The sequence below is a fragment of the Filicampus tigris genome, chromosome 7, assembly GCF_054856515.1.
Source record: "Filicampus tigris isolate MCC_2025a chromosome 7, RoL_Ftig_1.0, whole genome shotgun sequence".
Classification (NCBI taxonomy): domain Eukaryota; kingdom Metazoa; phylum Chordata; class Actinopteri; order Syngnathiformes; family Syngnathidae; genus Filicampus; species Filicampus tigris.
The window spans coordinates 26,217,847-26,289,935 of NC_141223.1; the positions used below are offsets into that span (position 1 = coordinate 26,217,847).

The 72,089-nt window shown below is 43.0% G+C and overlaps 1 protein-coding gene, 1 long non-coding RNA gene and 1 pseudogene across 2 annotated transcripts in view; all 3 read right to left on the bottom strand.

Annotated features, from left to right (window-relative positions):
• LOC147145387 (uncharacterized) overlaps positions 1–6,568 on the bottom strand; it is a 9,062-nt gene extending 2,494 nt beyond the window's left edge. The window contains exons 1-2 of the long non-coding RNA XR_015087556.1: positions 6,534–6,568; positions 2,957–3,097 (exon numbers count right to left, since the gene is read on the bottom strand). This is a non-coding gene — a long non-coding RNA (uncharacterized LOC147145387). The remainder of the gene's footprint in view (positions 1–2,956; positions 3,098–6,533) is intronic.
• Positions 6,569–28,974: 22,406 nt separating this feature from the next.
• Positions 28,975–31,758, bottom strand: LOC147145388 (uncharacterized). The gene has a single exon (XM_086036151.1). The coding sequence runs from the start codon at positions 31,230–31,232 to the stop codon at positions 30,468–30,470; it is 765 nt and encodes a 254-aa protein (XP_085892277.1). The 5' UTR covers positions 31,233–31,758; the 3' UTR covers positions 28,975–30,467.
• Positions 31,759–33,086: 1,328 nt separating this feature from the next.
• Positions 33,087–33,943, bottom strand: LOC147145389 (uncharacterized; annotated as a pseudogene).
• Between the last annotated feature and the right edge of the window lie 38,146 nt (positions 33,944–72,089).

The window sequence follows — 72,089 nt, forward strand, 5'->3', positions numbered from 1 at the left end:
ATCAGGATATCAGATGGCTTCAAATATAGCAGAACTCAGTGCAAAGTCATTCCTTGAAATACCTACGTTTTTTGAGTAAGAAATCATATGTTTCATATGAGGTTTCATATGGGGTGACATATCGTCGCTGTCCAAAAAAAAAAAAAAAAGACTGTCCATTTTTTCTTATTTTTACGTGAATGTGGTTTCAGCATTCACGTGAAAATTAGAAAAAAATCCAAAATTCATACGTCATGCTCACACCACCGTGGCACCGTGCACCTGTCCCTTATTTAGGAGTGAGAAAGTTGGCAATCCTAGCTAAACTGCAGATGAAAATGGACTTGTTTCTACATGGACGCCAGCGAAAGACTATTTAAAGGTGTGAATACTATTAACACTTGAATACTTGACTGAAGTACAATGCCCTGTGTCAAGAATTGTTCAACAAATGTTTTATTTTCAATAAAGTTCTAAAAAAAGAAGAAAACTGACTAACTATTATCTGTATTGTTTCGGTTTCCATATATCTGCTCATTGGGCAACACTACTTAAATAACATTCGCCAACTCTCTGTTGGTGGCAGTTCTACAGTAAAATTACTGTTCATAGGGCTCAAATGACCAGATTACACTGGTCTGCATCAAAAAATAAACAAGGATGACAAATATTTTCTAGATCAGTTTTTCGCACTGAAGACAGCAGGTACCATTCATTTTGCCCGATATGTTGCAGTTTTTCTGTTACATACTATGCAGAGATGGGAAATCCAGTTCCAGAAAATAAAAACCCTGCCACAGTTTGCCTTTAGCCACAGGTGCTTCTACTCAACCTTAACTGCTGGTTGAGACAGTATACACGTCTCATATCTATGTGTGATGTATGTATGTGGGAGAAGCACATGCGCCTTGTGACACCCCGCTGCATTCGAGAACAAAACACAGAAGCGTTTGTGTGTGTATGGAAATATTTAGCCGGCTATCGAGCATTAATCCATCCGTCCATTCTCTTCTGCTTATCCGAGGTCAGGTCGCAGGGGCAGCATCTTAAAGATTAAGTGTGATGTAATTTCAGAAATGCCAAATTATGTCATGTCATGTCATCTTCCAAACCGCTTATCCTATACAGGGTCGCGGGGAGTTGCTGGAGCCTATCCCAGCCGTCAACGGGCGAAGGCAGACTACACCCCGAACTGGTCGCCAGCCAGTCGCAGGGCACACACAGACACCGTCACTGAGCGGGAATCGATCCCACGCTGCCCGCACACAACTCGGGCACTACACTATCAGCGGACAAATGCCAAATTAAATCTTTTTATGTCACAAGTAATTAAACCAAAAAAATTCTGGCAAGTTATAAAATCTTCTTCAGGTAATGTGATGACCACTGATTTACCAAATTTATTAATCACTCAGTCTGTTATACTGTCTGACAAGACAGCTATATTAAACTGTTCTAATGATCATTTTATTTCTGATGGGTCATTGTTTGAGTCGTTAAATCCTGAAGTGAAAAATGCTGAATTGACTAGTGTTAACCCAACTTTGACACAGATGACTGGGAGTAGACCAATCACTAGTCCATTTGAGTTTGAGCCTGTATCTGTCTCTGAGGTTAATAATGTACTGAAGAGGCTGGACACAAATAAAGCGGCAGGGCCTGATAAAATTGAACCATTTTTCTTAAAGTTAGCTGCCGATTTTATTGCTGAGCCTCTCTCACATGTTTATAATCTGAGTCTCAGTAGCAACAAAATCCCTAAAATCTGGAAGTCATCATTTGTTCTCCCCATGTTGAAAGGGGGTGAACCCACACATCTCAATAACTACAGACCAATCTCTAAATTGTGTATTTTAGCAAAAGTGTTTGAAAGGATTGTTAGTGATCAACTAAAGGATTTTTTTAGAATCAAATCTTATCTCCATTCCAGTCTAGTTTTAGGAAAACAGCACAGCACTGTGACAGCTGCACTCAAGGTTTTAAATGAATTAATCGAAGCACTGGACAGTAAAAAATACTGTGTTGCTCTTTTTATTGATTTGTCCAAAGCATTTGACACAGTTGACCATAATCAACTGGTACAAGCCCTACACGAGATCGGCCTTTCTAAGCATGTAGCTGCCTGGTTTCCCAACTACCTTACCAACAGAACACAATGTGTTCATGTGTCCGGAGCTGCCTCCTCTTTTCTGGACATTGCCAAAGGGGTGCCTCAAGGCTCAGTGTTAGGACCCATTTTATTTTCAATTTACATAAATAATCTGTGTAACAATCTGTCAAATGCAATGTATCACTTTTATGCAGATGACACCATAATTTATTGCTGTTCAGCCTCACTTACTCAGGCTTTCGGGTTTTTACAAGTTGCTTTTAATGTTATTCAGTTTATCTTACACAGTCTTAAACTGGTTTTAAACACAGATAAAACCAAGCTTTGTGGTTTTCTCTTGTGCAAGAGCGTGACCACAAAACATGCCAAACATTGTAACGTCAAATGGAAAACCTACAGAGATGGTTTTAAATTACAAGTAGTTGGGTTTTGTTCTTGATCGGGACCTTTCATTTAAAACCCATATAAATAATTTGGTCTCAAAACTCAGGGTGTAGCTTGGGTTCTACTTCAGAAACAAATCCTGCTTCTCCATCAGGGTCCGAAAGAACCTCATGTCAGCAACCTTTTTGCCCATAATTGATAATGGTGACGTGCTATATTCCAGTCAATGACATTTTATTTATATAGCACTTTTCATACATAAAAATGCAACTCAAAGTGCTTTAAAACATTCAAAGCAAAACATAGATAATTAGAAAAAAAAAAAAAAAAAATCTGTTCATGCCCTTCCTCCCAACAAACCCAAGACAGATATCCATTAGTACATCAGCAATCATTCACACACACCCACACAAAGTGCACAACCTGATAAAATGTGTTAAAAAGACATGAGAAAGACAGAGAAACCATATGAGGAAAGAGTACCCAAGGGGAGCTCTCCGCGCCGAGGGGAATGACAGCCCACGGCCACAGGGGCGCCACCACCATAGAGGCCCGGATTAGACAGGCGGACCCCACACAAAGTGTAGAGGCCGCCGGCCACCCAGACCCAAGGGAGCAACAAAACTAAAAGACAGAACAGTAGTATAGTCTAAGAACTAGAATCAGTAAGATAAGAGAGAAAAAAAAAACCAAATTATCTTCAATCAAAAGAAAAGATAAATTATTTAAAAGTTGTTGAAAGCCAAACTAAAAAGGTGTGTCTTGAGCTTCCTCTTAAAAATATCAACAGTCTCTGCAGACCTGATGTCCTCTGGCAGGCTATTCCAAAGGTGAGGACCAAAACGGTTGAATGCAGCCTCCCCATGCATTTTGGTCCTCACCCTTGGAATAAATAAAAGGCCGGCGCCAGAGGACCTCAGGATCCGCGAGGGTTGGTATGATAAAAGCAAATCAGATAAATAAGATGGCCCAAGACCATTAACACATTTATAAACTAATAAAAGTATCTTAAAATCGATCCTGAAACACACAGGGAGCCAATGCAGCAATTTCAAAACTGGCGTAATGTGCTCCCGCCCTCTGGTTCTCGTCAGCACCCGAGCGGCTGAATTCTGCAGTAGTTGCAGTGGTGAAATGCTCTTTTTCGGGAGGCCAGAGAGCAGGGCATTACAGTAATCTAAACGACAGGAAGTAAAAGCATGCATCAGCACTTCCGTGTTAGCCTGAGAGAGAAACGGGCGGACTCTGGCGATATTCTTAAGGTGATAAAAACCAATCTTGGTTACATTTTTAATATGAGGAATAAAACTGAGCTCAGAGTCAAAAATGACGCCAAGGTTCTTCACACAATGTGAGGGATTAAAAATGTGTAGTTTTGGTAAAAGCTTCTCTCTCTGACCTTCGGGACCGATAACTAAAACCTCAGTTTTGTCCTGATTGAGCTGTAGGAAATTATCTGCCATCCATGACTTGATATCTAAAATGCAATTTAAAAGGGTATCAATGGGTCCTGTGTCATCAGGAGACACGGCAATATACAGCTAAGTGTCATCAGCATAGCTGTGAAAGCTGATGCCGTGTCCCCTGATGACATCCCCAAGGGGAAGCATATAAAGATTAAAAAGTAGGGGGCCTAAAATCGAACCTTGAGGAACCCCACATTTAATTTCATGGGTTTTGGAGGAACAAGTATCCATACTTACAAAGAAATATCGGTCTGTGAGATAGGAATAAAACCAGTCAAAAACAGTACCAGAGATGCCCACTAGATTTTTAAGTCTATTTAATAAAATTTGGTGATCTACTGTATCAAAAGCAGCGCTTAGATCCAGTAGCACCAAGACTGTGAGTTTTCTCACGTCTGCAGTGCACCTAATATCATTTAAAATCCTTAAAAGAGCAGTCTCCGTACTGTGGTTCATCCTAAAACCAGATTGATATTTCTCCAAAATATTATTTGTATTTAAAAAATGATTCAACTGGATGAAAACCAGTTTTTCTAAAATCTTACTTAAAAACGGTAAGTTGGATACGGGTCTGTAATTATTAAAAACGCTCGGGTCAGAACTGCTCTTCTTCAGAAGGGGCTTCACCACCGCCGTTTTAAAGGCAGCGGGGAAGACGCCTGTCTGAAGAGAGCAATTGACTATATTTAAAATTTGTTCCTCAAAAAGTGCATCATCCAAACTTCTCCAGTCGTTCGACTCTGTCTTTCGTTCAGCGCTTAGATTTGTCACTGGTTGTAGTCGTCTCACCCACCATTGTGAATTGTATCTGAAATCAGACTTGCCTTCCTTGAGTGCACGCAGATATGCACATTGGTTAACGCTAATTTATAAGGCTCTCTTGGGCTCGCTCCCTTCTTATCTGTGCAGTGTTCTACATAAGACAAATAGCGGCTATGCCTTGCGTTCCTGCACTACTCTTGTTTTATCTGTTCCTCGTGTAAGGACAAAATTTGGAAAGAGAGCGTTCAGCTTTGCTGCCCCTTCAGCTTGGAATGCCCTACAGCAGGGGTGTCAAAGTCAAATGGACAGAGGGCCAAATAAAAAAAATTGCGACAAGCTGAGGGCTGGACTGATAGAATGTTCATTGAAATTTTTTTAAAATGTCTGGATTGGATCGGGTCCTTCGCGCCTGCTGATGATGTCACGCTTTATAGATCTGTAATATATTTCTTTGCGTCTATGTTTGTCACCCCCCTGGCTGTTGTGTTTTTATCTTCAGAGTTATTAAATAAAAAATAAAATAAAGTACATTAATGCTACTTTTGAAACGCAGCTCGTACTTCACTTCCGCTTGCGTTTCTCCTGCCAAACTGGAAACTATTTTCTGGTTGACTTGGGCTGCAAGATTGTATGAACTGTACATAATGTGAAGTAAAACGGAGAGGATCATATGATTGGTATGATGTCTTCAGCTGACCCTATTTTAGAGTGTGAATGTGGGTGACCCTGTCAGAAAACACAGGCCCGTATTCCACTTGACACTTGATCTATTTATTGTGGTCTGCAACAACACAGACAAAGAATAACCTAGCAACATCATCCAATGCATATCCATTTGTTAACAATATGCCTAAACATTACAATTCACTGTATTAAGAAATTAATCAGCCAAACAATACATACAATACACATTCGCACGTTTCATCACTAGAATAGTTAGCATATGAGCCAAAATAACTAACTAGTGTTCATCAACGTGACATCGCTCACGAGAACATATCTAGGCTTGTAGAAAAGGTTCAGCCTTCTCTTTAATTTCGTTGCCGTCAGTTCACGTTCACGCGATCACGTGTTTTGTATCTCGCGTTGTTCCATAGTTTTTCCTGCTTCCGGGCTTGAGTCAGGTGCAGCCTTCCAGTGAAACTCGATATTAGCCTAGTCTGATGATTCCTTGTTGTTTCTTATTTCATTGATGCACCTTTAAGCCTTGAGTTAATGACAAAAACGTAAGTCTATCTTCATTTACTCGTATATTTCTGTTAATGCCTGCTCGTGTGCCAGTTAGCCACATTACTCGCCTAGCATTGGGCCCCGCCGTTCGCGGCCATTAGTATGGGACCATAAGGACATGGTTTGCGCCTTACTGTATGTTGCAGTGTATTTCAATGTTGTGGCGACCGTAATTCATTACTGTGTTGACGTGGAGGTGGAATTTTGTATTGAATGTGTCGGCTTTCACATCGTCACTAATTGTAGGTACGTCACTAAATGTAGTTATTTTGTGTGGCCCCTAGATGGTGCCATTACACTGTCAGTTATAAGTGATTGTTTAAGTTATTTTCATTTCATGCATATATTTGGAACGCCAGCATTTGGACAGTCTATCTGATTGATATATTATGAACATTATTTGTAATATTGAATGTTGGCGCTAATTCCTATTTTCCCTTATTTTGCAGACTCAATCTACCCACACTCAATCTGTCAACAATCTATCAACAATCTATCCATCTATCAATCAACAATTCAATCATTCTTAATTTATATTATTTTGTGCATCAATGTATGTTCGCTTACAAGACATCAGTCCAGTAAAGGATACTAAATCGCACCTTGGAGTCCTGTCTCTTCCAGCCTGTGCTCTGACCGGCACACCATCTTGTTTACAGTTAGTCTCTTAAACGAACTAGCCTTTCGCCTCCCCAACGAGGCTATTATGTCCAGCAGTTACCTGACATGAACTTAAATTATTAAACTCACCTTTTAACATTTACACACAACAAACGTGGTGAAGCACGGGCAATCTGCAACTACTGAGTTTGCTGGCACGAACAAACTGCGAGCTGTGTCGAAGGAGGAAAGAGGAAAAAAAAAAGTCACACACACACTTAGCGCTCGAGGAGCGTTCAATGCCTGCTCACAGTGTGGGACATCTCACTACTACGTCGAAACTCAATGAATTTATCAAATGCCATTAATTACTAATAATAAAACAACGTGAGATTTCTAACATGAAGTATTTCTAATAAAGTGTGTTTTACTCCAAATAACTTTTAACCACAATTCGATTGTGAAAGCCACGAAAAGTGACGTGGAGTCTTCAGTCAGCATGTAGAACAGCCATGGGGTGGCAAATATTGATTCCAAAGAGTGAAAATAGTGTAACGAATTGGGTTATCTGTGTTGTGGTCAAAATTGTGTCTTGCCAAGTTGTTTTGTTTCCGAGGTTAATGAATGCATCGTGCGGCTCGCTGGATGGGAGGGCATGCGAGCGAGAGTAGCGGAGGACGAACAGAAGAGCCGTTGCTCTTTTTGACTGAACGGTTGTCGAACTGTATTGGCGTTGGCTGCGGCCCTTATTAGCCGGTTGGACTAATAAAACCATGCTAATTAAACTACGTCTGACGGTGTTTTCTTTGAAGTCACTACAATATATTTTAAAACGTGACGTCTTCGGCTGGACCCAATCAGATCTGCTACACACACCGGCTTGCTGCGAGCCAGATCTGATAATAAAGCAATATCATCCCAGGGACCGTAGAAAACCTTCTCGCGGGCCGGATGTGGTCCGCGGGCCTTGACTTTGACATATGTCCCCTACAGACTGAACTTAAACTCACTGAACTGATCCCACTTGAAGCATTTCGTTCAATCCTGAGGGCCAAACAACGGGAGACCATTGAAAAGTGCTTGCGTTTTCAATCTTAACTTGTGTCAGTTTGTACGTTGTTATTGTAAAATACCTTTGCACCTTAAAATTGTATGTGTTATGTGTCTCTTGTAAATGTTGTATGACATGTGCTGCTGAACTCTTGGCCAGGTCACCCTTGTGAAAGAGATCTTGATCTCAATGGGTTTTTATCTGGTTAAATAAAGGTCAAAAAAAACTCATACTAAGAATAAAGCATGAAAAAATAGTTTCTATTTCGTTGACAAAGTAATCTTTTTCCCGAAGTGAGATCCTGGTAAGCGGCAAATCCGGATGTCTGATGTCATTTCAAGAACAACAATGGCTCACCCTGGAAAGTGTAGAAAGCCAGACAGAAATCAACTCAGAAAGCAATATTTTAAACTTATCTGAGGACATCCAGGTGTTTGAAGAGTTGGAGGAAGATGAGGTTGTTGGCATAATGTACCGGTATGTTGGACCTTACATGCACGAACCAGATGCTCAGGATGGCAAAAATGTTGTGCCTGAACAACCGGATATGGAATGGAGAAGAAAGCCATCGAGATTGGAATAATGGTAAATTATATAGGCTGTGGTTATTAGCCTAGCGCAGGGGATGGGCAATTCCGGTCCTCGAGGGCCAGTATTCTGCATGTTTTCTATGTCACCCTGCTGCAACACACCTGATTCAATGATCAGGATCGTTATCCTGCTTCTGCAGAACTTGCTGATTGTATGATCATTTGGATTAGGTGTGTTGCAGCAGGGAGAGATGGAAAACGGCAGGACACTGGCCCTTGAGGACTGGGATTGCCCACCCCTGGCCCTAGCGTTATTGTTTTTAATTCGATGCTGTGCTGTAAAGTACACCTGATATTACCTACTTGGTCCATTTATTCTGATAGCACTGAGAGCGCATGTCACAGTGGGTTGGTGTCCTACACTGTCAATTAGGCTTTATTTCTTGTCATATTTTGATAGTACTAGTAGGCATAAATATGGTATATTTAATTAATCATAAAATGCAAGTGAATTTACAATAAGATTGACTTGTGATATGTCACATCTCTCGCAGGGAAGGAGCCCGAGCTGGTGTGTGAGGCTGAGAAGTTCAGACTAAACATAGTCGGGCTCACTGCCACACACAGCTTGGGCTGTGGTACCAGTCCTCTTGAGAGGGGTTGAGTACTCTTCCACTCAGGATTTTCCTCAGGAGAGAAGCGCCGAGCAGGTGTGGGCATACTTATTGCCCCCTGGTGCCTGTACATTGGGGTTTACTCCGGTGGACGAGAAGGTAGCCTCCGTCCACCGTAGGTTAGTGGGATGGATCCTGACTGTTGTTTTTGCCAATGCACCAAACAGCAGTGCAGGGTACCCACCCTTTTTGGAGTCCTTGGAGGGTGTGCTGGAGAGAGCTCCCCCTGGGGACCCTTTCCTTCTGATGGGGGAATTCAATGCTCATGTCGGAAATGACAATGAGATCTGGAAGGGCGTGATTGGGAGGAACAACCCCCCACGCCTGATCTGAACCCAAGTGGTGTTCTGTTACCGGACTTCTGTGCTCGCCACGGATTGTCCATAACGAACATCATGTTCAAACAAAAGGGTGTCCATATGTGCACTTGGTACCAGGACACCCTAGGCCGCAGTTCGATGATCGACGTTGTAGTAATATCATCCAATTTGAGCCGCATGTTTTGGACACTCGGGTGAAGAGAGAGGCGGAGCTGTCAACTGATCACCACCTGGTGGTGTGGTGGCTCCGATGGTGGGGGAAGATGCCGGTCCGACCTGGCACAACCAAACGTAGTGTGAGGGTTTGCTGGGAACGCCTGGAAGAAGGAGTTTCATCTCCCACCTCCGGCAGAACTTTGCCCAGTCCCGGAGGAGGCAGGGGACATTGAGTCAGAGTGGACCATGTTTCGTGCTTCTATTGTTGAGTCAGCCGATCAAAGCTGTGGCTGCAAGGTGGTCGGTGCCTGTCGTGGCAGCAATCCCCGAACAAAGGGATGCTGTCCTGCTGAAGAAGGAGTCCTATCAGGCCTTTTTGGCCTGCGGGGGGAGGCAGTTGACAGATACCGGCTGGCCAAGCGGAATGCAGCTTCAACGGTTGCTGGGGCAAAAACTCGGGCGTGGGAGAAGTTTGGTGAGGCCATGGAAAATGACTTCCGGACGGCTTCGAGGACATCCTGGTCCACCATCAGGCGTCTCAGGAGAGGAAAGCAGTGCACCATTAACAATGGGTATAGTGGAGATGGGGTGCTGCTGACCTCGACTCGGTACGTCGTGGGTCGGTGGGGAGAATACTTCAAACACCTTCTCAATTCCATCGACACACCTTTCACTAAGAAAGCAGAGCCTGGAGAGTCCAAGGTGGGCTCTCCTATCTCTGGGGTTGAAGTAACTGTGGTAGATAAAAAGCTCCTCTGTGGATGAGATCTGCCCAGAGTTTCTAAAGGCTCTGGATGTAGTGGGGCTGCCATTGTTGACACGCCTCTACAATATTGGACATCGGGGACAGTGCCCCTGGATTGACAGACGGGGGTGGTGGTGGTCCCCCTTTTTAAGAAAGGGGACCGGAGGGTGTGTTCCAATTACAGAGGAATGACATTTCTCAGCCTCCCTGGTAAGATCTTTTCAGGGGTGCTGGAGAGGAGGGTCTGTCGGGAGGTCGAATCTTGGATTCAGGAGGAGCAATGTGGTTTTCGTTCCGGCCGTGGAACAGTGGACCAGCTCTACATCCTCAGCAGTGTCCTCGAGGGTGCATGGGAGTTCGTCCAACTAGCCTACATGTGTTTTGTGGACTTGAAGAAGGTGTTTGACCGTGTCCCTCTGGGAGTTCTGTGGCGGGTGCTTCAGGAGTACGGGGTTTTCGTATTCGGTATTCGGTCCCTGTACGACCAATGTCAGAGTTTGGTCCGCATTGCTGGCAGTAAGTAGGATTTATTTCTGGTGAGGGTTGGACTCCACCAAGGCTGCTCTTTGTCACCAATTCTGTTCATAATTTTTATGGACAGAATTTCTAGGCGCAGCCGAGGTGTTGAGGGGGTCCAGTTTGGTGGTCTCAGTATTGCATCTCTGTTTTTGATGATGTGGCGCTGTTGGCTTCTTCAAGCCGCGACCTCCAACTCTCACTGGAGCGGTTCGCAGCCGAGTGTGAAACAATTGGGATGAAAATCAGCAACTCCAAATCTGAGACCATGGTACTCAGTCGGAAAAGGGTGGAGTGCCCAAAATTCTGCCCCAAGTGGAGGAGTTCAAGTATCTTGGGGTCTTGTTCGCGAGTGAGAGTAGGATGGAACGGGAGATCAACAAGTGGATCGGTGCAGCATCTGCTGTGATGCGGACTCTGTATCGGTCTGGTAAATCGAGAGCTTCAGCTTTCGGCACAGCTCTCGATTTACCGGTCGATCTACGTTTCTGCCCTCACCCATGGTCATGAGCTTGGGTCATGACCGAAAGAACAAGATCTCGGATACAAGTGGCCGAAATGGGTGTCCGGGCTCTCCCTTAGAGTGAGAAGTTCGACCATCCGGGAGGGACTCAGAGTCGAGCCGCTGCTCCTCCACGTTGAGAGGAGCCAGATGAGGTGGCTTGGGCATCTGATTAGGATGCCTCCTGGATGCCTCCCTGGTGAGGTGTTCTGGGCATGTCCCACCGGCAGGAGGCCCCGAGGACGACCCAGGACACCATGGAGAGACTATGTCTCCCGGCTTGCCTAGGAACGCCTTGGGATCCCTCCAGAAGAGCTTGAAGACGTGGCTGGGGAGAGCGAAGTCTGAACTTCCCTGCTGAAGCTGCTGCCTCCGCGACCTGACTCCGATAAGCGGCAGATGGATGGATGTGATTGGCAGTTTTCCAAGAGGACGTGGCATGTTCATCATCAACAGTCATCTATTTTCAAACAAACAGAAATTCTAAGGCTAGGTTCACACCGCAGCCAAATGCGACCCAGATCTGATTTTTTTGTCCATAGCCGACCAGCATCAGATTTTTTTTTTTATGACAGTGTCAGAGTCACACCAAATGAGACATTAATGAACAACGCACACAATGAGGAGAAAAGACACTCAACACAATAATTATGTCATTTTACTCGCGAGGAGAGCACAGGGGACTGTACAATTACAATTCCTCACCACGCTCTGATCCGCCCCTCCGCCTCCTCTATTTTTATTTTCTCAGGGTGGTCCCTAATTGTATACATAGAAATTGCTACTCTTAAGAGTGGGGGGAACATGCAGCATCGCGTTCGAAGACAGTGTGTGTGTGTGGGTGTGTGGGGGTGTGTGCGTGTGTGTGGGGGGTGGGGGTGGGGTGGGGGGTAACTTCATTGTTATGGTTATATTCTGTCCCAAGGACTCAGCGTCTTACCGCAGGATGCTCTTCAATAAGAGCATCATTCCTATTTTGCAGCTGTGTCCTTCTCACCTTCCACTTTCTTAACAAACAACTTTGACTAACATGATTAAAACAAGTTTATAATGCTGAATTAAAACCTTACAAAACTTATAAGAGTAAATATGGGATAACTTATGTATAATTATTCTAACAGACTCAATTCAGATTTTTTCAAATCCGACCTGGGTCGCTTTCATATGTGGTCCTAAATCAGAATAGCAATGTGACCGCGGTCTGAACGGCCAGGTCGCATATATCCAACATTGACGTAATCTGGAGCCCAAAATCCCCTCCACGCGGGTGAAGGGAAAGTGCTGGCAGCAGGGGGATCAATCTGCAAAATTGTTTTGAGTAACAGTATTGATTTTATATTTTACTTTAATTCAATCCCACTTGAAATATGAAGCATAAAGTGGACATTTATGGTGATAGTAGTAATTCAGCCACAGTTCAGATTGATTAATTTTTTACGCACGGTTATGACGTGACGTCATCGTTAGTGATGTCGCCATGAAATGAGGTAGAAAAGCCTCGCCTCTTGATTTCCCCCAAATATTGTATTGATTTCTACCTCCTACCTAATCGCTTTACTGTAGAAATGCCCCGACACGCTGGACCACGTTTATTTCCGTAAACAATTAAGTCATGAGTGACGTCGTTGCTTCTTCTGCGCATGGTGGTCACTTTGGCGACGCATGTCTTCATACAGCAGACAAGACAGAGCTCACATTTATAATGTGATATGGACGCTTACACAAAAAAATCTGATTCTTTCAATAAATTTGATTTGAGCATTAAGACCTGCGGTGTCAACCTAGCCTAAGATGCCACACGTTCAAAATTTGTTATCACATCTACCTTTTTGCAAACCCTTTATCATAACCAAAACAGTTGAGAAAACAGAGATCTTTGAAGTGCAGGTAACAAGGAACACTCGTCGACACCGGCATGAATTTCATTTGCATTGCTAGACAAAACTGGACCATTTACGTGTCCTATTCTTAGCTTTCGTCCTGAATGTGAACACTGGTCTTCATTAAATGACATCTCTCGCCGAAGATTACCGGAGATTGCTGAATAGGTATTTTTAAATCATTTAATTCGATCAAAATACTGTACAGGGTGTTCCAAAGGTCTTGGGCACATTTGAAGTCCCCATATCTCCTTAACTATGAATGGTAGTAAGATAAACGCTGTGCCATTTTAAAGCTAATTACATTAAGTTTTTTGTAAGGCTATTGATTTTTTAAATTTCTTTTCAGACCCATTAATGGCGTTCACTCAACCAGAAAAGGCGTTTTGTGTGCTTGAATTTTCAAAAACTGAATCATGGACTGTTGTTCAACATGCATTTCGCAGAAAATTCAGAAAAGAGCCACCAGAGAGGAAGTCCAGAGTGAGATGGCATGGTAAATTCAGAACGGATGGGTGCTTATGCCCTGGAGCCTCAGGGTTAGACAGTTTCTGAACACAACACTGCCAGACAGATGGATTGGACGGTCTGGGCAGAATGATCACGATCTCATGTCCTGGCCACCCAGATCTCCAGTTCTCACACCATGGATTTCTTTTTGTGGGGATTTGTGAAAGGATTGGTCTATGTGCCCCCTATTCCGAGAGACGTGGATGAGCTGAAGGCACGAATAACAGAAGCTGTTGCAACCATTGACAATGCAATGCTGGGACGCGTTTGGCAAGAATTTGACTATCGGCTTGATGTGTGTCGTGTGACCAATGGTGCTCACATTGAACATCTTTGAACATTCCATGTAAAAATTGAGATTACAAGCTTTCTGAATTTACCAGATGCGTTTTTATGTCCAAATCCACTATTTATCAAATTAAACACTCTGGCTGAGTTTAAATTAGCACAAATAATGCACAAAGTAAGCAATAACCTGTTCTGCTACAATACTCAGAAGCTGTTAAAAATTAGAGAAAGTTGCTATGATTAAGGGGCACAAGTATCTACAAAAAATCCAAAACAAGAACAAACATTCAGCAAACATGTGTTTCTCTAAGAGGTGTAACTGTGGAATAATTCCGAAACTGACCTGTGTTACGGCCCATGAATCGTGGGTGTTAAATTGTTAGCGTGCGGGTGCTCTCACCTGCTCTTCCTTGATTACTGGCCTTCGTCCCCAATTCAGCCAGCCAATCAGAGCAGGGGAGAGTGACCAATTTAGTTATTTGCTTCAGGTGTGCCACCAGCTAAGCAATTAGTTAAGTAGGTCTCAGTTGCTGGTAGACCGGGGGCTGGCTGCGGGTGATGTAGTCAGACTGGCTGTATCTTGTGTGTGTTAGCTAGTCCACATTTCTGTGTTGGTACCGCTGTCTTTAGTTTAGTGCACCTTAGTGTGGGGTTGTGTGACCCGTTTGTGTTTCAATGGCCAGGCTTTTTGTTAGGGCAGTTTTTCATTTACCCCTTCCAACTCTCACACCTGGACCCCTCCTCAAGATAGCAAGGAGGAGGGGTCCAGGTGAGAGAGTTGGAAGGGGTAAATGAAAAACTGGTCGTAACAACCCTGAAAATGTGTGAATCACTTGCTTTATTCAAAAACAGGTTCACACATAAAGTAGAAAAAGACTATATAAATCAGCTAAAAGTCCGTTTATTGCCCAAATGCCATCATTTTTGGAATGTGTTAAACTGAGTGTAATGTAATGAAATATTATTTATGAGTGAAACCTGTGGGACAGTAGTAGGACCCAGTGTCCACCCCAGGAAGCAGACAGAAGGCAGCCTACCCTTATTAAATCCCGTGAGATTTCTCAAACTCACGTTTGTTCTCGCCATCTGTGCAGCCAGTTGAGATCAGAGGAGGTCAGAATGTTCCAATTAAGCCAAGTGTACCATACCCCAAGACCAGGGTTAAAGGTCAGGATGCAAACCTTTCTGTAGCCCTCTAGAACCCCCTGTACAATGCATAACTGTCATTAAAATATGATTAGGTCATTGGTAGACAGCTTTTTAATCACTCAATACAAATTCAGAATGTGTCGTCTGCCGTTTGAATCTCGCGCCCCCTCATCTGCGGCTTTTTCCGGAGATGTGACACAGTAGCCGGAGGATTCACTGACTACTAATTATAAACGGTCTAATAACGCCCCCTTCTGTCAGCTCGTGTGTTTCAAAATCCTCTCATCCAAACATCGCGCGCCATTGAATGTGCTGTGTTTGTAGCGCATGGAAATTGTACAGTCTATGGCAGGGGTCTTCAATCCTGTTCCTCGAGGGTCGGTGTCCTGCCTGTTTTCCATCTTTCCCTGCTGCAACACGCCTGATTCAAATGGTCAGACAATCAGCAAGGTCTGCAGAAACTGGATAACGATCCTAATAATTTGAATTAGGTGTGTGTTGCAGCAGGGAGAAATGGAAAACAGGCATAATGCCGGCCTTTGAAGAACAGGATTGAAGACCCCTGGTCTATGGTGTAGCGAGCGGTTTAGCTATATCTACGTCACTTCCGGTGGCTAGAGCCACCATTCCTCGAGCTTACATGAGGCTCGGAAACACTCGGAATGAGTAAGTAAAACCTATTTTCGAATCGATCTGTGGTTGACAACTTGCAGGAAGTGACTTGTTTGTATTATAAAACCTATTACCAATGAGAATATGAATTTTAACAGACTCTGAAAAATGTTTGCACCCTGACCTTTAAAGGGACACTTGGATGAGCTTAACATTGGCACTTATATAATAGGTTTGCATGTAATAATTACATCAGTACTAAAATGCCCCCCCCCCAAAAAAAAGACTCTGTAGTGATTTAAAGGCTTTTTTGTGATTAGATTTACGACAAATTGGCGCGCCCCCTTTTGGAGCTCGGTTTTTTTCCCGTTCTCAGCGGTCTACGTCACAGGAGGGAGGCAAGCGTGGTATTATTGCTCGCTTTGTCAGTTCTGTTGTCTAAAACGGCGACCGATCGCCACCAAAATGCACATTACTCCTCTTGCCCACTTCAACCTGTATAAAGTATAAATATATTGTAAAGTATAAAAGTGTTCTGCACAATAGTTTGGATTTATTGACATAAAACGTGATCTCATCATGATCACCTCCACAAAATCAAAAATACCATGGTGATCGCTTCTCCACTTCTCCAAGAGCATGAATGCGCACACGAACCCAGACTGGTTTTATTTTGGACATTTAGCTACGCTAAGCTCATTTCAACTCTCAGGAGGCAGACGGCGACTGGCAGCGGGCAAGCAATCAGGCAAGCATGGATCGTTATCCCCCCTTCCCTCCCCGGCTAACAGTAGGATAACGGCACGGCTAATAGCAACAACTACCTTCAGGCTATGTATTGATAGCTTCAGCTATCTATGTAGCTCTGCTCACTTCCACATTTCCTCATTCTCATATAAATCAGCCAGGGAGAGGTTAACCCTTTTGATATGTTAAAGTGGTCATTAGTAGGGAAGTCCACATAAATGTTGGTGCCAATTGATCACCATTTTTGAACGTTATAAGCAATGAAGGTAAGATAAGATAAGAATGCCTTTATTGATCCCACAGTGGGGAAATTTTCATTGTTACAGCAGCAAAGATAAAGGTCACACAGGGACGGCGGCATAATGTAGCCATTAATGTATAACATTGACGGCAAACATTCGGGATCAAACCTATGTAGATATAAGCAGTAACATGTGTATATACACATGTATATACACACCAACATACATAAAAAGTATGAGGAACACTCATTTTGGCCTGTACATAGTACAGAGGAAAAGTACTCTAAGTAAGTGACAGTGCTGCAGTGCTGTAGTGAAATGTAAGGAACAGCATTGGATAAAAATAAAATTAGACTAACAGTAGTGGGGAATGTTGAGTATTGCACGGTATTACAGTAGTGGGGAATATTGGGTATTGCACGATATGAGCTCAGGTGCAGGACTGCACAATTGCACTAATGTCCGCCAGTTTGTAGAGACTACACAATGTTCTTGTTAAAGAGTCTGACAGCAGCAGGCAAGAAGGAACGGCGGAATCTCTCCTTTGCACAGCGAGGGTGTAACAGTCTGTCACTGAAGGTGCTGTGGAGTGCTGTTAGGGTGCCCTGGAGGGGGTGATCCGGGTTGCCCAGCATTGATGACAGCTTGGCCAACATCCTCCTGTCCCCCACCGAGTCCACAGAGTCCAGGGAGCAGCCCTCCTGACCAGTTTGTCCAGCCGCTTCTTGTCCCGGGCCGAGACGCCGCCTGCCCAGGTGACCACTCCCTGGAAGATGAACGATGCAACCACCGAGTCATAAACGTTCCTGAGGAGTGTCCCCTGAACCCCAAAAGACCTCAGTCTCCTGAGTAGGAAGAGTCTGCTCTGACTCTTCCTATAGAGGTCGTCTGTGTTGTCGCACCAGTCCAGTTTATTGTTCAGATGAACACCCAGGTACTTGTAAGTTGAGACTCTCTCAACATCTGTTCCCCGGATATTCACTGGTGCAGGTGAAGAGTGCTGGCGCCTACCGAAATCCACCACCATTTCTTTGGATTTCCCCGCATTGATCAGGAGGCGGTTCTGCTGGCACCAGTCCACAAAACCCTGAGTAAGTTCACTGTACTCCCGATCATCTCCGCCTTTGATGAGGCCGACAATCGTCGAGTCGTCAGACAACTTCTGCAGGTGACAGGTAGGGGTGTTGTAGTTGAAGTCCGAGGTGTAGAGGGTGAACAGGAAGGGAGCCAAGACAGTTCCCTGCTGGGCCCCCGTGCTGCAGAGGAGCACGTCAGACACACAGTCCTGTGTCCTCACATACTGTGGCCGGTTTGTGAGGTAGTCCTGGGTCCATGTGGTGAGGTGGTGGGCCACCCCCGCCCGCTCCAGCTTGTCTCCCAGTAGGGTGGGCTGGATGGTGTTGAAAGCACTGGAGAAATCAAAGAGCATGATCCTCACAGTGCTCCCCGCCTTCTCCAGGTGGGAGAGTGAAGTGTGGAGGAGGTAGATGATGGCATCATCCACACTGATGCCAGGTTTATATGCGAACTGGAGTGGGTCCGTTGAGGAGCTCACCAGGGGGCAAGGTGGACAAGGACTAGTCTCTCCAGGGTCTTCATCAGGTGAGACGTCAGCGCCACTGGTCTGAAGCTGTTGAGCTCCTTTGGGTGGGGGGTCTTTGGCACCGGGACCAGACAGGATGTTTTCCATAGCTGGGGGACCCTGCCCAGCTTCAGGCTCAGGTTGAACATGTGCTGGACAATTCCACACAGCTGGTCTGCGCAGGATTTGAGGAGCTGGGGGCTGATGCCATCTGGACCCGCTGCCTTCCTCGCCTTCATCTTCTTCAGCTGGTTCCTCACCTGAGATGTTGTGAAGGCCAAGGCTGGGCAGGAGCGAGTGGTGGCTATCTGGTGTAACTGGGAGCTAGAGACTGTGGAGAGAAGGGGGGAGGGGGTGACACGCCCAGCAGGAGGAGTAGGTGGAGGCTGCAGCAGGAGAGACTGAGTGGAGGCAGGCATCTGATGGAACCTATTGAAAAAGAGATTCAGCTCATTTGCCCACTGCAGGTCCCCCCCAGTCTGGGTCTTGGGTTGTCCGTGGCCTGAGATGGTCTTCAGGCCCCTCCAGACTCCCCTGGCGTTATTCTGCAGCAGCTGCTCCTCCATCCTCTTCCTGTAGGACCTTTTCCCCTCTCTGATCCTCCTCCTCAGCTGGCGCTGCACAGTCTTCCGCTCCTCTATGTTGCCTGACGCAAAAGCCCTCCTCTTCTCCTTCAGGAGAGCTTTTATGTCTGGTGTGATCCAGGGTTTGTTGTTGGAGAAACACCTTACTTTCCTGGTGGGTATGGTGTTCTCCATGCAGAAATTTATATAGTCTGTAACAGTGTCCGTTAGACTACTAATGTCTTCCCCGTGAGCATCGCTGAATACTTCCCACACAGTTGTGCTGAAGCAGCTCTTTAAGGCCTCCTCGGCCTCTCCAGACCATCTCTGAACCGTGCGGGTCACAGCTGGCTGCCTGCGGACCAGAGGTTTGTACACAGACTGGAGAGCCACCAGGTTGTGATCAGCTTTGCCCAGCGGGGGGAGGGGCAGTGATGTGTATGCCTCCTTGGTGTTGGCATAGAAAAGGTCCAGTGTTTTATTGTCTCTGGTGTGGCAGGTGACATATTTCCAATGGACAGTTTGTAATTGGTCCCACCAGTGACTCCGACCGAACAAGGATAGAACGGTCGGCGGTGCGGCCATTTTCCTCATTAAATAGAGGCGTCATTCATGGAGTCACTTATTTCCTAATTTCTCCCAAATTTATTGATAAAATGACAACTCTTTTCATTTTCTCATAAAAAAAAATATAATGAACGAATGAGTAGTTTATTTTCGCTTGTATACATAATACAGAAAAGAAAATACACAAATCATTTCAAACATCAATTGACAACCGAAAAAAGGAATAGGCTGAAGCACCAGGCGTCGTATTTGTAGTTAATAATTGCATCTATATTTGTTTTATATACATTTCCCCAAATTTGGCAACACAAGAGAAGAGTACAATACACGAAGAGCTTTCTTTTTTAACAAATCTTTTACTTTGTAGAGAACAGCCACTGATTTAGCCAATTTACGTTTGGTATGTTCTATTTTTGGCTTCCAAGAGTTTATGATCAATAATCTCTCCCAAACACTTTATTTCAGTGACTCTCTCAATTTCAATACCGTTAAAATTTAGTTTTATGCCATAGTTAAGGTGCCTACCACCAAACACCATACATTTTGTTTTAGTTTCATTTATTGATAACTTTATTACAATCAAACCATTTAAAATGAACTTGTTAGTGAAAACATGGCCAACCACCCAACCATCCTGCACCAGCAGAGAACCCTTTGAACGGGTTGACTATTGAGGCTGTATTGGTGCGACACACCACTATACAGCCACTGCTTTTCCTCCGACTAATTCTGTGAACCTAAGCATACTTGGACTCCCCTTGTAACTGTGCCTTAGTTCACGTACAACTGAAAGTATCTTTTAACCAGTGTGATTAATCTCTTAAGGTTGTCGTGCGTTTGTTATGCAATAAATTTAGAGTGACATGTTTGCAGTGTATTCCTTTATTTATTAGATGTGCAAAGTGTGGTTTATTGGCGCTGTGTGCCCATATGCTGTATTTGGTACTATTATTCTTAGTGGTTTCGTGTCCTACTGCATAGTTCTCCACATCCATTCAGTCTTTTTTCTAACAACATTAACTGTGTAAAATAAATGTCTATTTTACACTAGCCTCTGTTGTCTTACTCTTTTATTGCGAACCTGAAGTGGGGATAAGTTTAAGGGACATCCAGTTTTGGGGTTCCCCCAATTATATTTTAACAGCTTTTTATGAATATACCAAACCATTCAGGTTTCATGAGTATGAGAGTATAATGATACACAAATGTGCCAGAGTGTGTGCTTAAGTACTGCATATAAGTGGGCATATGCACGTGAAAGTGTAAGTGCATGTAGTAGGTTCATATATTGACTTTTCCCCTTTTCTTGTTGAGACATACTAAATGAATGACCAATTACTATATTACTTTGAAACAAGTCAAACATAAAGAACAAGAGGTTAGGACTAGATAAGTTATTATTTCCTCCTACTCCCTTTCGAACTTGTAAACATGCTTAATGATGAACAGTTATGTCTTTTAATCTTTACTTCATATTTCATTGTTTTCTGTTATTTGTTTATATGTTCAATAAACAAGCAAATGTGAAGCACTTTGTGAGCCTTCTCTGTGAGAAGTGCTATATAATAAATTTTACTTACTTACTTGTGAACAAGACCCCAAGATACTTGACCTACTCCACTTGTGGCAGGATTCTCATCCCCAACCTGGAGAACGCACTCCACCCTTTTCCGACTGAGGACTATGGTCTCAGATTTGGAGGTGCTGATTTTCATCCCACTTCACACTCAGCTGCAAATTGTTCCAGTGAAAGGTGACATTATCTACAAAAAGCAGAGATGCAGTATGGAGACCACCAAACCGGATGCCCTTACCACCTCGGCACCGAGATATTCTGTCCACAAAAGTTATGAACAGAGTCGGTGACAAAGGGCAGCCTTGTTGGAGTCCAACCTTAACTGGAAACCAATCCGACTTACAGCTGGCGTTGCAGACCACATTCTGACACCGGTCGTCCAGGCATTCAACTGCCCATCATACTCACGGATCACCCTCCACATCATCACCCAGCATACGCGGTCAAGTGCCTTCTCCCAGCTCACAAAGCACATGTAGACCAGTTGAGCAAACTTCAATGCACGCTCGAGTACCCTGCTGAGAGTGTGGAGCTGGTCTGCTTTTCTGGTCAAGTGTGTGAGTGTCCAAAACACGTAGCCGCAAATCCGATGACACAACCACAAGTTGATCATCAAACTGCGACCTAGGGTATCCTGGTCCCAAGTGCACATATGAGCACCACATGGTGCTTGTTATGGACAATCCGTGGCGAGCACAGAAGTCCATTAACAAAACGCCACTCAGGTTCTGATCAAGGGGGCAGTTTCTCCCAGTCATGCCCCTCCAGGAAAAATGCTTGGAGTGTTTTTTTTAATCGAGGCACGCAAAGTCCCAGTACGCACTAATAAGTCCTGGTACGCTTCAAGCTAAAATTGAGAAGTGCTCTGTACTAGTGCAGTTAAACCACTGTATATGACAAAATATATGACAACAACAACGATCTGGTGTATCACACAATAGCTACTGGTCGATGCAAGGGAAGACCCAGTGTCACGACGTGATGTCACATCCGTGCCTATCATGGCGCCTTGCATTCAAAGTAACCAGGGGGATTGATTTGGTAAATACCAGCTAGACACAAAGATGGGAACATCAGACATTTATCTAACTTTACAACATTCCTTCGTTTCACCATGAACCTTGAAATGGGCCGTTGGAGGTACCCTTTGAGTGAGTCTGTCCACATCAGTGTCTTTCACCTGGGGAGATGAGTCGCTGGTGTTCCTATAAAATGCATTGGCAAAGAATTTTGGAATGAGAGACTATTTTTTTCTTCAGTTCCTCTGATCGTACCACATATTTGAATTAGCTGCCTCTCAATAGTAATACACAATAATATGGTTTGGCACATAAACAAAGCTATGCGGCTGAGCAAGCCCCTGGCTGATGGAGTGTGTTGGCCATCAGAATCCATATCATCACAGCTACAATGCATCATCTCTACAAAAACAGAAATAGTGTCATCAGTATTAAGGGAAGGGGCATGTCCATGCTGATTGCTGATTTCTTGTGTGAGCAAGCGAGAGTAAGAAAGCAATCAGGGTGTGGATGATGATTGTCTGTGTTTACTGAAGTGTATATCTGTGTGAATGTGTGTGTTCATTCATCCTGAATAGTCTCATAATAGCTGGGTGGTGTGGTGTTCAAAATGCACTCCACCAGCTGGGTTGAAAGGGTTCACTGGTAGCATTTCACCTTCAGGCTGCTGCAGCAATCAGGCAGCCAGTGCGTATTACGGGCCTTGATTGAGGTTAAGGTATATCATAATTGTGAATACATAAATAAACCGGTTTGTTTATGCCAACCAATTGTAATTTTAATTAAAACACAGGTTCAAAATCAGGTTCTGTTACGATAAAACTATTAGTGATGGGAAGCTCTGCTCTTTTTAGAGAACTGACTCTTTTAACATGGCTTACCAAAAAGAGCGTGTCATTTTGTCTCCTCAACGGCTCTTCAGATTTTTTGTTGCATAAATTATTACAAAAAATTATGTACAAACCCCAATTCCAATGAAGGTGGGACATCGTGTAAAATATAAATAAAATACAATGATTTACCAATGTTTTTCAACCTATATACAATTGAATACACTACAAAGACCTGTTACTACTGCTGAACAGTATTGTGTATTTGAAAATCTTCTCTCATTTTGGATTTGATATCTGCAACACGTTCCAAAAAGCTGGGACTGGCGCAACAAACGATCAGGAAGGTTCAGTAATTATTAAAAAACACCTGTTTGAAACACGTGAACAGGGTAATTGGAAATGGGTGAGTGTAATGATTGGTTATAAAAGGGGCATCCCTGAAAGGCTCAGTTGTGACAAGCATGGGGCCAGGTTCACCACTCTGTGAACGTCTGTACAGGCAAATGGTCAAAAAGATTAAGAACAACCTTTCTCAACAATTGAAAGGAATTTATGGTTTTCATCATGTACAGTCCATATCAAAATATTAACTCATTCAGTACCAGACCTTTTCAGACCCTCTGTGAAATCACATATAAATATGTAATTGGGCTAGAATGAGTTAAGAGAATATGGAGAAATATCTGCATGTAATCAGTAAGGCCAAAAACTAACATTAAATGCCCATAGCTTTCGATTCCCCAGGCGGCACTGCATTAGAAATTGGCATCATTGTATAAAGGATATTGCCACTTGCGCTCTGGTACACTTCAGAAAAACATTTTCAGTTAACACATTTAGTCACTAAGTTGACCAATGCAATTTATAACTCTACCATGCAAAGCTAAAGCCAAACAGTATATCAACAGCACCCAGAAACGTTGCCAGCTTCTCTGGGCCCGAGCTCATCTGAGATGGACTGACACGAAGTGTGCTGTGGTCTGACCAGTCCACATTTCAAATGTTTTTGGAAATCATAGATGTCGTGTCCATAGGCGGCACGGTGGTCGACTGGTTAGCACGTCCGCCTCACAGTTCAGAGGTCGTGGGTTCGATCCCGGCTCCGGCCTCCCTGTGTGGAGTTTGCATGTTCTCCCCGTGCCTGCGTGGGTTTCCTCCGGGTACTCCGGTTTCCTCCCACATTCCAAAAACATGCATGGTAAGTTGATTGGACTGTCTAAATTGCCCCTAGGTGTGATTGTGAGTGTGGATATTTGTCTCTGTGTGCCCTGCGATTGGCTGGCAACCAATTCAGGGTGTCCCCCGCCCACTGCCCAAAGACAGCTGGGATAGGCTCCAGCACGCCGGCGACCCTTGTGAGGATAAGCGGTATGGATAATGAATGAATGAAAGATGTTGTGTCCTCCGGGCCAAAGAGGAAATGGATCATCCAGATTGTTCCCAGCGCACAGTTCAAAAGCCAGCATCTGAGATGGAATGGGAGCTTGTGCCCATGACAAAGGTAACTTGAACATCTTTAATACAATAAATACAACTTTATTTATATAGTAAATTTCATAACAGTTGCAGTGGTAAAGCACTTTATATATACAGTAACATAAAATAACAATAATACAACAACAAAGACAGTGAAAACACTAGAACAGTGACAGTCCCATGTTGGGTCGAAAGCCAAACAGTACAAATGTGTCTTCAAATGAGTTTTTAAAAAATCGACAGAGATGGATCTTGCCCAGTATTTAATGGAAGGTCATTCTAGAGCACATATGTCAAAGTCAAGGCCCGCGAGCCACATCCGGCCCGCGAGAAGGTTTTCTACGGCCCCTGGGATGATATTGCTTTATTATTAGATCCGGCCCGCAGCAAGCCGGTGTGGGTAGCAGATGTGATCGGGTCCTTCGCGCCTGCCGATGACATCACGCTTTAAAATATATTGTAGCGTCTCCCAAGAACACAGACGTAGTTTAATTATCACATTTTTATTAGTCCAACCGGCTACTGTGGGCCGCAGCCAACGGCAATACAGTACCACAACCGTTCAGTTAAAAAAGGGAAGCAGCTCTCCTGTTCGTCCTCCGCTACTCTCGCTCATATGCCCTCCCATCCAGCCGCACGATGCATTCATTAACCTCGGAAACAAAACTTCGACACAAATTCGACCACAACACAGATAACCCAATTCGTTCCACTATTTCTGTAATATATTTATTTGCATTTATTTTGCCACCACTAAAAACTTCACTTTTCGTGGCTTTCAGAATCGGATTGTGGTGAAAAGTTATTTGGAAAAAAACACACTTTATTAAGAAATACTTCATGTTAGAAATATCACGTTGTTTTATTATTAGTAATTGTTGGCATTTGATAAATTCATTGAGTTCCAATTTAGTGCTGAGATGTCCCACGCTGTGAGCAGGCATTGAACACTCCTCGAGCGCTAAGTGTTGATAGTGAGAGACTTGGTTTCTTTTCTTTTTCCTTCTTTGACACATAGCTAGTAATTTGTTCGTGCCAGCAAACTCAGTAGTTGCAGATTTCCCGTGTTTCACAACGTTTGTTGTGTGTAAATGTTAAAAGATGAGTTTAATAATTTAGGTTCGTGTCAGGTAACTGCTCTACATAATAGCCTAGACATGTTCTCGTGAGTGATGTCACGTTGATGAACACAAGTTAGTTATTTCGGCTAGTATGCTTACTATTCTAGTGATGAAACGTGTGAATGTGTTGTATTGTATGTATTGTTTGGTTGTTAAATATCTTAATACAGTGAATTGTAATGTTTAGGCATATTGTTAACGAATGGATTTGCATTGGATGATGTTTCTAGGTTATTCTGTCTGTCTGTCTTTGTTGTCGCAGACCACAATAAATAGACGTGTCAAGTGGAATCTGGGCCTGTGTTTTCTGACAGGAGCACCTACATTCATACCATGCCATTCTAAAATAGTCAGATGGAGACATCATACCAATCATATGATCCTCTCCGTTTTACTTCCCATTATGTACAGTTCATACACTCTTGCAGCCCGAGTCAACCAGAAAATTGTTTCCAGTTTGGCAGGAGAAACGCAAACCAAAGTGATGTACGTGCTGCCTCGCAAAAGTGGCAGTAATGTACTTTATTTTATTTTTTATTTAGTAACTACGAAGATAAAAACACAACAGCCAGGGAGGTGACAAAAATAGAGGCAAAGAAATATTACAGATGAATATTACAGAAATATAAAGCTTGACATCATCAGCAGGCGCGAAGGACCCAATGCAATCTTGACATTTTAGAAAATTTCATTGAACATTCTATCTGTCCGGCCCTCGGCTTGTCGCAAAATTTGTTATTCAGCCCTCTGTCCATTTGACTTTGACACCCCTGTTCTAGAGGGAAGGACCGGCAACAAAAAAGTCTTGATCCGCTCAGAGGCTCCATTTAATACAAGCAATATGTGCTGTCATCCAAGCAACATATTTTTCAAGGACATGCTTATTTCATTCTTAGTAAAAGTGTGTGAGTACTACACTTGCTTGCCAGCAGTGCAGACCCGTTAGGTGGTGCATTATGAAGCGCAAAATATGACAACGGAGACTCTGGACTGTTGAGTAACTGAAGTTGCACATCAAGCAAAAACAGAATTCCACTTACAAAGCTTCAACCATAAGTGTCCTCAATTCACAAATGCTTATTGAGTGTTGTTAAAAGGAAACATGATTTAACACAGTGGTAAACATGCACCTGTCCCTGCTTTTTTGGAACTTGCAGGCATCAAATTCAAAATGAGCGAATATTAGTAAAAACAAAAGCCACAAACACACAATAGGGTTTATCAGTTTTAATATTAAATAGCTTGTATTTGTAGTATATTCATTTGAATACAGTAGGTTGAAAATGATTTGCAAATCACCATTTTCTGTTTTTATTTGTTTTACACAATGTCCCTAAATAATTGGAATTGGATTTTGTAAAAGGATGTGTACAAATGTTTAAAGAAAAAAAAAAACCCAAAGAGTGCTGTTTTTGTCTTTGTTTTGTCTTTTGTCTCTTATAAAAGTAGACCTTTATTTATTCACTCAGTCCTAAAAAATATGCATACCTGTCAAATTGTACGCTTTCAGCCTAATTTGTACAGGTGGAAACACTTTTTCAAACGCATACATCGCGAATCATTACGGCTAATGTCAATTTCATCAGTGTTATCCGTTCCTGTTTTTGTCGCCTAACCGTAGTCGGAAGACGCAGGGGAGAGCTTTCTCCAAGTGCTTTGTTACAGCTGTAGCTGTTGTGAAATACACTAAATAAATTGTATTGTATTGTATTGTTTTGTATTATTATTATTATTGTTGTTGTTATCCATCCATCCATTATCTGTACCGCTTCTCCTCACAAGGGTCGCGGGGCGTGCTGGAGCCTATCCCAGCTGTCTTTGGGCAGTAGGCGGGGGACACCCTGAACTGGTTGCCAGCCAATCGCAGGGCACACAGAGACAAACAATCGCACTCACAATCAAACCTAGGGGCAATTTAGAGTATCCAATCAACTTACCATGCATGTTTTTGGAATGTGGGAGGAAACCGGAGTGCCCGGAGAAAACCCACGCAGGCACGGGGAGAACATGCAAACTCCACACAGGGAGGCCGGAGCCGGGATCGAACCCACGACCTCTGAACTGTGAGGCGGACGTGCTAACCAGTCGACCACCGTGCCGCCTGTTGTTGTTATTATTATCAATAATAATAATAATATGAAAACTACTGCAGTTGCTATTACATTACTATCTATTTTTATAGACTATTATGCAAATACTCGCCTACTACTACTATTAGTACAACAGTAACAGCATAAAATCAAAGGATATAAATTGAGAGGCTAAGTGACAGGCTTACTGTAACCAATATATTGGCTACATTTTGCAATCACAACCTGGTTATTTTACTATTCATTTTCATCAGGAATGGCGCTACATCAGGGCTTCAGAAACCTGGATCGCCTCAGGTCAGTAAATGAAGCATTTTATTTGATATTCTAAAACATATTTCAAAATTATTTTCTCAGTCCCCTTATGTATCAGTCAAGCCCCCCCTTAAACCCAAGGAGAGAAGAAATCCTGGAGCCGTGCCTGCTTTTCATCCAATTAATGCAAAAAGCATTAACAAGATATTCAATAAATGTTAATTAGAGATGCTGGGGTAAGGGGTTGGTTGGTGGGGCTCAATCTTAAATCCAAACAGACTGGAGAATAAACTTCCTATAATGAGTAGCAGATTTAAGACACAAAAGTTCATTTCACCAACAAACCTACCTTCAAGTAAAGAAAGAGCTTCCTCGTTATGCTTTCCTTAACCCTCGTGCTTGCTCCTGACTTGTGGTATCATTTGAATGACATGTCAAGTTCTGCTCTGCAAGTGGGGGCCGGAACATTCCCTCTGATAGGTCAGATGCCGAGTCTCGTAATTGCAGCAATCATTGCCTCCCTCTTTCCTTAATTAAAGCGGAAGTCAACCCAAACATATTTTTTTCAAGAATATGTTTCCAGGAGGCCCACTAGTTGAAACACGGCATTCTGATTAATTTTGCGTTAGTGGAATATAAATTAAGCAGCAAAATGCACTCATTTTTAGCCATCTCTGGGGACGGCCAATTTGTCTTCTGTCGACTGAAAATGACATCACAACTGCTCACAACGACCAATCACGGCTGACCTGTTTTCTGAATCTGGGCCATGATTGGTCGTTGTGAGCAGTTGTGATGTCATTTTCAGTCGACAGAAGACAAAAAGGCTGCTCCCGGAGATGGCTAAAAACGAGTGGATTAACACTTATTCCACATACGCAATATTTATCAGAATGCCCTGTTTCAACTAGTGGGCTTGCATAGAACATATTCTTGAAAAAAAATTGTTTCCGTTGACTTCCCTTTAAGCAAATGGTGCTGATTTGGGCATCTCGCGAGAGATCTTATGAGCAATGGGTGCGCAGATCCGCACGCATTGAACAAATGCAAATGCGTTCCCTTGCACAAAATGTTGCCCTCCCCCCCAGAGAATGAAGGACCTACAACCTGATCCCAAGGGAGATGGGATCTGTGATAATTTTTGTACTTCCTATTTGTTGTATTAAATCAGGGGTGTCCAAAGTTTTTGCAAAAAGGACCAGATTTGGTGAAGTGAAAATGCGGGTGACCGACCATTGAACCTGACATTCTTTTTTACAGCACATTTTAGCAAACCAGTCTCTCGTTTTGTTTTTGACTTTTTAATTTAAATTTCAAGATTTTTAAACATGTCTTTTGGTCCATTTGAAACATGACATCCATCCATTAATCATCCTAACCGTTTATCCTCACAAGGGTCGCGGGAGTGCTGGAGCCTATCCCAGCTATCAATGGGCAGTAGGCAGGATACACCTTAAATTGGTTGACAGCCAATCGCAGTGAAACATGACATATCACTGGCAAATAAATGTTCTATTAACTTTTAGGTTCAAAACAGGAATATAAGTAAAAGTATTCACCAGTGTAAAATACATGTCAAACATCAATAACAACTGGCAATTAAATGTTCTCTGTACTGTTTAATTCTATGACAGAGAAATATGTAAAGTATACAAATCATTTTTACCGTTACAGGCCAGGGTTAATTTGAAACATGGCATATTGTTGAAAATCTGTTCAGTGAACTTTTGGGACGGCGCCTCCAGGTTTCTTTAGCAACCCGCGGTTGCATCGAAAAACGCTGCCGCCTTTACCTACTCATAAGCCCCGGGGCCACCCGTCAAATATCGCCCCCAACTCTAAAGCCCCTATCCCAAACATTTCCAATTGTTGGTGAAGGTAGAAAAATCACTTTAGAGTTCGTTCCAGGTCGTAAATGCTTGACAAACTGTCGTCAGACATTCGTCAGACGTTTGCCTATACTTTTCTTGTAGCAAGGGAATTTTGAACATGTTCAATTTTTCCTTGAGACAAGAAAAATCTGTACTTTAACTGTTGTCAAACATCTGGTGAACATTTTGCGAACATTTTCAACATTGAACAAACCCTGGCGAAAACTCTGATGTGAACGCAACATTCGCTGCTTTCGAAAACACTGAAATTGTTCGCTGCTCAGTAACATAAAGAGCTTTTCTGAGATACTGAACTAATTTTTGTAACATCGACAAACAGATCAGTATGCATATTCATGCATTTAATCATTTTTAACAAATAGAATAGCCAACAAATCAAAAGATTTACACACTATAGTTTTTTTAAAGCATTTCCAAATCATTTCTATGAATTAAAAATGACGATGACATCGATGAAGTGAGCAGGGGCCCAATGGTCGTCAATGTAGAAATCTCCATAACAGCGCCTCCGAGGATGTGGTCAGCCTCCAATCTTGTAGCAGTCAGTTGCTGTTGGATCAAAACAGCAACCTCCAATTCGGTCGTCATCACCTAGTTCCCAAGCCTGGGAAAAGAAAACAAAAGAAACAGTTCAACTAAATGCAGAATCGTACAAATAAGTCTTAAGTCGTGTTTTAAACATTTCTACTGAGGCAGTGCCTCTAATATCCGCGGGTAGGGCATTCCAAAGCATCAGTGCCCGAATAGAAAACGCTCTAGAGCCTGTGAACTTCTTTTTGGCTCTCCGAACCGAAGGTTTCGGATTGGAACACACGGTATCACTAATGACGAGATAGGAAGGTGCTAAGCCGTGCAGTATTTTGTAGGTAAGTAGCAAAACCTTGAAATAGCATCTCAAGTGGACTGGGAGCCAATGCAAATTGCCTAATATCGGAATAATATTATCGAACTTTCTCGTCCTTGTCAAGAGTCTTGCTGCGGCATTTTAGACTAACTGCAGACTTTTAATACTAGACATGGGAAGACCAGAGAGCAAAACGTTACAATAATCGAGGCGAGACGTAACAAACGCGTGTATTAAAATTTCTGTCATGGGCTGAATGAGAGGATCTATTGGAAGTCGGCAGCTGTTGCGTCAGCATTGCCACTGTATCAAATAAATATTTAGGATTGTTTTTATTTAGAACAATTAATCTGGAAAAGTAATTAGTTTTGGCTAAGGCGAGTGCTTCTTTATATATTAGTAAGCTATCACACCATGCCTGATAGAAGACCTCAAATTTAGTCGCACGCCATTTGCGCTCTAGCTTCCTACATGATTGTTTAAGTGAGCGGGTTTCCTCAGTAAACCACGGAGTAGGCCATTTAGGACGAGTTTTATGTCTTAATGGTACAATGAAGTCAAGCGCATTTAACAGAGCATCATTAAAGTCATTTGTGAGGTTGTCAATCGAACCAATATAGCTCGGAAACAAAGCAGTTGCCAGAGGCGGTAGCTCAGACAGCGCAGCGGTGGTTGAAGAACTAATATTCCGGCTGCTAAAGCTTTGATTGTGGTCAGGGCGATGGTAATGAGCCCGCACTTCAAATTTTATAAAGTAATGGTCACACATAACAGTAGTATACGGGACCACCATTACATTTGAGCATGCTAAACCTCGGGTTAATACCAAATCTAGAGTGTTACCATTTTTATGCGTCGCTTCGTCAATTATCTGCGTGAAATCAAAGCTATCAATTATTGTCTGAAACACCGCTGTAAGTGGTTCCGACGGGAGATTCACATGAATGTTAAAGTCACCCATAATCACTATATTATCTGCATTAGTTACCAAATCAGCCAAAAACTCAGAGAACTCATCTAAAAATCCCCACCTCTCTTATGAGGGCGCGCAACATAAGAGGCGAGGCCTCATCAGCGGTAAAAAATTAGCAGGTTTTAACCAGGTCTCGCAAAGCCCAATCATGTTAAGTTTTATGGTCTCTTATGAGGTCATTAACTAACAGGGCTTTCGAAGAGAGTGATCTAATATTAAACAAACCGAGTTTCAGTAAAATAGGTTTATCCGGATAATTGCCCATAATAGGATTCCTAATCATAATATTAATAAGATTGCGTTCCCTGGGTCCTGTATTGTACCTCGAACAACTATAAGCGCGGCGGGAGGGTACGACTGTCGGAATATGGTAGTTATTTATCGGCTCTCGAGTACTATTATTATCATATTGCACCACCTCAGTGTAAACTTACCGTTTTTAAGTAAGATTTTAGAAAAACTGGTTTTCATCCAGTTGAATCATTTTTTAAATACAAATAATATTTTGGAGAAATATCAATCTGGTTTTAGGATGAACCACAGTATGGAGACTGCTCTTTTAAGGATTTTAAATGATATTAGGTGCACTGCAGACGTGAGAAAACTCACAGTCTTGGTGCTACTGGATCTAAGCGCTGCTTTTGACACAGTAGATCACCAAATTTTATTAAATAGACTTAAAAATCTAGTGGGCATCTCTGGTACTGTTTTTAACTGGTTTTATTCCTATTTCAGAGACCGATATTTCTTTGTAAGTATGGATACTTGTTCCTCCAAAACCCATGAAATTAAATGTGGGGTTCCCCAAGGTTCGATTTTAGGCCCCCTACTTTTTAATCTTTATATGCTTCCCCTTGGGGATGTCATCAGGGGACACGGCATCCGCTTTCACAGCTATGCTGATGACACGCAGCTGTATATTGCCGTGTCTCCTGATGACACAGGACCCATTGATACCCTTTTAAATTGCATTTTAGATATCAAGTCATGGATGGCAGATAATTTCCTACAGCTCAATCAAGACAAAACTGAGGTTTTAGTTATCGGTCCCGAAGGTCAGAGAGAGAAGCTTTTACCAAAACTACACATTTTTAATCCCTCACATTGTCTGAAGAACCTTGGCGTCATTTTTGACTCTGAGCTCAGTTTTATTCCTCATATTAAAAATGTAACCAAGATTGGTTTTTATCACCTTAAGAATATCGCCAGAGTCCGCCCGTTTCTCTCTCAGGCTAACACGGAAGTGCTGATGCATGCTTTTATTTCCTGTCGTTTAGATTACTGTAATGCCCTGCTCTCTGGCCTCCCGAAAAAGAGCATTTCACCACTGCAACTACTGCAGAATTCAGCCGCTCGGGTGCTGACGAGAACCAGAGGGCGGGAGCACATTACGCCAGTTTTGAAATTGCTGCATTGGCTCCCTGTGTGTTTCAGGATCGATTTTAAGGTACTTTTATTAGTTTATAAATGTGTTAATGGTCTTGGGCCATCTTATTTATCTGATTTGCTTTTATCATACCAACCCTCGCGGATCCTGAGGTCCTCTGGCGCCGGCCTTTTATTTATTCCAAGGGTGAGGACCAAAATGCATGGCGAGGCTGCATTCAGCCATTTTGGTCCTCACCTTTGGAATAGCCTGCCAGAGGACGTCAGGTCTGCAGAGACTGTTGATATTTTTAAGAGGAAGCACAAGACACACCTTTTTAGTTTGGCTTTCAACAACTTTTAAATAATATATCTTTTCTTTTGATTGAAGATTTTTTTTTTTCTTCTAATTATCTTTGTTTTGCTTTGAATGTTTTAAAGCACTTTGAGTTGCATTTTTATGTATGAAAAGTGCTATATAAATAAAATGTGATTGATTGAAATAATATCGCTATGTGATGCAGGAATATGTGGTGTGTACGGCTCTAATCTAAATAAAGAACTATGTGTGTTATCAGAGTCTAGCATAGCGCTAGTTAACTCTAGCCTTACAGACTCCATACCTGTTCTTACAGGCTCGCTAATCGCCTGTAACCCGACCTGCCCTGATGTGAACTGTCATGGAAGGCTCAAACAGTAATCTATATTTCTAGAAAGAGTGATGGCGCCTTCCCATTTAGGGTGAAGGCCGTCCACCTTAAGCAGGACAGGTGGGCCCCAGAAAGAAGGCCAATTATCTACAAACTGCAGTCCCTGCTCACTACAAAAGCTAGCCAGCCACCGGTTAATCGAGAATAATCTGCTAAACCTCTCATCATTGCCTCTCGCAGGCAAGGGGCCAGAGACAATTACTCGATGCAGACTCATCTTTCAAGCGAGATCACTAGTCCTAGCTATGTTCTTCTTTGTGATCTCTGATTGCCTCATCCTAGTATAATTGGAGCCAATGTGTATCACTATGTCGGAGTACCTAGTGTTGTTTGCCCTGTGCTGGTGTCTAGTCCTTTTGCGAGTCAGCTTCCTAAGATTAGCTTCAATGTCGGGTGCTCTGGCCCCAGGAATACACATTACGGTGGCTGGATTTTTTATCTTAATGTTACGGGTAATGGAGTCACCTATTACTAAAGTGCGGGAGCCAGGTGGAATGGGACTAGCTGAATCTGTTATGCGTCTGAACAGGCTCACCGTGATTAGCAGGCCGCTTAGGGCTAATGCTAACCGGACTAGCAGTTTGGCTACAACCCATACTAACAGTTGTGTCCGCCACATCTACGGTTACCACATTATTCTGCTCTAGCTGACGGACACGTCCCTCTAGCAGGGAAAGCCTTTCAATGAGACGAATGCATAAAGACATAGTTGCGTGTAGTTGCCCGGTGGATGAAGGCAGTTGAGCAGCTGAAGGGCAGCCGAGGAAGCCGAGGAAGCTCGCCGGTGCCCGAGGAAGACTGATGGAATCGGCGATCCGCTGCTACCAAAAAATCTAAAAAAAAAAAAAGAAGAAAGTTGTAGGATGTGGGGGAAAAATACTCGCTCGTTCGTCTCTCCGGCGAATCTGCGGTGAGTCGGCGCGGCGCGTGTGGCGTTCTCTCAAACACGATGCCCTGCTCCAAATACAAACAAGGCCATTTTGCAGGGTAGAAATCTTGCCACTATCTTAACAGAAACGCCACACTTTGACAACGGTAGACAGGGAACAAAAGAAGGGGCGAGCAGTGTCCAGGATACCAAAAGAAGACAGGCGGACGGCACCTCCAGCCCGTGGGTCACTCTCGCTTCTAGCGGCGGGGTTGCACAGCGAGCTCCCGCTCCAGCCTTGACCTGGGTACCCTTCCGGCTTCGACCCACCGCCCTTATTCATAAAAATGATCACCCCCCGCCCCGTGCCATTGTAATGGTATACCATTAAAAGAGGGGGGGCAATACCACAATCCCTACAACAGCAGTTGTCACTCACGCCGACACGGGAGTAGAAAGAAGCCTAAAAAGAAGCCTTTCACCGAGTAGGCTGAGATGAAATTTGGCCGCCTCGCGACCAGTCACACGCATGAGGACCGATTAGTGGCCCGGACTAAAATCCACTTCCGTGGACATGCTTAGTCCAGCCCTTTTTAAAAATTTGTCAGCCAACACCCCCCGCCCCAAAAATTGACATCCAGCCGGGCCGGAGGGTCCGACCGGTCTGGCCCCGGGACGGACTGCCGAGCTCTGTTTAATTGTATTGCAAAATTGACGGCAGCGTTGGTGGTATGTGAGACCACTAAATGAAAGTTGTTCAATCAGTATTGAGGAACCTATCTGGGGAAAGCTGATTATGTCATCACAGCATGTGACAAAATGGATCAATCACGAGAGTTGATGCGTGCTGCATTCTACGCATGGCGAAACATTTATGTCTTGTGTGCGGCATGTAGTACAGCGGTCATGTGATGCAATGTGGCTGATGTTGCCGCATGTATGCGGGAGTATAAAAAGGCCTTATCTTTCCACTACACTGAAAAAAATGTTGTGCATCATTTATTCTATTTTATTTCGTCAAGTGGTTGCACAAAATAAAATCATCTCAATCTAGCTAGATTTTAGACTATAGACACACTTTAAGAATGTATCTAGATACAGATGGTTTTATTTATTTCTTTTAAATTCAACCATAATTTTTTTTCAGTATAGTGGCTTCTTGCTTTTTCTCTTTAATCTCTCTCCCTCCTCTGTGTGCTGTGTAACTGCTGCCCCTCCACCCTTTCCTCCATTCAGTCAAACACAAGGCCAACATATTGACCTTGTGTGTGGGTTCTTTGTGAGCAACAACTGTGGCTTACAATCAGGAGCCTGCTCTCGTTCACTTCAGCAGGAGTCAGCACTAAGAGGTGTTTTATTCGCGACCACCACATCACTAAAAAACACATTTAAAGGTTTAGTTTGCAGTCTTGAACCTGCTAGCAAGATTTGAAAAAAATAAATAAATAAAACAAAACCAAAAAATTAACTCAAAACAAAACTCGCCAGCTTTCTATGCTATGCTCATTTCCATGTCGAGGTGGGCGCTCTCATTAATCACGTTAATTTGCTGGTGAGTCATACAGGTTGTGTGTGTCCAAACATGTATGGGGGGGAAGGGCGTGGGATCAAGTTGCGACTGCAAAGGTTTGCAAGTGGGATGGGGATGAGGCAGTGGTGGTTCTAGGAAGCTTTACCTGGAGTGGCAGAGGGGTGGCAGGAGGTCCAGTCAGGGATTGGGGGGTGGGGTTGGGGGGTGGGTGGACTTGGTGCCCTAGGTTATCCCACTCTTAACACACGTGCGTCTGCACTCGCCCGCACACACACAAATTCCAAGTTCAGATTTCCTTTTCAGCATTTCCTGTCAAGTTGTACTTGCCAGAAGATTTATGCGTCTCACATGATAAGGAATATTGGACACAGTCCTTAGAGAGAAGCGAGAGATGAGCTAGCAAGCAAAAGAAGTGTGCGTTTTTCGTGATGTGATTGTTCCTCTGTCAGCTATACACCCATACAATTGCTGTTTTGTTGGAAATAAATGTGAGTTTACTGACAAACGTAATTCCCGCAATCCTTGAAAGACAATGTATTGTTAGTATAAACCCAGGCAGCAAGCCTCACTGTGTGATAGTGAAGGTTATCACCGTCCACAGCACCTCATTACACACCAGATAGCCCAAAAAAAACATTAACTATGGAGATTAATTTAAATTTTGTAAGCGTTAAAACAAATTAACTCAGTTAACTCAGTTTTATTTAGGCAAGCGTGGTAATAATGCTTGCTTTGAGAAAAAATAAATAAATACTGCTCACTTTTTCAGTTCTGTTGTCTAAAACGGCGAGTGTTCTACATAACAATCGTTTGGATTTATTGACATAAAACGTGAGCTCATCATGATCACCTCCACCAAAATAAAAAATACCTTGGCGATAGCTTCTCCACTTACACAGGCTGAAGCGGACAAGAGCATGAATGCACACACAAACCCCGACTGGTTATATTTCGGACATTTAGCTATGCTAAACTCGTGTCAACTCTCAGGAGGCAGACGGCGACTGGCAGCGGGCAAGCAATCAGGCAAGCATGGATTTTTATCCCCCCCTTCCCTCCCTGCCTAAAAGTGGGATAACGGCACGATTAATAGCAACAACTAGCTTCAGGCCGTTAAAATAAAAGGCGTTACCACAACAACATTAGCTCCTTACTGTCCGCTCAGCCTGCGTCAATCTTCATGTCGCGGAGTTGCCTCCCAAGCAGTTGCGTGCGTTGTCCTGACACCGGTGAGGTAAGACCTCATCAAACAAAAAGTTCCAGCAAGGAGGCTGACTGCACAGCCGAGTGTAACCGTATTTGAACGTACCGTTTCGGCTGTTAAGTTCCAAATTGGACGGCGTGTTGTAGGACGAAAAACTGGGGCTATTCCTCATCCAAATAAATGTGCATGTCTACTCATTCCCACTTCAGTCTCTGTAAATGTCCTGACTGGTGTTTAATGCCTCACCCGTCCTAACCGTGATCAGCAAAGAAGCAGTTTTTTTTTTCTAAGCAAAGAAGCAGTGTGCGTTCGTCCCAGCATTCACTTCCACATTTCCTCATTCTCATATAAATAAGCCATGGAGAGGTTAATCCTTTTTATATGTTGAAGTGGTCATTAGTAGGGATGTCCACATAAATTTTGGTGCCAATTGATCATTTTTGGACGTTATAAGGAATGAAAGTACAATGATTTCCAATGGAGAGTTTGTAATCGGTTCCTCCAGTGACTCCGACCGAACAAGGATAGAATGGTAAGGGGCGTTAACAAGAGGTGTTATTCATGGAGTCATTTATTTCCTAATTTCTCCCAATTTTACTGATAAAATAGAAAATGACAACTCTTTTCATTTTCCCCATCAAAAAATATATAAACTGAACTAGTTAGTGAAAACATGGCCATCCCGGCCCAACCATCTCTTTAATGAGTTAAATACCTTTGCGCATTTTTGGTCTCTCAGCTGAGCTTCTCTGGAAACACAGAGTTTATTTCTAAGAGATGCTCTTAGCATCTTTATCTCCTTAGGAAACTCTGTGGCCTTGGAGTTAGTCAGCAGATTTTGGAACTTGTCTATAAAACCAGAGCTGGGCATTTTACAAAAAAATGTTCGGTCCATTTATCACCTTCCGCCGTCTGTTTATCTGCCATTTTGTCTGGCCGGACCAAATAGTAATCGTCTATCGGCCGGTCCGACTATCATTTTAAGGCCTCAACACACCTATCTGATGTTGGCCGTCGGAAAGTCAGAGCCGTTATCGGGGCGTATGTGGGGCGTGTTCGGCCGATTCAACATGTAGAATCGGGTCGGGCTGTTGGGACAAAGGATCACTGTGATTTACTGTTAGTTTGCGAATCAGGGTACTGGACAAGAACGGGAAGTGATGAATCCAGAGAAATGGTGAAAGTCGAAGCGTTTTCTCAAGAAGTAAATCAACTTCCCTAATTTTTCACATCTCCTCTATGGACATAATGGCTGGCTGGACAGAAGACTGCCATTATATTTGAGTTTATTTTCATACAGAAACCGTTCATAGTTGGTAAAAATACTAAATCCAATGGCATGGAGGGGGCGCGGGGGTTATAGGAGTGTACTACTTCTCACGCATGCACAGAGGGTCCGGAGTAGTTGGCTTTTGCAATGTGTTCCTCGGTCATTTTCCAGTCCGACGTGCCGACTTCTAGGCCGATGCGACAGTTGGTCGATGGCCGACCTTGAATTGGTGTGTAGAGGCCGTTAAACAGACTGCCGTTAGCGTTTCCGACCAATTTCGAGTGTGCATTCGAATTGTATTCTAGTTTTATTGATGTTTTCGACAGCATCGCATCTTCAATGGAATTGGGGTTTGTTTTTATTCCCATATTTATTCATTTCTTTATCTATATTTACATACTCGTGTAATAATAGTCATATCACTGAACATTTAATTTATCAAGCAGGATTTTGTACACATGACAAAATCTAAAGCAGTCCATTGCAGACAAAAGAAAACAGGGGACTTAACATCTGCTGTAGAACTAATCTACATAAGAAAAGATGACACAGCTCCTCCCTTGACACGAACGCCCTAAACCCCCCAGCTTTCCATCACAAATCTCCCCGCTATGTTGGCTAACAGAAGACTCCACCTGAATGACATTTATAAATTACCCGGCCCAGAGTGCTCTGTCCCCTGACCCGTGTGCCTGTGCTGTGCACCAAGTAAGACTCGCCAGCGTTTTGTCATATAATTACTACAAATCCCTTGAAACTAGCCCCTTCTATCTGCCCCCCTTACCCTATTAGTACATTTCTCTCAACCCCCTCTTTCATCGTCTCTTCCTCTCTGTCTGTATGTCTGTCTCTCTTTCTCTCTCCCTCACACAAAGTTCAGATACATAATCATACACAGGCACCGCACCATGGGTATGCTTGTCGGATATATGGCGGGGGTTCCGGGGGTCAGAGACCCCCAAAAAATTAACAATTTTCATGATTTCACTTAGTTGAGACATTCTCTTGTGTTTTTTCAATAAAAGTGTAATATACACCACAAGCATGTTCGTATGGAAGTGTGGGACTGCCAATGTGGAATAAACATTTTTGACTGGCAAGCTCGTTCAAATGTATTGATAAAATGTTGGGAAAATGCTAAAAACAAAGCATTTTTCCCATAATATCATGGGGTACTGGCTTACTTTTTAGCATTTGGGCTATGCCAGCCAATCACAGGGCACACAGAGACAAACAAACATCCGCACTCACAATCACAACTAAGGGCAATTTAGAGTGTCCAATCAACCTATCACGCATGTTTTCGGAATGTGGGAGGAAACTGGAGAAAACCCACACAGGCATGGGGAGAACATATGAATATATATATATGAATATATATATATATATATATATATATATATATATATATATATATATATATATATATATATATGAATATATATATATATATATATATGAATATATATATATATGAATATATATGTATATATATATATGAATATGAATATATATGTATATATATATATGAATATGAATATATATGTATATATATATATGAATATGAATATATATGAATATATATATATGAATATATATATATATATGAATATATATATATATATATATATATATGAATATGAATATATATATATATATATATATATATATATATATATATATATGAATATATGAATATATATATATATGAATATTCATATATATATATGAATATATATATATATGAATATATATATGTATATATATATATATATATATGAATATTCATACATATATATATGAATATATATATATATATATATATATATATGAATATATATATATATATATATATATGAATATATATATATATATATATGAATATATATATATATATATATATATGAATATATATATATATATATATGAATATATATATATATATATATATATGAATATATATATATATATATATATATATATATATATATATATATATATATATATATATATATATATTCATATATATATATATATATTCATATATTCGCAAGCCCCGGTCTGCCTCCAACCGCCCTCAGCCTGCTGACCACCCCCAAACCCTTTGTGTAAGCTCTGTCTTTTATTCCATGTCTCTCTCATCTGATGTTTTGATTTTAGACTCAGATTTTTCTGCCTGTGAAGATGGCCATGATTTGGTTAATCTCCTTTCTGATTCTGACATTGATTTGGGGTTTCCTGCTTTTTCAAGCACTCCTCAGTTTTTGTACGATGATGATCCCTTAGTTTCCGATTCAGATTTTGACACTGATTTTGGTTTTCAGAGTCCCTTCCCAAGTCACTATTCAAGCCCTTGCCAATTTTTGTCACGTTTTTCTGATGATGATTCCTTAGTGTCCACTCCAGAACGCTTTCCAACAGACCCTAGCTTGGGTGCCTGGTTGGCCATTTACACGGGACCCCCGCGGGGTGGCCATCGTAGACGCCCGAGTAGAGGTCTGGTTCCTCCCGTAAGTCCGCTTTTTCCAAGTCGCGTCATTCCGAACCTGTACCCTTAGTGTCCACCACTGAACCCTTCCCTTCAGACCCTACTTTGGGTGCCCGGTTGGCCATTTACACGGGACCCCCACGGTGTGGCCAATGTAGGCGTGTGAGTAGAGTTTCTGGTTCCTTCTCAGCTTTTTCCAAGTCACATCATTATGAACCTTTACCCAAGCCACTACACTCCCCATCTTTTTCGACACCTCGATCACTGCGTAATTCTTCACCTAGTCCCGTTCATCCTGTTTCTTCTAGTTTACATTCCTCACTATCTGTACTCCCAATCCCTTGTGTCTCATGTGCGTCCCAACCTCTATGGTGGCAGGCTGATGAGGCAGGGCCCCTTCCCGGCGCCTCAGCAAATGCGGGCCCCCGTCCCGATGCCTCAGCATTGCCAGACCCCCTTCCCGGCACCTCGACAACTACAGGCTCCCATGCCGGCTCCTCTGCAGTGCCAGGCCCTTTTCCCGGCACTTCGGTAACTACAGGCTCCCATGCCGGTTCCTCTGCAGTGCCAGGCCCCCTTCCCGGCGCCCTCGCAACTACAGGCTCCCATGCTGGCTCCTCAGCAAATGCGGACCCCCAGTCAGTGCCAGACCCCCTTCCCGGCACCCCGCTAGCTCCTCAGCAGCACCAGAATCTGACGCTGTTCCGGCGGCGCAACTTCTGCGGCTGCCCTTGAATTCTGCTACGACAACGCAAGGCCTTCAGCTGCTCTCTGATTTTGCTCCAGCGGCGCAAGGCCTTCGGCTGCCCTTTGATTTTGTTCGGGCGGCGCAACCTCTGCGGATGCCCTTGGATTCTGCAACGACGGCTCCGGCAGCACAACCTCTGCAGCTGCCCTTGGATTCTGCTACGACGGCTCCGGCAGCGCAACCTCTGCGGCTGCCCTTGGATTCTGCTATGACAGCACAAGACCTTCGACTACCCTCTGACTCGGCTCTGGTGGCACAACCTCTGCGGCTGCTCTTGGATTCTGCTACAGCGGCGCAAGTCCTGAGGCTGCCTTCATCCCCTGTGTGGCCCCCTGGACTCCCACAAGACCGGCCCCGCCAAGACCCTCTCGTCTGGCCTGCGGGTCACCCACCAGACTTGTCCAGCCAAGACCTTCTCGTCTGGCCTCCTGGACGCCCACCGGACTGGCCCCACCAAGAACCTCTTGTCTCACCTTCAGGAGGGCCACTATATTGTCCCCGCCACGACCCTCTTGTCTGGCCTCCGGGTCGCCCACCGGACTGGTCCTGCCAAGACCCTCTCGTCTGGCCTTCTGGACGCCCACCGGACTGGTTTCGCCGGGGAACCTCTTGTCTGGCCTTCTCCTATCTGTTCTCGATTTTGCTTTGGATTTAGACTTTAGTTTCATGTTTTCTAATTGTTTTTCTCTTTTTTTTGGTTTGTTTTCTTTTATTTTCTTTGTGACCTTGTTTCTGTTGTTGTTTTAGATTCTGGGCACCAGGTGGTGCACCTTGAGGGGGGGGGGTGTACTGTTATGACAGGTTGTTTACGTGATGTATCAGTTGCTCTGCAGTTGCTATGGTCCTTTTATGCTTTGTCCTTTATGATGTCATATAGGCCTTAAGTCTTACAGTTTATAACTTTGAGTAAGACAGTGAGATATTGTCCGTACGTCCAACCTTCTTGGAGTGAGGATGCAAACTGTCTTCCAGTCATGATATCTGTTGGTACTTTGTATTTTTCTTGATAAAGACTTTTTACTCTTCAACTTCCGTGTCATATCTGCGAATGGGTCCAAATCCCGATCCTCACATGACATTTCTGGTAAAATGCCTCGGCGCTGTATGGCAATGCATTGTTCACTTTCAGGCCAACAGTTGTTAGAGTGGCCAAAAGATAAAAATAGGGCATGTAAATGGACCAGTTTCATTCTGCAAAGCGAATGGATTTCACACTGGTGTTTCAGTTCAGATGGCTTCCACATTAACTGACTCCCGATTCCAGCTGTGGCCGTTCGGGCAATGCCAGTCCAGTAATTTTGTTTTCCTATCTGCAGATTCGACACAAGTGACATTGAAACTGTTTAATTGCATACCTGTTCATTTCTACAATAAACATTTGCATACCAGTCAAGTTGTACGCTTTCGGCGTAATTTGTACAGGTGGAAACACCTTTTCAAACATGTACGCCATACATCGCCAATCTATACGGTCAATTTTATCAGTGTTATCCATTCCTGTTTTTGTCGCCTAACCGCAGTCGGGAAACACAGGGCAGTGCTTTCTCCAAGTTGCCTCTTGGATCACGGCCATCGCACGTCGTTGAAAATGGTGAGCCCAGTAGCCCCACAACACACGTCAGAGGGATACAATGGTTTTTCGCGCACTTCCTCACGAATGTGCACAACACACCCACTTGTCACACACAAGCTGTCACAATACCGCAAAATCATGTTTACTTTTTTTTAAGTTGATTTCCGATCACGTGACAGCAGCCATTCAAAAATAATGTGCATGGCGTAAGATTATATACAGATATGTACGGGCAAATGACAACTTTTGTAAGATTCAGTACACTCCGGGGTTGACAGGTATGTGTTTGAAACAAAACGTCTCATTTACAACTCCTTACTAGGGTTGGGCATCAATAACCGGTAATCGAGTGGAACCGGGACCATCATTCCGGTTCTCCTGGAACCGTTCAGATTTTAGAATGTCGTTTCGAACTTTAAATTCCTAGTTAGCCGCGCAGAAGAAGCACAAACAAAGTAGGACGGATAATAAATAATGTATGTGCACGGCGCGCAGCCCCTCCTGCCGCTGAAGCTGTGTCGCAATAGCACGGAAGCTCGCCCCCACTCGAGCTGCCGTGCTCCTCTCGGTCAGCCCCTCTGCTAACTTCATGCCGGCTGGCAAGCGTGGGCCGCAGCGGCGGCGTCTCTGGGCGTGCCCTGGCTGGCCCGGCTGGCTCATTCGGACGGCGCCTAGCCATAGGACTGATGTGCTGCGGCTCATGACCCGAAGTCAGAATCGACTAAGTACGTCTAATGCCAACATTGAGCCAACAAGTTCCACACACAAATGCACATATTCAGCTAATATTTAGCTTATAGCATACACAGCTGCAGCATATACATGAATACTGTACATATACACATAGAGCATATGGTTACATCGGCGGCTTAGGTTAGATAGACTTTCCTTGCTTGCCCTTAAAATGCAGCAAAGTGTTTTTCATATATATTTTCTTTCTCAAGAAAGACAAGGTTAGCCCATCCATTAGTGTTCAGTAGCATGCTTTCAGTAACAGCTGCAGTTTTGTATTGTCTTGAACTTCTCAAAAATAAAGCTCTCGTGAAAAATAATGCTAAATAATAATCCCCAAAAATATAAAAATAAATATACTTGTTAAAAACAGCCCTTTGAGTAATTAATAGTAAATTTCACAAACAGTAAAAGTTAATTAAATAAAAGAAGAGAGTAGCTAATGTGATTTGTCCAAAAATAACTACTTTATCTTATTTGTTGGTTAAGAATCGGTAACGAGAATCGTTAGGAACCGGAATCGATAATTGTTAGGAACCGTAATGTATGTATGTTTAATTACTTTACTTTGACTTCATTAGGAATTTTCTGAAATTATTTCACACTTGAGCTTTAAAGTGGCTTTGTGTATTGTGGAACCTAGTTAAGAACCTATACTAGTAGTAGTTAACATTTGTTTTGCTTTTCTAGGCAGAGAACAGCAAACATTCGACGTCACTACCCAGAATGCATTGCGACAATGGCACACATGCAAATAAAGTTTCTACAGAATGTACTAAACTGGAAATTATTTTTTGAAAGTTTTATGTTATTATTAGTTATGTTACTCACAACCAAATAAATCATATAGAGCAATCATCATTTCAGTCAGGGATCCTTTTAAAGTATTTAATTATACTGCTCTTGATGATCATTTGGTCAATACTGTATATATCGTCGCTGTCCTGTGAAAAAATGCATACAGTGTATGTCCTATTTTGTCATTATTTTTAAATGTTCATACTAACGGGACGTCTGTAACGCAGAAACCCCATTAACGTAAAAATATAAAAAATGAAAAACATTGACATAAGTGTTTTTCACAGGAAAGGGACAATATGTTAAGGATAACTGGTGATAGCATGATAAGAAGAAGAATCTGGACCTGAACCCCTTTTTCGTTCAGCCAGTCTTTTTTTTTCCAACCTAAACTGTCCAGTACCTATGGTTCTTGTATATTGATAAAAAGTAACACAGTGATAGCGTATGGGGCTAGGCTATGCTCAGATGATGGTGTCACTTCTGCCTAGCCTGATTGTCACACACTTTGGTCTCAGTGTAAGGGGATTTAAATTGAGGAAGAAAAGGTCAGAAGGCAGCGGTCATCTGTTCTCCCTTCACCATGCCCCAAATTACTTGTCCTCCAAATGGGGAATGACAACAGACAGGAATGGGTTTGGATGCCCTGAGCCTGGGAGTTGATCTTCAGGCAGCCCCAGGGAAGAAAATGTGAACAAGGAACAATGGTTACAAACAGTTACCCTGCAAATTGGGGCCCTAAGCAGAATTTCAGTTTGAAATCTCACTACCCCCGACTCCCACTCCGCCACTCAATATCTACTCATCCAAAAAATAGAGTAGGTACAAAATAACCATACCACAACATGCCAGTTTACAACTTTTATTAACACTAAACCGTTAATAGTGGCAAAAAAAATGAATACATAAATATTAAATTAAAAATGACTACAAAAATATAATTGAAGAAACTACTGTGCAATGTCAAAAGTGATACCGCCAAACCACGTAAGCACCCTTGTACCGTCAGTCTTCAGACAGGAGTCTGTCAATGTGCGTTTAAATAAATACCAACGGTATGCACAAAGATTTTCAATCATGGTTTCAGAAAAATCACAGTACTGCGACAGCGCTGATAAACGTTTTCAATGATAGAATGAATTTGGACATGAGAAAACCCTCTGCCGTGGTCTTACTGGATCTGAGTGCAGCCTTTGATACAGTAGACCACAATATTCTAGTTATGCTGATGACTACAGATACTCTTTTTAACTGTATTTTAGAAATTCAGTCTTGGATGGCAGAGAATTTCCTTCAGCTCAACCAGCACAAACGTAATATTTTAGTTATTGGTCCCTTAAACTCAGAGAGATAAACAAACTATTTTAAAATGATGACAACTATATTTTAGCCATCAGACAGTCAGACAATCAGACAATGTTAAAAAATGTGGGTGTTATCTTTGATTCCTATTGTATGCCTGTTTGTTACTTCCAAAAAACACAGAGGTGCAATTGCACACTTTTTTCTCCTTCACATTGATGACTGTAATGCTACCCTTTCTGGTCTTCCGAAAATAACTATTGGTAACTAAAGGCCATGCATTGCTTACCTGTGTGTTTCAGGATTTATTTTTAAGGTTCTTTTATTAATTTATAAAAACCCTTCATGGTCTTTATTTGCTCTCATTATTTTCTTATTTTGTTTTTGTGTTCCAGCGTTTCCTCACGGGAGTGCAGGTGAAGGGACTGGTGGGTTCTGGCTGCGGAGGGTGTTGTTGTGGGTGCAACCCAGGCTCATGGCAAGCAAGGGTGTCTTGTCGTCAGTCGTTTCCCTGTGCAGGGTTCCTGCGGGGTCTTAAAAGCATTGAATTTATGAATTGGGTAGTAACACCTTTAAAAGTCTTTAAAACTCATTCAGTACAGGATTTTTTCAGACCCTCTATGAAATGACATGTAATGTAATATAATATGCCATTGGGATAGAACGAGTTAAAAGACCCTTGATGTCACGTATCGTCATCATCAACGTATCATATTTACGGTGTGTGTGTGTGTGCACGTGCATATGTGCGAGTGAGATAGAGGCAAGGTTAGTGGGATGTGAAGCAAATGTTGCCTTCATAAGCTTAATTTTTCCTATTTTCCCCATTTCACATGTAATAACAACAACTATATATATATATATATATATATATATATATATATATATATATATATATATATATATATGGTGTTCATCTGCCTCACAGTTCAGAGGTTGCGGGTTCGATCCCGGCTCCGGCCTCCCTGTGTGGGGTTTGCATGTTCTCCCCTGCTTGGGACTTCAACCCACAGGATGGCGTGCTATGAAGCCCACGAACCTAAGGACACCCTCAATCAGTCAGCCTACCTTGGTCTGGTAGGAGGCTCCATAGCCTGCTCCTCCTCCTTCCACAGGCTCACATTCAGCGCTGTCACCAATTCAACCTTTTCTCTGGACATATGCGCGTTTGAACATTATTTGAACTAACCCATAAACCCAAGGACATCCGCGTGTGTAGGAGCCAGTCGCCATGGACTTTCGGTTGGAAGGACAACTGTTTTGATTTAAAGATCTGTTGGTTTGACTGTGAACCGGTATCAATTGCAGTTTGTAAATATCTTGATTCATTTTCAATATATTCCCCATTTGAAAATCTAAGTACTTGGTTTGTCTTTATTTACTGTCCCTGCCGTCAGTTAGCCAAATCTAGACTCTTCTAATACAGCCCATTCACATTAATTCTTGATAGTGTCAACAATACACTCGCTACACAAAGCAGTTACTTATTTTAACATCAAGAACCAATCTAGTCTCCTACGTTGAGACAAATAACATACTGTAACGAATTGGGCTATCTGTGTTGTGATGACGATTGTGTTTAGATAAGTTGTGTTGTTTCCAAGGTTCATGAATGCATCACACGACTTGCTGGATGGGAGGGGTGTGCGGGTGAGAAAGGAATGAGCGGACACTCAGAAGTGCACAGTGAGCAGCAGAGCGGATGTGTGTGGCCTGCGGGTGTTTAAAGAATCATTTCAAAAGAAGAGAACAGCTTTAAATCTCAAATGTGAATAAATTGGTTTGAGTACCGTATTTTCCGGGCTATAACGCACCTTTATATAAGCCGCACCTATCTATGTTGAAAACGTTTATATTTATTGCATTTACAGAACAATTATGAACTGTAAATGTACACGTATGTACCTGAGCACATTCTTTCCTAACAGTGCCTTTTAACACTGCAGCAACATTGCTGATTAAAACAGAAGAGAACCAAGTGAAAATAAACAGTACTTATCTTCATTTCACTGCCGACTTCCGCTCCAGTTTGTCAGCTAATGTCCACCAGACTCCACCATCTATTGTTCTACTACATTCTACATATCGTCGCTGTCATGTGAAGAAAACTTATCTCCATTTTTTTTCATTTTCTTATTTTTACCTGAATCATGTTTCCACGTTAGCGAAATCACACTAAGGTGAACATTAAAAAAGTTTCCAAAATTGGAGCCAAGTGTTTTTCACAGGACAGCAACGATATGCACCTGTCTTATTTTATGTTAATACAGTCAGCCAATCTAACACACGACGTGCTAAATCAACAATAGCATTTCACATCGAAACAACAGAACATATGTAACATCAGCCAATCGCATTCATGTGCACTTCAGGCACCTCTAGGAAAACAATTTCTGTCACTGTTCTGAGGCCCTTTTGCGTTTTTGTTTTTGTTGTGAATAAAAATACTGTCTACTACGGAAAGAATGTTAATAATTTTAATTTAAACATTTCAATTTTCATCTCATGAGGATTTGTTGTAATTAAAAAATACATTACGTATAAACAGTATGTTGAATGTATATATATGTCTTGTGTCTTATCTTTCCATTCCAACAACAGTTTACAGAAAAATATGGCATATTTTGGAGTTCGAATTGCGATTAATTACGATCAATTACTTTTTAAGATGTGATTATATATGTATATGTATATATATATTCCCCTTTCGGCTTGAAAGAAATTACGGACTGACGCTGTCCAGGCCAGTGGTGAACTTTAGTGAAACTGCCAACCTCTGGTAATTAAATTGTCATTTAAAAAAAAAAAAAAATGAACATAGCCTAATACCCCTTTTTTCCTCCAGCATTTATTTTCCATTAATAAAAATTACTCTTTTAAAATTATATTATATTCTTTGTATAAAATGAGCGACATTAGCAAAGTACGATTTCTATTGCTCAGTGTTACAATAGTGGTTTTTACTGTGGGGATGATGACAAACATCTTGAGTCTTGAATGTGCCACCCGTGGGACTGCTGTTGCAGAACAGGGCGCTTAATGTACAGGAAATCAAGACTTAAAATAAACTAGCATCCAATTGCTGTACAGGGTCTTGTCCACCAAAACAATTAACTTGGTAATTTTCCAATGAGCACACACATCCCTCCTTGCCCAGTACATGTACCCACACATACGTACGACACTCCATTGCTGAGCTAATAGCCTGAGGCCATTGGAGAGCCATTGGATTACTGAATTTCTTAAATAGATAGTTTAACGTAATGAACCATCAAGATGATGACTATTAAAGACGATTTGCCATGCTTCACTGCAGCGAGAGACAAGAGACACTGTCCGTCATCTCTAGCTGACTGATAATCCATCCATCCATTATCGATACCGCTTATCCTCACAAGGGTCGTGGGGCGTGCTGGAGCCTATCCCAGCTGTCTTCGCGCAGTAGGCGGGTGACACCCTGAATTGGTTGTCAGCCAATCACAGGGCAGGGCACACAGAGACAAACATCCGCACTCACAATCACACCTAGGGGCAATTTAGAGAGGCCAATCAACTTACCATGCATTTTTTTTGGAATGTGGGAGGAAACCGGAGTACCCGGAGAAAACCCACGGAAGCACGGGGAGAACATACAGGGAGGCCGGAGACAGGATTAAACCCACGACCTCTGAACTGTGAGGCGGACGTGCTAACCCGTCGACCACCACGCCCCTGACTGATAATATCAACTCTATTTTCACGTTGTTGTAATTTTTTTTCTTCGATGATCAGCATTTTTTTCCTGCAGTTTGACCATGTACATGGTAGAGTATCAAATTCTGTAAATCATACAGTATCTGTATTACCAAAGCTATGGAGTCAAGACATCAATTTAAGAAAGTGGGGAAATTAATTAATCAATGGTCTTATTATTTCAAATGTAATCTATTTTTTATGTAAATTTTGTGATTCTGTATTCAACATTATAGATTGCTAATGTTACTACATTTTCGCTTATCAAACAAACTACACCTATGCTAATAAGCAGAGCTGGGCAATTTACTAAAAATTGAGTGTCCGTTATTCGTCATCTGTCAGCAGCGTGGGTACCCTTCCATCGTCCGTCATTTGCCTTTTTTCGGAGTGCGGGTGGGGGTGGGTCTAGTATCCGCCTAAAGGCCAGTCTGTGATTTTAAACGGGCTGCCGTCAGCAATTCCGACGGCAAACTTCTATATTTACATCACCATTACCCTGTTTGGAGGCAGGCCCTGTATTCCAGCATTATTTTCCAGAAAGCAAGTATGAATGTTAAAAAAATAAAATAAAATCGCTTCTATCTGTACTCTTCACCCCATCTCCCAATTTCTCTGCAAGCAGAGGACCAGATTGAATTTTCCTCTGGAGTCTGCCAGAATGAGGGTGAACATCACCTGCTCCTCCGGCTTCATAGATGCTCTCCTCAGATATTTTTCCCCAGACGAACATCAAAGGTATCGAGTTACAACAGAAATGCCCTGGTTTGGTCTTAAAGTTTACATCAAATCAACAGAGTGAATTGACTGATAAACAAAGTACAGTCTACCTGAAATGAATAGTGTCCTGAGGGAAGAAGACCACATTTGTAGATTTTACTTCTTATAGATAGGCTTTATTTCTTATAGATATAAATCATACAAAGCACTCTGCCTCAATATTGTATGATCGATATAATTTCCTTCATCATCATTTCTTTGTGGGGTTTTTTTCTCCACGTGGCAGTGTTCTTTATAATTTAAGGATATTTACACTCTTTTTTCTTTTTGTCTCTTTCTGCTAAACATGATTCTAAGCCCCCACCCCCAATCAGTTTAGCCATGGGCCTTTTTAATTTTCAGCTTTTTTTTTTTTTTTTTTTTAGCTCAGATTGACAGGCTGCTCTCTCCCTGGAGCACTGTTCTATTAATCTGTTTAATATGCTACAGAAACTGTGAGTGCTGCTGGTACAGGCAACCGGAGTAATGGAATCACAGCAGGTGAGGGCGGGCTTGCATATTTGATGATGGGCAAGGTGGCAAGAAAGCCTCAATTGTTGAATTGGCACTGCCACTGTGATGTCACCCATTCACCTGCTGACCTTGTACGGATGGCAGGCAGATGGACAGAGCTGCCCGCTCCCCTTTACACACACACATACGCACACACACACATTTTCTAATAGGCCAACAATTCCTCATGCTGGAGACACACTTTCTATTTGTCTTAACACATATCAAGTTTGGAATAAGCATTGCTTCGAGCATTGAACCGAAGCAGCACAAGAGTGAAGCATGTGCATCGAAGGGTGACCGCCAGCTGAGTGCTATATAGTGAAAAGGGCTGTTAAAAGTGCAATGGTACCCCTGCTTCCGCAGGTCCTTCCCTCATCCACCTTTCCTCTCCTGCTGAGACAATGAGTTGTGGTTTAATTAAGTCTGCCTTAATGGGTCCACAGCATGGGGGTGTGGAGGGTGGAGGTTGAGGGCTAGGTTGCTGGGTTGTGGCTTGTGGTGCTCTGTAATAGCATTGTTCCTGGTGAAAGATAAGCCACACAGCCTATCGACCTTACAAAATATATTTCCCCTGACTTATTACCTACAGGCTGAAGATGAGGTGCAATACACTGCGGATCCATTTCCACCTAGATTGCCAAGAACTTTTAGCCTCTGGTTCATAGATATACAAAAGGTTCCCATGGCTTATTACAATTTTGTATTCGCATAGCAACCATGGTAACCAAAACATTTACTACAACTAATTACCTAATTATTGGAAATGGTTAACTGTAGCATCGCACATATATTCATTCACTGCCAGCAGTCCCAGTTAACAGGCATCTTTGACATACTGTAGCCTACTTGTCACGAATGAGTTTTAATATCTATGGTGAATACAGTATAATAGATGAAAGACTCAAAGCTTAGGTCACATTTCTTTACAAACTGCAGGAATAGACTAAACATGACTGTTGTTTACATGCAAAACAAATGTACGAATAAAAGGGGAATAGCAAATTTGTTCTGGTTCATGGACATAGTAATCGGTTTGAAATTCGATCTGCCCTCTTTTAGAGTCCTAAAATTCAGCAAGAATCCTTTTCTCATCCTTACTGCTGCAGACTTTGCTGTTTTCAAATTATTCATTTCTCGATGCACAGCTGAGCACTTGTTACTGTCTCCTATGAACCCATATGCATGAATGATCACCTTATATTATCACATCGCAAAGACAACAGATTGATGATAACTATTTTTGAAATCAGAAGCCAGTAAATAGTTTGTTCAACTATATTTATACTATTTTAAGAAGGGCAATTGGAAACAAAGAAATCTTGCAATCTAGCATCTCTGTTATTAAAAATGAAGACATTTTGCAAGAAACATGAATTTGAGCCACATGATTTGCCTTCGCGGGCCACATAAAATGATGTCACAGGTCAGATCTGTTCCCCGGGCTTTGAGTTTCACACCTGTGTTTTAGATGAAAGATAAACACATCACTTAATATTTTCATTTTATTTATTCATTCATTTATTTCAGGCGGCGGTCAACATAAACAAGTCAACCAAAAACACATTTCCGATCAAAACTTAACACCTGGCCTGAAAAGAAGTTTGAGGAAGAGAATGTATTTAGTGCCAGCCCCATTCTCATTTATATTAAAATGTATTTAATATTAAGCGTAGAAAACAAATTTAGCTGCTTCCTGCAAGATTTACTGTAACAGCATCAATTTTGCATTAAACATTAAAAAACAACATTTGTAATGAAAAAAAAGCAATGTTTATCAACTGTAACACAGCATCAAAAGTTCATACCAGGAATGGTAATTGAAAGTAACAATAATAACAATGGTAATGCTACATTCATACCAAACACAGATGAGGCGTCCCGCTTCGCTTCATTTGTTCATGTTTGACCGCGGGAAATTTGAAACCTGAATGCTGCAGCCGCTCATACGCGACATACGCGATCTAGGACGTTTCAAGTTTACGACGCCCGTGCCTCTTCCGCCATTTTGTCCCCAGCACCAAAGTGACAATGTTTACATGCAGTCAATGTTCGGGTTAAGGTCAAAATTCCGATTTCTGAAACATTCTGAATATCCCGTTTGCATGAATGAGTGGACAGAGTTGTTCCGACATTTGAATGTGTACGGCACCACACGGCGTGGTGACTCAAATGGACGTCATTTCCACTTTACTTACTGACAGTTACTTTCAACTCTAAATAAAACATTTGACATTCATGTCACTCACCACATGAATTAAGCAGCCGGTTTCCTCCTCGCTCCAAAAGTGTGTTTTTGGTCTGCGTCTCTGAGCTTGTTTACCTCTGCTTGTGTATTTGCGGTGGTTGAGCGCCAAACATCGAACTTCCTCATACGAGCACTTCCTGTACTACCAAGTCCAGTATTCCTTGCGATTGAGCATGCGCAGAGTGTCTCGATCATGTCTGTGCGCGCCGGTACTATCTTTGCCTTTTTCGCCCTCCTCTCCTTTGTCTCCGTCCACCTCTCGGTAGTAATGTAAGTACAGCATCTTATGTTTTTATTTTAATGTATTTTCGTTTTTTAAAATTTTTTTTTATACCAAGCCTTTTGATTTCGACTTTAACGGTGAAATATGACATACGCGGAAATTCAGGTTACATCATCAGTGTAGGAACGGAACTCGTTCGTAAACTGAGGACTTCCTGTACCAGCAATGATAAGGAAACAACCAGAGCTGGGCAGTCCATCCCTGGGCCGGACCGGTCGGACCCTCCGGCCTGGCTGGATGCCTATTTTTGGGGCGGGGCGTTGGGGCTGACAAATTTTTAAAAAGGGCTGGACTAAGCATGGCCGTAAGTGGATTTTAGTCCGGCCCACTAATCGGCCCTCATGCGTGTGACGTGCTCACGAGGCGGCCAAATTTCATATCAGCCTACTTGATGAAAGGCTTCTTTTTAGGCTTCTTTCTACTCCTGCAACGGCGAGAGCGACAACTGCTGCATTGATTCACATGACCGACGCATTGTGCTGTTGGCGACAGGTCTGCAACACATGCCACACACACATCAGGAATTGTTGCTGCTCTGATCGGTCCATTATGTCACATGTTGCGATGACATACAGTTTCCCACACGGAGGAGAGAATGCACCACGCAGCTTGTTGCTGCTGCAAAGCAAACTAGTTTGGCAGCGGCGTATGTGTAAAAAGAAGCTACTCACCCACGTTCCCCTTTAGTCGCCACCTTTCAGATCGTTTCCGCAATAAAATTAAATGCATCGTCTAATCATCTCGGTCCCTTTATGGTTGTAGTAGGCACGATATCCATTGTTGTCGCTGTCTTTTTGAAGCAACGCCCCCCGACTAAGAACTCAACTGTTTCAAAACAACTTTTGTCCACGAGTATCGTCAAGCTGCACACAGCACGCAAGGATGACGCCGGCACATCAAGGTGGAGTTCATGCACTTCTTCTGTCTTGTCTTCCCTACTTCCGGAAATACGCCGTAGCACACCGGCTGTGTATAGTGGTTTGCTGGTATGCTTTTATTTTGAAGGCCAGGAAGTGTGAGGAGGGGAAGTGTGGAGAATAGTCCCCCTACCACCCCCCCAGCTCCGCCAGGGACAGTAAATGAAATATGGTAGTACCGATGTGCAATATAGCATCCAAAGTGCATTTTCATCAAGGCAATGTTTCAATGATTCATAATTAAAAGGGTTTTGGGGATTTTTGTTTTGATAATTTGGTTTTCTACATTTATTTTTCACTAAAATGTTAAATCTAATTATTTGTTATTTATTATTATTATTAATTATTTGCAATTCAGAATTAATCCTAAAATTATCAATCATCATTAATTGAGTTTTGTTTAAATTTAGAGATTATTCATATCCATCCACTTTTTGATAGATTATTATTCCCTTTTAGTTACATGATCATCGTAATTATTACTACTGTAGAACATATTCACATCACCTGCAAATAGTATAAGTTTTAGTGCTTGGGACACATTAAAAATGTCATTTATATTATGAGTGGTTGTTTATGTGTTGTATCAGTTGCTCTGCAGATGTTATGATCCGTTTATTCTTTGTCCTTTATGATGTCATATAGACCTGAATTCTTACAGTTTAAACATTTGAGTTACACACTGACACATTGCCAGTACGTCAAAACTTCTTTGAGTGAGGATGCAAACTCTCTTCCAGTCCTGATATCTGTTGTCTCCTTTCTGATTCTGATTCTGACATTGATTTGGGGTTTCCTGCTTTTTCAAGCCCTCCTCAGTTTTTGTACGATGATGATCCCTTGGTTTCCGATTCAGATTTTGACACTAATTTTGGTTTTCCGAGTCCCTTCCCAAGTCACTATTCAAGCCCTTGTCAGTTTTTGTCACGTTTTTCTGATGATGATTCCTTAGTGTCCACTCTAGAACACTTTCCAACAGACCCTAGCTTGGGTGCCTGGTTGGCCATTTACACGGGACCCCCGCGGGGTGGCCATCGTAGACGCCCGAGTAGAGGTTCTGGTTCCTGCCATAAGTCCGTTTTTTCCAAGTCGCGTCATTCCGAACCTGTACCCTTAGTGTCCACCACTGAACCCTTCCCTTCAGACCCTTCCTTGGGTGCCCGGTTGGCCATTTGCACGGGACCCCCGCAGGCTGGCCAATGTAGGCGTCCGAGTAGAGATTCTGGTTCCTCCTCAGCTTTTTCCAAGTCACGTCATTACGAACCTTTACCCAAGCCACTACACTCCCTGCCTTTTTCGACACCTCGTTCACTGCGTACTTCACCTAGTACTGTTCATCCCGTTTCTTCTAGTTTACATTCCTCACTATCTGTACTCCCAATCTCTTGTGTCTCGTGTGCGTCCCAACCTCTATGGTGGCAGGCTGATGAGGCAGGGCCCCTTCCCGGCAGCAAATGCAGGCCCCAGTCCCGATGCCTTGGCAGTGCCAGGCCCCCTTCCCAGCACCCTGGCAACTACAGGCTCTCATGCCGGCTCCTCTGCACCCGGTGCCTCGGCAGTGCCGTGCCCTCTTCCCAGCACCTCGGCAACTACAGGCTCTCATGCCGTATCCTCTGCAGTGCCAAGCCCTCTTCCCGGCACCTTGGTAACTACAGGCTCTCATGCCGGCTCCTCTGCACCCAGTGCGTCAGCAGTGCCAGACCCTCTTCCCGGCACCTCGACAACTACAGGCTCCCGTGCCAGCTCCTCTGCAATGCCAGGCCCCCTTCCCGGCAACTCAGCAAATGCGGGCCCCCGTCCCGATGCCTCGGCAGTGACAGGCCCCCTTACGGGCACCTTGGCAACTACAGGCTCCCATGCCAGCTCCTCTCCACCCGGTGCCTCAGCAGTGCCATGCCCTCTTCCTGGCACCTCGGCTACTACAGGCCCTCATGCCGGCTCCTCTGCAGTGCCAAGCCCTCTTCCCGGCACCTCGGTAACTACAGGCTCCCATGCCAGTTCCTCTGCAGTGCCAGGCCCCCTTCCCGGCACCTCAGCAAATGCAGGCCTCATCCTAGCTACTCAGCACCACCTGACTCTGGCTCTTCCCCAGTGGAGCAAGGTCTTCGGCTGCCCTCTGACTCTGTTCCGGCGGCGCGACCTCTGCGGCTGCCCTTGAATTCTGCTATGACGGCGCAGGGCCTTCGGCTGCTCTCTGATTCTGCTCCAGTGGCGCAAGGCCTTCGGCTGCCCTCTGAGTCGGCTCTGGAGGCGCAACCTCTGCGGCTGCTCTTGGATTCTGCTACACCGGCGCAAGACCTGAGGCTGCCTTCATCCCCTGTGTGGCCCCCTGGACTCTCACCAGACTGGCCCCGCCATGACCCTCTCGTCAGGCCTTCTGGACGCCCACCGGACTGGTCGCACCAAAAACCTCTTGTCTGGCCTTCCAGAGGGCCACTAGCTTGTCCCCGCCACGACCCTCTCTCCTGGCCTCCGGGTCGCCCACCAGACTGGTCCTGCCATGACCCTCTCGTCAGGCCTGCTGGACGCCCACCGGACTGGTTCCACAAGGACTAGCCTTCTCCGATCTGTTCTTGATTTTGGTTTTGATTTAGAATTTAGTTTCATGTTTTCATCATGATTCTTTTGTGTCTATTTAATTACTTTAGTTCTTGTATCAATGTAATTGTTTTTTTGTTTTGTTTTTTCCGCTTTATTTCGAACATATAAGAAAATAATAAATAAAAATAAAATAATAAGAAAAAAAACAACAACAAAAAAAGGAGTGTCATTTAAGTGCACACAAAAAAGCAGACATACATTACATGTTCGAAAAGGAGTAAGAAGAAATACATGTATACTTTTATATTCCTACCCCTTTTATTTCCATTTTATCAGAAGATGTTACAATACTTTCCAATTTTCCGCTAATTCTATAAAAAGATATAGTATTATATATGATAGAAACTACAGGCAATACACTTCCATATCGACTACTGATTACTATTATATAAATAAATGTTGTTAAGCGTAGTTCACGATTAGATTATTCTGGATTCTGTTAAAACGGATTGGTACACCTATTATTAGAAATATGGGTAAATGGGTTTACATAATGGCACAAGAACAATAGTAATAATAGCAGTAATGATAATATAACCAGGCAGTAATGACCATAATATAATAATAATAATCAAAATAATAATAATAATAATAATAATAATAATAATAATAATAATAATAATAATAATAATAACTACAACTCTATCAGCCCCTCTTCATCTTTAGATTTCTCTAAAATACTTATTTTATATTTCGTTTTGAACTGGTGTATGTTTGGGCATTGTTGTAGATCAGTATTCAGTTTATTCCATAGTTTTACTCCACATATAGATACAGAAAAACTTTTCATTGTCGCGCGTGAGTACTTTGTCTTTAAATTGTGTGTTCCCCTTAGATTATAGCCACCTTCTCTTTCTGAAAACATCCATCCATCCATTATCTATACCGCTTATCCTCACAAGGGTCGCGGAGCGTGCTGGAGCCTATCCCAGCTGTCTTTGGGCAGTAGGCGGGGGACACCCTGAATTGGTTGCCAGCCAATCGCAGGGCACAGAAAGACAAACATCCGCACTCACAATCACACCTAGGGGCAATTTAGAGAGTCCAATCAACTTACCATGCATGTTTTTGGAATGTGGGAGGAAACCGGAGTACCCGGAGAAAACCCACGCAGGCACGGGGAGAACATGCAAACTCCACACAGGGAGGCCGGGGCCGGGATCGAACCCACGACCTCTGAACTGTGAGGCGGACGTGCTGACCAGTCGACCACCGTGCCGCCCTTTCTGAAAACATTTTTTGAATATTACCTGGCAGTAAATTATGTTTTGCTTTGTAGATTAGTTGCATAGTTTTATATTCTATAAGATCAAACAATTTTAAACTTTTAAAGCGTAGAAACAGTGGATTTGCGTGGTGCAGATAACTGGCGTTGTGGATTGCTCTCATAGCTCTTTTTTGCAGTATAAAAAGAGGCTGCATTGAATTCTTGTATGTGTTTCCCCAGACCTCTGAACAATAATTTAAATATGGTAAAACTAGTGAATTGTAAAGAATGTGCAAGGATTTTTGGTTGAGAAAATGTTTTACTTTAGACAGGATAGAAATAATTTTTGAAAGTTTATATTTTATATATTTAATGTGAGGCTTCCAACAGATTTTCCGGTCAAATTTATTTATTTTTTCACCTTGTTTCTGTTGTTTTACATTCTGGGCACCAGGTGGTGCCCCTTGAGGGAGGCGGGGGGTTACTGTTATGATTGGTTGTTTATGTGTTGTATCAGTTGCTCTGCAGATGTTATGGTCCGTTTATTCTTTGTCCTTTATGATGTCATATAGACCTGAAGTCTTACAGTTTAAAAGTTCGAGTTACACACTGACACATTGTCAGTATGTCAAACCTTCTTTGAGTGAGGATGCAAACTCTCTTCCAGTCCTGATCTCTGTTGTTACTTTGTATTTTTGTTGATAAATACTTTTTACTCTTCAACTTCGGGGTCATATCTGCGTATGGGTCCAAATCCCGATCCTCACATGACAATTTATATATACAAAATGAACACCCTGAGGAACGCCACAATGTCAAGAACTTGATATTGTCCCAATCTCACATATTGTACTCTTCGTGTAAAATAATCTTTTAACCAGTCCTCAGCTACACCACAAATAAGGTACCAGCGGAGGCTGGTCCACAACCTTTCATCCTGTAGAGGTCGGATGCGGGGGTTTTGTGGGAGGGTCGACAGTCCGACTCCTCCGCTCTGTGGGAATGACCGGAGGAAGCTTGAAAAGGGCAACCAAGGAACTGTCGGAAGAAGCAGAGAGAGAAGTTTCTGGATAAGGCTACGGAGGAACGACAACAGTTGGGGCTCAACACCCCAATGGGTGTGGTGTGGGGGGACGACCCCAAAACCACTGCCCCCTCCCACCGTGAGATGTCCTGGTCAGGGGGCGAAACATCAGTGAACGGTGGCACCAGCTGATTACCCTGCAGCTGACCCCAAAGTGCATTGGAGGAGGTCCGACAGGCATAAATGCCAAGCAGATGAACCCGTACAATTCAAATGTGAATATGAGCATTAGCCAAATAGTGAACACTTCTGTTTTCAAGATTATACTGTAAGTGAGTCTCTATCAAGTCAATTTGCTGCTAGTTACCTTACAGGTGAAGTATATTTTAAGATAGATTAATACAGTCATAGCTAGAATGCCCCTATAGTTCGTTGGGAGATATTGCCATCAAACCACCGGAATGCTCTTAGCTCATGGGACCTGGGGGGTCAATAGCTCACTAGTTCTTCAGGGGGAGAGCCAGGGGCGCTCAGGAGGTGAACATGCGTGTAAGCAGCCCTAGGACCTGCCTGTCATAAACTGATCATTCTCAAGGTAATCCATCTCAGGTTGGTTCAAGTTGAAGCAGACTTTGTGGCGCCTCTCGCCATGTGGTCTTGAAGGTTTTCAGGCGGGAAACAGATAAAGGAATTAGCCATTCAGTGTACCCAATGCATATGTAATAGCCAAGTTTGAATATTCGTCCTGCTCCCTATAAGAAGGGAGACGTGAGAAGACACGGGCACGGGCGGCAACTCAGAGTGCGACTTCTTTTGGCATCAGCTGTATTGGTCTTAATAAAATCTTATCTCCAATCAAGTGAATTGTTAGAGAAGTTCTTCACCACCAACCAGCCTGGCTTTGCGTTTGCTCCGGACAGACGTATCGACTGACCCTGCTCATCTAAAGAAAATACACTACACAGGCCAAGTAACTTAACACTTACAATAACAATATGGAACATCAACGGTCATTTAACAAGGTACATATCATCCCTGTCCGGTGAAAAACATGCATGTCCAATTTTAAAATTTAAAAAAATGTCACGTTCATGGGATGTCTATAATGCAGAAACACCATTCACGTAAACATTTAAAAAAAATTAAAAACTGGGCATAAGTGTTTTTCACAGCACAGCGACAATATGCTATTTACCTTGAGTCAATCAGATGTCCACTGCTGATAATGCTTTTTGCATTATAGCAATCATTTGGTTAATAATGTTTGCGTTATTCTATATGTGAGCTGGCTGGTCCACAATCTGAGTTATTTTTTGTCTTGTTTTAGATTATTTATTTGTTTGGATGGGTGCATGTTTTTTTAAAAAAATACAACAATACAGCCTGCACCTTGCTGCAGCGGGTTTGATTAAACTGGTTTAATCTGAGAGTGGACGGGAGCCTGAAGCTCAGCACATGAGTTCACCAGAGCCACAATCTCATAAAGGCCCATGAAGCGAGGGATTAATTCCTGAACATCAAAACTGTCAACCTAATGATTGTTACCTAAACGTTTTAGGGGAACAGTACAGTCTTTTGTTTGAGAAATCAGTTGCCCATTGAGGGTTGTGGCCTTCTTTGGGTCAGTCAAATTTTGGAGGTCAATACCCGTATGGTCTACTAGACAGCATTCAATCAAATTTTCATCTGCTCCAGAGTCTACTATGGCTAAGAAAAGAAAGGACAGGTTTTTCTAGCAGAGGTTAGCAGAGATCTTAAAACTGATTCAAGTCGAGGATCTTGAATTATCACTCACCTCATTCAACTCATGCCTACTTCCTCATAATGAATGAGTCAGAGTTTTTGTTGGCCACAATTTGCGACGTGATGGCCGGTACCTCCACAATACATAGAAAGGTTGGACATCCTTCTGTGTGTTCTAAATCAGAAAGTCAAGCACCTCCAAGCTGCATCGGTTTGCTGCCGGCATCCAGGGGCGGGTCTGCTAATCAGGGCTGTGAGTCAAGGGAAAACTTGAAGGTGTACTGTTGTGGAAAACATAAGAGAGTAGGCACAGCCTAGATCTTTGAACCATGCTGTCTCTGACATTCACAGAGATGACAATCAAGTATGATGGCAAGATTAATTAGATGATCTAGGCTGTTGGGTTGATTAATGGAAGCTAATTCATCTTAAATGGATTCATTAAGAGTGTCCCAAAAGACCTCCTGGAGCACTTTGTTGTTGAAACAGCTCTGAGCAGTGAGTGTTCTAAAAGTTACAAAGAACTTGGCCCTACTGCGAGAGCCCTGTCATAGTGACAAAAGAACTTGCAGCCTCTCTCCCATGGACCGGTTGGTCAAAGACTTTTTTCATTTCCTCCAAAAAATTGGAATATGATGCGCAAACACTTGACTGCCTTTCCCATTCAGCAGTGGGCCATGACAATGCTGGACCCTGGAGACAGCCAATCACGTAAGTCATTTTCACATGTTCTGTGGAGTATGACTCAGGTTGCTGTCTGAACACTGATAAAAACTAAACCAAAAAAGCGCAGCACACCACTAAATCATTGTCATGAAGGGCAGATGCTGGCACATACAGTTCTTTCACAGCGTGGATGTGGGGTGCGCAGGATGCAGTGGCAAATAATGGCTGTCCAAGAGTTTTTAAAGTTTGCGAGAGCTTGAGAAAATTCATTTACCTGCCCCATCATTGAAGTTAGTCATGCTATTCCATCAATGCGCTTTGCCGAGCAAGAGTTTGGCGAATGGGGTCGGTCTCCAATGGGTTCATGAACATGGCCATATTATGCTGTCAGGGTTCTGATATGGAGGAGAAACCAGATGCAGGGATGAGAAGTAATGGATGCTTGCGAGACTGGAAGTTTTATTTTCTGTATACAAAGCAGGTAGATGGTTGCTAGTAGGCAATTTGATTTGATTGGGCAAGTCCGGGTTGTCTGGGAATCGGAGAGGAGCAGGTTCACCGGTTGCCAGTTTGGGTTGGCAGAAAGCAGGAGACAATCAGGTATAGTGGTTGTGATGGCAAAGGACGATCTAAGGACCAGGAGTACGGCATATTAAAAAGTATTCATTTGTTTTAAAGGCTAGGTAGCAAGATGTATGAACTTGACCTAAGGCGTAGTTAATCTGGCGATGGGCTGGCGTTCCAGAAAGGGCAGCAGTAATCAAGAAGAAGAAACCTGCAAAGTATTCAAACACACACATGCCCACCCCAACACACTGTTTTCTGTTCATTGAAATTCAAGAAATTCAGTGCAATCCAGGTCTTGATTTCATTCAGATAGGATAAAAGTGGCCTCAATGAGAAAACGTCTTTTTTGCTCAGCGGAACTTAGAGCTGACAGTCATCCGCATAGCAGTGGAAGGAAATACTGTGTTTGCTTAAGATGGAACCCAAAGGGAGCAGATACAATGAAAACAGCAGAGGCCCCACAATTGAACCCTGTGGAACACCGTATGATAATGGAGCAGTGCAGGGACTCAGAGCAACCAAGGCTAACACAAAAGGTGCTGTTAGCCAAATAGGATCTAAACCACTCAAGGGTGCCACCACTAATGCCCACCTGGTGCTGCAAATGAGCCAACAGAATACTGTGAACCATCGTATCAAACGCTGCAGTTAAATTCAACAAAACCAGACTCTGACACATAGTCTCCTGTGTCATTTGCCAGGAGGATGTCATTAAAAACTCGTAGCGGGGCTGACTCTGTCCTATGCATCATCTTGAAGCCTGACTGGAATACCTCCATGATGTTATGTTCATTCAAGATTTTAACTGCATGTGCATCCCTTTTTCCAGAATAAAAAAAATAAAAGGTATCTTGGAAATGGATCTAAATTAAATTAAAGTCAAATTAAGCACATCCTAATTGGTCACATGAAAAGCAATTAAAGCCGGACATTTTCATGAATTTATAAAACTCCCTGGATGCCTGGACAGGGTGTAAAAAAGTGGACATGTCCAACAAAAGAGGACGTTTGGTCACCCTAAACGGCTCTCCAGCCACTTCTCACCACATCTGCACTGTATGCAATATCTGTGATGGCTGTTTCCAGAGATTCAATAAAAAAATCTGATGTTGACTCAAATTCATCTTTGTCGTAGGGCACATTGTAGTTAATGCTTTCCTTCAGAGGGCTGTTATGACTGTGAACCCAAATAAATGTATAATTGGCTCATATTACATACACAGAACAAATGAATACATACTTTTTAAATAAGAGGACAGCAACAACTCTTTGTTCAGATATTATAACATTTATTTTAAAAGGTGAATTGGTAACAAAAAAATGCTTGCAACATCTCAACGTTTTTAAAAGTGATGACAATTTGCAATTGTGATATTTTAGCAATAAACATGAAGCTGATGCACATAATTTGCTTTCGTGGGCCATATTAAATGATGTAATGGGCCGGATCTGGCTTTGAGTTTGACACTTGTGCTTTAAAGGCTAACATGGCATCAGGTATTATACCCTCGCTGTGCAAAGGAGAGATTCCGCTGTTCCTTCTTGCCTGCTGCTGTCAGACTCTTTAACAAGAACATTATGTAGTCTCTACAAACTGGCGGACATTAGTGCAATTGTGCAGTCCTGCACCTGAGCTCATATCGTGCAATACCCAATATTCCCCACTACTGTAATGCCGTGCAATACTCAACATTCCCCACTACTGTTAGTCTAGTTTTATTTTTATCCAATGCTGTTCCTTACATTTCACTACAGCACTGCAGCACTGTCACTTACTTAGAGTATTTTTCCTCTGTACAATGTACAGGCCAAAATGAGTGTTCCTCATACTTTTTATGTAGATGTATGTTGGTGTGTATATACATGTGTATATACACATGTTACTGCTTATATCTACATAGGTTTGATCCCGAATGTTTGCCGTCAATGTTATACATTAATGGCTACATTATGCCGCCGTCCCTGTGTGACCTATATCTTTGCTGCTGTAACAATGAAAATTTCCCCACTGTGGGATCAATAAAGGCATTCTTATCTTATCTTATCTTAGGTAGCATCGTGTCAACTTTTTAATCCAGTTGTAACGCTGCTCAAAGTCGATGTGATCTTCCTTTGAATGGAGCTGTCTAACCCGATCCAAATAGGAATACGTTTTGTACGTAGGGTGCGTTTCATAGGACGCCGTTCAATAAATAACAAATCATCAGTTGATCTTACTCAAGTAATTATTTCTAGGACTACATTTTATTTAAGTCATATTTTTCTTAAGTAACAGTACTCTTACGTGAGTACAAATTTCAACTTATCTGCTGGGCATTTGAATTTATCCCACGGTGGTGTGGCATTAAAGTGGCTCCTTTCTCGTAAAGTGGGTCCCTACTAATTAGATACAGTAATCCCTCGCTTATTGCGGTTAATGGGGACCAGAAAGAATCCCCGCGCGAAAAGTGAAAACCCTGAAGCAGAGGTTGACTTTATTATTATTATTTTTGTTTCATATTATATTTATTTTTATTTTTTATTTTGGGGATTTACGCCTCTGTTACACTGTTGCGTACCCCTAGGGTTGCCAACTCCCAGAAAAAAAAAAAGGGACACCTCATCGGCAGAGACGGCCGACCTGACCGCCTTCAACCTTCCTTGCGTGACTTGTATGTTTTTGTTTGTTTATTTACTGTATTCATTTTTGTGGATGAAACCATTTTTAACTATTTAAACCAGAGTTGGCGGGCCAGAACATTTTTTTCGCACATTTATCCATTTATTCTTCATAAAAGATAAAAATAATGTAAACAAGTTGTTATATATTATTATGTAGTTGTTATATATTATTATTATATATATATTATATTATATATGTCATGTCATGTCATCTTCCAAACCTTATCTTATCCGAAACAGGGTCGCGGGGAGTTGCTGGAGCCTATCCCAGCCGTCAATGGGCGAAGGCAGACTACACCCCGAACTGGTCGCCAGCCAGTCGCAGGGCACACATAGACACTGTCACTGAGCGGGAATCGATCCCACGCTGCCCGCACACAACTCGGGCGTGTGTACCACTACACTATCAGCGGACACTATATTATATATATATTGTTATATATATGTATAGTTAAAGTAGTATATCAACTGCCTGTACAGTAAAAAATATGCATATGTTTGAATTTGTAATTAATGTAAGGCTCTGTGTGAATTCTTTCATTATTCATCAATGTATTACAGGTCATATCTATTTAACACACGTGTCAATCTTATTTATGTTCTTATTTATTCCACCCAAAAATGATGTTTGTCCACATAATGCTGACATTCATTGCACATTCCCATTTTAACCTTAATTAGAGGTTTAAAAAAACATTCTTTACTCACCATATCTAACGCTGGCATTACCTGGTGGACAACAAATTTGTCTAGGGTCAAATTCTCACACTTTTTTGACAGTATGTGTTGTTTTCTGCTTTCCAGTCCTCTCTGTATTTTTGCTACCAAGAGCTTGTGCCGCCATGGCAAAACTGGAGGGCGGCTGCGGAGCTTGCGACAGTACCTCGACCAATAAGATATGGGGATTCTGTATCGTCATACTCGTGTATGAATGTGCTGCCAGCTCATTGGTCACAGAGCAGGGGATGTCCTACGACATTTGCCATAAGTTGTCATATAAGAAGATAAGATAAGATAAGAATGCCTTTATTGATCCCACAGTGGGGAAATTTTCATTGTTACAGTAGCAAAGATATAGGTCACACAGGGGCGGCGGCATAATGTGGCCATTAATGTATAACATTGACGGCAAACATTTAGAATCAAACCTATGTAGATATACGCAGTAACATGTGTATATACACATGTGTATACACACCAAACTACATCTACATAAAAAATATGAGGAACACTCATTTCGGCCTGTACATAGTACAGAGGAAAAAATACTCTAAGTGACAGTGCTGCAGTGCTGTAGTGAAATGTAAGGAACAGCATTGGATAAAAATAAAACTAGACTAACAGTAGTGGGGAATGTTGAGTATTGCACGGTATTACAGTAGTGGGGAATATTGGGTATTGCACGATATGAGCTCAGGTGCAGGACTGCACAATTGCACTAATGACCGCCAGTTTGTAGATACTACACAATGTTCTTGTTAAAGAGTCTGACAGCAGCAGGCAAGAAGGAACGGCGGAATCTCTCCTTTGCACAGCGAGGGTGTAACAGTCTGTCACTGAAGGTGCTGTGGAGTGCTGTTAGGGTGCCCTGGAGGGGGTGGTCCGGGTTGCCCAGCATTGATGACAGCTTGGCCAACATCCTCCTGTCCCCCACCGAGTCCACAAAGTCCAGGGAGCAGCCCAGGACAGAGCCGGCCCTCTTGACCAGTTTGTCCAGCCGCTTCTTGTCCCGGGCCGAGACGCCGCCTGCCCAGGTGACCACTCCCTGGAAGATGACCGATGCAACCACCGAGTCATAAAAGTTCCTGAGGAGTGTCCCCTGAACCCCAAAAGACCTCAGTCTCCTGAGTAGGAAGAGTCTGCTCTGACTCTTCCTATAGAGGGCGTCTGTGTTGTCGCACCAGTCCAGTTTAGTGTTCAGATGAACACCCAGGTACTTGTAAGTTGAGACTCTCTCAACATCTGTTCCCCGGATATTCACTGGTGCAGGTGAAGAGTGCTGGCGCCTACCGAAATGCACCACCATTTCTTTGGATTTCCCCGCATTGATCAGGAGGCGGTTCTGCTGGCACCAGTCCACAAAACCCTGAGTAAGTTCTCTGTACTCCCGATCATCTCCGCCTGTGATGAGGCCGACAATCGCAGAGTCGTCAGAGAACTTCTGCAGGTGACAGGTAGGGGTGTTGTAGTTGAAGTCCGAGGTGTAGAGGGTGAACAGGAAGGGAGCCAAGACAGTTCCCTGTGGGGCCCCCGTGCTGCAGAGGAGCACGTCAGACACACAGTCCTGTGTCCTCACATACTGTGGCCGGTTTGTGAGGTAGTCCTGGATCCATGTGGTGAGGTGGTGCGCCACCCCTGCCCGCTCCAGCTTGTCTCCCAGTAGGGTGGGCTGGATGGTGTTGAAAGCACTGGAGAAATCAAAGAACATGATCCTCACAGTGCTCCCCGCCTTCTCCAGGTGGGAGAGTGAAGTGTGGAGGAGGTAGATGATGGCATCATCCACACTGATGCCAGGCTGGTATGCGAACTGGAGTGGGTCCATTGAGGAGCTCACCAGGGGGCGCAGGTGGACAAGGACCAGTCTCTCCAGGGTCTTCATCAGGTGAGACGTCAGCGCCACTGGTCTGAAGCTGTTGAGCTCCTTCGGGTGGGGGGTCTTTGGCACCGGGACCAGGCAGGATGTTTTCCATAGCTGGGGGACCCTGCCCAGCTTCAGGCTCAGGTTGAACATGTGCTGGACAATTCCACACAGCTGGTCTGCGCAGGATTTGAGGAGCTGGGGGCTGATGCCATCTGGACCCGCTGCCTTCCTCGCCTTCATCTTCTTCAGCTGGTTCCTCACCTGAGATGTTGTGAAGGCCAAGGCTGGACAGGAAAGAGTGGTGGCTATCTGGTGTAGCTGGGAGCTGGAGACTGTGGAGAAAAGAGGGGAGGGGGTGACACGCCCAGCAGGAGGAGTAGGTGGAGACTGCAGCAGGAGAGACTGAGTGGAGGCAGGCATCTGATCGAACCTATTGAAAAAGAGATTCAGCTCATTTGCCCACTGCAGGTCCCTCCCAGTCCGGGTCTTGGGTTGTCCGTGGCCTGAGATGGTCTTCAGGCCCCTCCAGACTCCCCTGGCGTTATTCTGCAGCAGCTGCTCCTCCATCCTCTTCCTGTAGGACCTTTTCCCCTCTCTGATCCTCCTCCTCAGCTGGCGCTGCACAGTCCTCCGCTCCTCTATGTTGCCTGACGCAAAAGCCCTCCTCTTCTCCTTCAGGAGAGCTTTTATGTCTGGTGTGATCCAGGGTTTGTTGTTGGAGAAACACCTTACTGTCCTGGTGGGTATGGTGTTCTCCATGCAGAAATTTATATAGTCTGTAACAGTGTCCGTTAGACTACTAATGTCTTCCCCGTGAGCATCGCTGAATACTTCCCACACAGTTGTGCTGAAGCAGTCCTTTAAGGCCTCCTCGGCCTCTCCAGACCATCTCTGAACCGTGCGGGTCACAGCTGGCTGCCTGCGGACCAGAGGTTTGTACACAGACTGGAGAGCCACCAGGTTGTGATCAGCTTTGCCCAGCGGGGGGAGGGGCAGTGATGTGTATGCCTCCTTGGTGTTGGCATAGAAAAGGTCCAGTGTTTTATTGTCTCTGGTGTGGCAGGTGACATACTGTGTGAATGAAGGCAGAGAGGAGGAAGGGGAGGCATGATTGAAGTCACCAGAGATGAGTACCAGGGCATTTGGGTGCTGTGTTTGTAGCCTGCTCACTACTGCAGTCAAGACATCACAGGCTGTGTCGCTGCTGGCAGCTGGTGGGACGTAGACGGTCACCGCGATCACGTGACTAAACTCTCGCGGGATGTAGAATGGCCTCATGCCAACAGCTAGCAGCTCAATATCCCTGCTGCAAAGCTGCTCCTTAATCGTGATGTGCCCAGGATTACACCATCTATCGTTCACAAACACAGCCAGCCCTCCTCCTTTCCTCTTTCCACTCTCCAGCGTCCTGTCCGCGCGTATGATTTGGAAGCCGTCCAATTCTACGACCGCGTTCGGCGTTAGCGTTGTTAGCCACGACTCCGTGAATAGCATCAGGCTAGCCTCCCGGAAGTCCCTCTCGTGCCGGGTAAGCGCCGCTAGCTCGTCCATCTTGTTGGGGAGCGATCTAACATTCCCCATGATAACAGACGGGAGGATATATAGGGAACTGTCATGTTGTTCATTAATTCCACTGACATTTTACGAACTATTTTTGACTCTCACGATATTACGGGACAACTCAATACGGGACGCATACTTACATTTTTAAATACGGGATGATTCCATTTTTCAAGGGACGGTTGGCAACCCTGCGTACCCCCATACATAGTTTCCACCCTTCTAAATACTGTTACACAACAAATTTAACTTTAAAATATAAAATTAATAGTAAATACCAAGCTGCATTCTGTGAGAGGAACGTCCTCTACAAGCCCGGCAGCTGACGATTACGACGGATAATAACTACGTTAAAGGGATGGTTGGGCCAGGATGGCCGTGTTTTCACTAACAAGTTCACTTTATATATTTTTTTGATCGGGGAGATGAAAATAGTTGTCATTCTCTATTTTATCAATAAATTTAGGAGAAATTAGGAAATAAGTGACTCCATGAATAACGCCTCTTGTTAATAAGGCAAATGGCCTCGCCCCCTACAGTTCTAGCCTTGTTCGGTCGGAGTCACTTGGGGGGACCGATTACAAACTCCATCCATCCATCCATTATCTATACCGCTTGCCCTCACAAAAAAGTCGCGGGGAGTGCTGGAGCCTATCCCAGCTGTCTTCGGGCAGTAGGCGGGGGACACCCTGAATTGGTTGCCAGTCAATCACAGGGCACACAGAGACAAACAAACATTCGCACTCGCAATCACACCTAGGGGCAATTTAGAGTGTCCAATCAACTTACCATGCATGTTTTTGGAATGTGGGAGGAGACCGGAGTACCCGGAGAAAACCTACGCAAGCACGGGGAGAACTTGCAAACTCCACACAGGGAGGTCAGAGCCGGGATCAAACCTACGACCTCTGTACTGTGAGGTGGACGTGCTAACCAGTCGACCACCGTGCCACCCCGATTACACACTCTCCATTGGAAAACATAGTACTTTCATTGCTTATAACGTCCAAAATCGGTGATCAATTGGCACCAAAATTCATGTGGACATCCCTACTAATGCCCACTTCAACATATCAAAAGGATTAACCTCTCCGTGGCTGATTTATATGCGAATGAGGAAATGTGGAAGTGAGATTTATGCTGGGACGAGTACACACTGCTTCTCTGCTAAAAAAAACAAAAAAACAAAACACTGCTTCTTTGCAGATCACGGTTAGGACGGGCTAGGCATTAAACACCAGTCAGGATATTTACAGAGACTGAAGTGGGAATGAGTAGACGTGCACATTTATTTGGTTGAGGAATGGCCATAATTTTTCGACTGACAACACACCGTCCAATGGAACGTAATAGCTGAAACGGTACGTTCCAATGCGGCCACACTCGGCTGTGCAGTCAGCCACCTCGCTGGAACTTTTTGTTCGCTGAACATTGACGCTTGTTAAAGATCCATGCTTGTCTGATTGCTTGCCCGCTGCCAGTCGCCGTCTGCCTCCTGAGAGTTGGCACGAGTTTAGCGTCGCTAAATGTCAGAAATAAAACCAGTCGGGGTTCGTGTGCGCATTCATGCTCTTGTCCACTTCAGCCTATGTAAGTGGAGAAGCGATCGCCACAATATTTTTGATTGTGTGGAGGTGATCATGATGTGCTCACGTTTGCTGTCAATAAACCCAATCTGTTGTGCAGAACACTTTTGTCCACTTCAACCTGTGAAAGTATAAGAGTGGTCATGTGCACTTGCATTTTGGTGGCGAGCGGTCGCCGTTTTAGACAACAGAACTGACAAAGCAAGTAATATTACCATCTTGCCTCCCTCCCGTGACGTAGACCACTGAGAACGAAAAAATAACAAGTCGAGCCCCAAAAATGGGCGGGCCAATTTGCCGTAAATCTAATCACAAAAAAGGCCTTAAATCACTACAGAGTCTTTTGGGCATTTTACAGAGACAAACAGCTGCACTCACAATCACACCCAGGGACAATTTAGAGTCCAATCAACTTACCATGTATGTTTTTGGAATTTGGGAGGAAACCGTAGTACCCGTAGAAAACCCACGCAGGCACGGGGAGAACATGCAAACTCCACACAGGAAGGCCGGAGCCGGGATCGAACCCACGACCTCTGATATATGTGTATATATATATATATATATATATATATATATATATATATATATATATATATATATATATATATATATATATATATATATATATATATATAGAGAGAGAGAGAGAGAGAGAGAGAGAGAGAGAGAGAGAGAGAGAGAGAGAGAGATATAGATATATATATTTATATATACACATATATGCCAATGTTAATTAAGCTCATCCAAGTGTCCTTTTAAAGTTTTAATTTGTATCCTAAAATTATCCTTGAAGTATCCTTAACTAGAATCCCACGGTGCATTTTAGCCAAAGGTACAATCCTGGTGTATTGATGCACTTTTAAATGCTCATTGTTGTTGTACAAAGCTAAAGAAGGTCATCACTTTCTGCTCTTGTTGTAACTTGCTGCTGCTGCTTCTTCTTCTTCGTTGTCGTCGCCGTTTTCGCGACAAAGAAGAAGCTCTGTCACCAGCAGTAATCATGGCGGTTTTCTAGTTAAGGTAAGCTGTTTTAAGACAAACTTGAACAAACAATTGAACAGTTTGTTTGCCGCTGAAATGTTACAGTCACTCCCCAAAAAAATGATGTTTTGGCAAAAATAAAAAGTATTGAATTATCAACGAACAATTTTTGATAATGATTGTTTAAGGGTATGTTTGTTTTATTAATTAATGATGACTTTTGAAGTCAATATGATCAACTTTCTACATTTTACAATGAAAAATAGCATCCAAATGGGGAATGGAAAAAAATATGAATCGGCTAGTAGAATTATTTTTATTCTTCTGTAATTGTGTGTTTCGGTAGGGACACATTTTAGGGACAGGCAAGATATTATGGAAAGCTAGAAAATACTATTTGAAAATTGAATGTACTTTAACTTTAACTTTAACTTTTTTATGTATTGTAGCCCAGTAAATATTTTGTTTTATATTTTACCAAATTAATTTTGTGAACATTCTCAAAACGCGACATATTGTGTTTGAACAATTTAGTGGTTGTTTCTGTGCATTGTTGGTTCTGCATTGTTTGTTGTAGCAAGGGGGGCATTTGTTGATGAGACACATAGGGGCACTTGTGTGACG

Bases quoted from the DNA above. Each gene is read 5' to 3' on its own strand.
- LOC147145388 (XM_086036151.1), bottom strand. From the start codon at position 31,232: ATGGGTGACTTTAACATTCATGTGAATCTCCCGTCGGAACCACTTACA.